General features: G+C 30.9%; 4 protein-coding genes across 5 annotated transcripts; 2 read left to right on the forward strand and 2 right to left on the reverse strand.

Moving 5' to 3' along the window:
• On the forward strand, positions 6802-22207 carry LOC109354805 (WD repeat-containing protein 74-like). 2 transcript variants are annotated; one of them, XM_019597548.1, is made up of 12 exons: positions 6802-6956; positions 7430-7548; positions 9176-9205; positions 9300-9436; positions 10225-10404; positions 11757-11820; positions 11945-12052; positions 17367-17520; positions 18551-18640; positions 19025-19080; positions 19698-19755; positions 21364-22207. In XM_019597548.1, the coding sequence occupies exons 1-12, from the start codon at positions 6875-6877 to the stop codon at positions 21645-21647; spliced, it is 1362 nt and encodes a 453-aa protein (XP_019453093.1). In that variant the 5' UTR covers positions 6802-6874; the 3' UTR covers positions 21648-22207. The 2 variants fall into 2 exon arrangements, with proteins under 2 accessions (XP_019453093.1, XP_019453092.1); XM_019597547.1 differs by lacking the exons at positions 6802-6956; positions 7430-7548; positions 9176-9205; ... (2 more) ...; positions 11757-11820; positions 11945-12052 and adding exons at positions 13555-13615; positions 13710-13846; positions 14635-14814; positions 16167-16230; positions 16355-16462.
• On the reverse strand, positions 30500-34526 carry LOC109353464. The gene is made up of 2 exons (XM_019595753.1): positions 33428-34526; positions 30500-30821 (listed from the first exon to the last, which is right to left on the reverse strand). Exon 1 carries the CDS (start codon positions 34275-34277, stop codon positions 33453-33455), a length of 825 nt encoding a protein of 274 aa, XP_019451298.1. The 5' UTR covers positions 34278-34526; the 3' UTR covers positions 30500-30821; positions 33428-33452.
• Positions 51769-53738, forward strand: LOC109353794. Its single transcript, XM_019596156.1, has 4 exons — positions 51769-51882; positions 52260-52461; positions 52848-53215; positions 53514-53738. The coding sequence occupies exons 1-4, from the start codon at positions 51769-51771 to the stop codon at positions 53736-53738; spliced, it is 909 nt and encodes a 302-aa protein (XP_019451701.1).
• LOC109354933 (probable purine permease 11) lies at positions 61643-67056 on the reverse strand. The gene is made up of 2 exons (XM_019597766.1): positions 66866-67056; positions 61643-62832 (listed from the first exon to the last, which is right to left on the reverse strand). The coding sequence occupies exons 1-2, from the start codon at positions 66870-66872 to the stop codon at positions 61751-61753; spliced, it is 1089 nt and encodes a 362-aa protein (XP_019453311.1). The 5' UTR covers positions 66873-67056; the 3' UTR covers positions 61643-61750.

The following is a 72089-nucleotide window of genomic DNA, read 5'->3' on the forward strand; positions in this document are numbered from 1 at the left end:
GTGCTGAAAATTATTTCAGAATGTGTGTAAGAGCTTTTGAAATTTGTATGAAATTTGTGTGTGTTTGTATGTGAGATTAAATGCCTTTATATAGACTTTCCAATCACACATCGTGCCTCTAAGAAAGGTAGGAATGGATTGGAGTGAAGACATTTTGTTTGGGATGAAAACCTTTCATTTTGAAATCTGAAATTTGATGCAACAACACTCAGTAATCGATTACATCAGGTGAGTAACCGATTACCCAAACGTTCTGTCCACTGATCATTTAATTTCGAATTAGAGTAATCGATAATAGCAACTTGAGTAATCGATTACTCAACTTCATTAACATTGGTAATTTGTTACTCAAAGACAGTAATGGATTACTCTCATCAGTTTTAAGTTAGATAACTCTTTTCTCACACACATAACTTGTTACTTAGATACAGTAACCTGTTACACACTATTTTTTAAAATTGTTTTGAATATTTTGAAGTGTTTCAATTTTCTTTTAAAATATTTTGAACATTACTACTTTTGTATAATCAAGAGTATATGATATAAGTACCTATTTAGACTTAGACTAATTTGTCTTGAAACTTTGTCTTCTTTGTCTCCATAAGTATTCTTCATTTTCTTCTGTTTGGTGATCTTGGTGTCTTCATCAAAACCGTGTCAAGGTCAGGAGCAAAGATCTTCTTCACAATCTCGCCCTTTTTTATGATGACAAACCAATATCTTCTTTAAAAGTGTAGTTTTCTGATAGCAACATATTTTGAGATATGTTGAGATGATTTGAGTATGCTCCCCCTATTTTGTATGCTCCCTCTTTCATTTGGAGTTATGTGCTTGAAAGATTTTAAACAGAAAATACACTCTCTCAACTTTTCTCCCCCTTTTGATTTCATCAAAAAGTAGAAAAGCCAAGAGTTTCCAACACAATATATATATATATATATATATATATATATATATATATATATATATATATATATATATATATATATATATATATATATATATATATATATGCACATCTTACATATTCATAAGATATAAAATAAATATCGCAATGCATGTCATAAGACATACATGTTCAACAAAAACAACATAAAGCAAATTTTGTCCAACAATATAAAATGATTACAACCATAAAAAAAAGAAGTAAATTGTTCTGTAGTATGCATTAAAACAAAGTAGAAATCCTAGACACAATCTAAGACTCAGACTTAGAGTTGTCTTCATCAACGTCCATGCTACTCAGCTTAGAAGATAGACGATGAAGTTCAATCTGGATTTGTTGATTCTAAGTATAAAAAACATCCATCCGGTTAGTGATGTAGCCTCGAAGAGAAATTAACTCATCCATAATCATCTGATTTAAAGGCATGAAAGCAGATGAGGAAGATTGAGCATGAAACTCAGAAGGTTGAGGTTCAGGAGGGTTAGGATTGGTAGGTTCTAGTTGATCACCAGATGCATTGGGTCTATCACATCAATGCTTATAAGTGCGACAGTCAATAGAATCTATGGAGAAACCCATTTTGTGAACAACTTCCATATCAATCTTGCTTTCGTGAAGATTTAGAGCAACCTTGGTTTCACCATTAGTAGAAACACCGAAATATTCAAGAATATTGGTTATGAAAATTGCATATACATTAAATTATAGAGTGAAAATGGCAGTGTTAGTGCATCAAGATATGAAATATGTATATGTATATGTTAGTTATTTTTTTGTAACGGCAAGTGTACCGTATCGCACAAGTAATAAAGTCCGGTAAGGTACCAGATTATCGTCCTCAGGGAGCGGAGTGGATTTATGCTATTTCCTACAAGAATCAATTGAACATTTATATACAAATTTTGGTTGATAAATTTGCATTGGTTTTAAATAATAATAACTTGACTAAACGATTTCTAACAATAAAAATAATATAGTCGGGATCGAAACTTCATCATTCTTTCCCTTTATACATCCATAGATTCAATTCTTAACAACCTGTGAAGTTACTGAATTTTGCCATACATTTTTCATAAATCAATTACATCAGTTCCCTGAATGTAATGTTCTTAAATTATCACCCAACTTCCAATTCCTTAGATAATTGGATGACTAACTAAAATTAAACTCAGATGTAAAGCAGTTCCTACATCATTGTCCATCCCTGGATCAATTATGTAGGAAGAAAGACAATTCAGATCCAGTGTCAAGTTTAACTTCCCAGTTAAACTTGAACCTTAAATCATGAATTCAGTATTTAATTGAAATCATGCAATAAATATGGAACAACTTTCCAAAATCAAATAACATTAATACAGAATTGAATCCAGGAGTACAAAAGTTTAAGAAGATTACATTTCGATTCCCAACTATGAAGAACTAGCCACTCATTCTCGCCATTATAATGCCTAAATCATGAACTAATACGAAAAATGAGTAATAGAATCGTTTCCACGATTTCTATCTTTTCTCCTGTGTATTTTTTCGTCCAGATCTCTTTTTTCCAATGACTGACTGCCTTTTCCCATTCTGAAACCGCTACTTCTATCTCCAACATCCATACTCTCTTCCAAGCTAGATATTTCGCTTGGGCGAGGATCCAAGAGATTCCCAGGCTTGAGCTCCTCGCTTGAGCGACGAGCAACAGAGGCAATTGATGAATTACCGCCAACTACCTCGCTTGAGCTAGGACGCCTCGCTTGAGCGAAGATCCGTCGCTTGAGCGAGAAGCATCAGGTATTTTGTTGCCTTTCTCTTAGTTGTCGCTGGAGCGACTCTTTTCTCGCTTAAGCGAGACATGCACTCTTCAGAATCTTCATCTTTCTTCTTTTCTTCTCCTCTTTTCTTTATTTATTAACCTGAAACAACAAAAACGCAATAAATTCCCAGATAAAGCACAATTAACTAAGTTATCAGGAATTGTATACAATTATAACATAAATGCATACTAAGTGCCCCACAAATCATGTACAAATTTACTAATTTTTGGCACTTAACAATGTTATACTTCACAGCGTACATCAATTGGAGTTCTATGTCACTAATTTGAGAATGGTTTGAAAATTTTGATAAAATGACATAGCTCAGAAAATAATGAAGCAAACGATCTTCAAGTTTGAGATGCCCAGCAGATATGATATCTCTATTTTTAACAGTCTCACCAAAGCACTGTTGCTTACGCATATTTCCTCTTTAGAAATTCTACACATAGAATGGTAGAAATACTTTCGATCATAGTTATCACATTCACATACAAGGCCGAAACTTGTTATGCTACCTTGATTGGGTATGTTACAGAATAATGAACTAAAAGTTTTTAAATCCAAAATAATGTCTTTTTCTTTCACATAGGAAGTAAGACGATTTTTCTGAAAGTTCATGTTATAGTAAAATACTCGAACAAGTTCAGGATAAATGACGTTTGTTTCACAGCAAAAGTCAAAAGATTTTGTTGCCGCAAAAAAATAAGGAAAAAGAAAATTTTCAAATTCAAAATTCCCTACATTACCGTATTTCAGAGTAAAAATAACTCGACCATGAAAGTGCTCCTCAAAGATTTTACATTGCTCATCATTAGCAAGAAGTCTTGTCAAATCTAGAGGGTTAGACTCCAAAGATGAAGTTCCTTGGTTCTTTTGAAGTTCCATGGATTGAGGTTTTTGAGTTTTTAGGTTTTTGGGTTTCAGAGATTTGGGGGGTTTTGATAGGCCACTAAACACGAAAATAATGGTGTAGAAATGTTTAGAATTGAAAATATGATATGAATAAACACAAAAATCACCCAAAACAGATTAAAAACAAAGATTTGAGGGTTTGAGATGGTTGAGCAAGAGAGAACACGAGTTGATGAAGAAGATGAGTTTGATTTTTTTTTAAATGCAGAAAAAATACATATATGACAGCACAGTGTAATCGGTTACTCACTTTTGAGTAATCGGTTACTCAAATTAAAAAATTTAAATTTTTCAAACAACAACATTCATTAATTGGTTACTCAAACACGCTGTTTAACCTATAATCGGTTACTCTTCAGTGTAATTGATCACTGACCCCATAAAAACTTATTTTTAGGCAAATTTATGCTATGAGAATGATTTTTAACCCAAAATTGAAATTTTTAAACATAAATAAATACTTTTAAGTATAAGTAGGCATGAGATAAACATAATGAAACACACATATAATCGTTTAATCATGTTAAGATAGGTAAGCTTCATCAAGAATGTCTAATTCTCGTCTAATTTTGTAAAAAACTTCTTTAGCCAAGGGTTTAGTGAAAATATCTGCTAGTTGATTATGATTATCAACAAATTTTATATTCATATCTTTCTTTTGGACATGGTCCCTAAGGAAGTGATGTCTTACATCTATGTGTTTCGTTCTAGAATACATAATTGGATTCATTGTGAGGTTTATAGGACTAGTATTGTCACATCTAAGAGGAGTGCAACCTAAGTCTACCAAATCAAAATATGTTAAAGACCCCATTGACAAGATTTTGATAATAAATTAAATGATTTGTTAGATTACAATCAGGAAATTAATGAGCTGGATGATTTGGTAGATGAAGGAACTCAATGATTTGCATATTAATTCTCCATCTCATGCAAATATCGTATAACAACCACTTTCCTTCTGAAATCTGGGTCCTTTTGTCAAATCAAAAGATGTTAAAGACATCCTTGACATGATTCTAATATAGGATTCTCAACAGTACAACTTTAGCACTTTTAACACTTCAAGTTGTTGAGATCTACAGTCGACCTTTTTTCTTTTCCTTTTAATAAAACTTCTCGTTTTCTTTTTGCCTTGTATTTTTCTCTTTTTGGTTACTTTTATTTTCTTCCTCCTATCTTCATCTCCTTAGATGCCATGACAAATTATAAAAGGAGATAATATGAAGGAGGCAAAAGAAAATATATAAAGCAGAACATGAACATACTTCTATAGAAACACATACTTTTACTGATGAAATAGAACATGGAGTGAACCACAATATTTATAGATGAGCAGCCATTAATATTTCAAGAAACAAAGAGACGCATAACCACTCAACCATTAATATTTTAATAGACGAAAAGACACAAAACCACTCAACCATTAATATTTCAAGACACGAAGAGACACATAACCACTCAACCATTAATATTTCAATAGACGAAAAGACACAAAATCACTCAACCATTAATATTTCAAGACATGAAGAGACGTATAATCACTCAACCATTAATATCTCTAACACTTAAAAAGTCGTATACAATCAATAGCACATAATTAAGAAAGCGTTGTTACATTGTCATTTTCAATAACGCTTATTCAATGATGCGCTATGGAATTGATGAATATTAACAACGCTTTCTATCACATACGTTGTTAAACATAACTCATTCAAGTCAACACTAACATTACTGATGTTCAACAACATTATTTCAAGAATGCGCTGTTGAAGTTACCCACATTGACAGCGCTTGCTTTAGTATGCACTATTGATGTTCTTCAGCCTCGTTTTCAACAGCGTCGTTCAAAATTGCACTATTAAATGACCATTGTTAATTATGATATTTGGCGGAGTGACACAGTCAATGCATCATCCACCATTCATTTGAATTGTTTTTTTTTAAAGTCAATAATGATTAAAATTGAATGGTGGATGATAAATTAACAATATAAAAAACTCTTTTATCAAATATAATAAGAAAATAATAGTAATGTCTCATATTTTATATACAAATACATATATAACAAATGAAACATATTTTTTCACATTTGAAAAAATACATATACATTTGCATATTTTATGTTCAATAACTTATCTAATAATACTTATCGGGACTACCCGTTTGAAATATCTATGAATGAATAAGACTTGTTAAATAGACACTTTAGAATGAAGGAAAAAAAATTTCATATCATGTCCCCCAATAAAAATGGGCATGTCCATATATGCTTGACCCTAATGGACAATGGTTTCAATAAACTTCTTTTAAGTTTAAATTTGTGATATAATAAAATATGATAAAGTGTTCTAACCTAAATTTTATTTTTGAAAAAACTATCTAATGTAATTAGTAGTAAAAAATAAGAGGAATAAAAATACTATAATTAACTATATACTAAGAAAATAATAATAATTTCAAGCAAGTATTTGGGTTATTTTTTTAAGGAAGCAGACATGTCATTGGAAAGTACAATAAATATAACAATATGATATGTCCTACCACAATTTAATTAGATTTAGTATTAAAAAAATTGTTTAGTATTTATGTATTGTCAATAATTTTTATATATATAATCAATATATTATTCATCATCTATTTATATTATATTTTTTGAAGAGTAGGTTATGGTTAAAAATGAATGGCTAGTGATATATTGATAGTATATAAAACTCTTACATGATATATAATTGATTTTCTTATTAAAAATGAATTCAAATTCCTAATTTTACAAATTCAATATACAATCTAATATAAAATTTGATTTAGTATTAAAATTGATGAGTGTATTAATGTTGTAAAAATGTATATACATTCATTACATTAACTACTGTTTATTTAGAATATTTTTTTAACAGTTAATAATAATTAAAAATAAATGATAAATAATGATAATATAAAAATTTACAAAATATATAATCTTTTTTCTCAAAATTGATTCTCTTTATTTGCAAAAACTCCACCTTGAATTAGGTCTAGCCCGCCGCTAATCCCAATTCCCAACCCCTTTCCTTGATTTCTCTTATTTTTATTGTTGCGTACATTTTTTTATCCTCCAAAATCCAAACACACCATAGCAAAACCTTCACTGTTATCTTCTCCTTCTTCTTCTTCTTCTTTCTTCTTTCTTCTCTCTTCTCTGTTGTGTTCAGTTTGGTGTTATTGTTTAAATATGCCTCGTACCACCACTGTTGAGTGCCCTGGTTGCCCTCCCCTTCGTGTTCTAACCTTTGACACTCTTGGTCTCATCAAAGGTATAAGACATGCAATGTTATTTGAGACTGAATGTTGTATGATATAATGTTTACTGAGAGAATAGACATCATGGAATATATATATATATGGGAATGTTGTGTTGGATGTCTCGACACGTTAGACAAGCTAAGATTAGAAATGAATGCATTACGTAGAAACTAAGTTGGAGTAACTCCTTATTTAAAAAGATGGTAGAATCGTGTGTGTGAGTTGGTTTGTACATGTGGAGAAAGCTGTTAGAAGGTGCTTGAGGAGAGTAGATCAAATGGAACCGAATCCTCTTCCCGAAGGAAGAGAGAACAAGAAAAATCATAGGGGAATAAGAAAAACTTATATCAATGCTTTCTCAACTAGTATTATAGCTTGTTTGATCTATGTAGCCGACTTTACTAAGTGTGATAAAGACTTGGTTGTTGTTGTAGTGTTTTATCATATGGATTTTATTAACTTTTGTTTATTTTGTGTTGTTAAGTTGTGGAAGCACGTGATAAGCAACATGGAGGAGTTCCAAAGATAGTAGAGAGATGGGGTGAACCTGATTCATCCAAGTCTATCATGGCTGTTTCAATGATTGATCGTAAAACCCAACCGGTATGCCTTCTTTTGCCAAAAGGGTATCTTTTATCTGTAGAAAAAACATTTTTTTATTTTCTGGGTAGCGTTTGTTATTGTTTAAGTACGAATCTGTTTCGTAAGGCCATCAGGTAATTGATAAGCTAGCTAGTCGACTAGATTATTTGAACAATAATAAGTTTCTTGTGTTTGACAATGAGCATTGTTTTAAGTTGTGATCATGTTGTGTTTATCGAAATTGTGGGAAAATGTAGGTGATGCGACCACAATTGTCTTTGCGATGTCGTTGTGGAAATTCCCAAAATTGCAATATTGTTGTCATAGTTGTGGCTACAGTGTGCAATTTAGAACACTTCAATGATGTTTATTTAATATGTTACTAGCTTGTAAGTCCATATTTGATAAGCTACTTGAGATAGCTTATGACATATAAGCTAGAGGCTTATTACATTTTCCACTTATTAACTAATTTCACTAGTCAATTCTGATTCAATCAGCTAGCTTAGCAGCTCCTAGTTTTGCACTCTTAACTTATAAACTTTCAGCAACCCTATTATTTCCCAGGTAGCTGCTAGTTTTTTTCTTTCTTCTCCCTTGTTAACCTTTTTATTTGTTTTTAATGTCAAACTAAGATGTTTAGTAAATCATGTCGGTCAAGACCAGCTCATTGTTGCATGTTTTTTTTAAATGTGAATGCAAAATGAAAATAAAGGCTTTTCTCACTATTGGGTCAAGGGTTCGATTTCTGGAATGACCAAAAGGTCAAGGGTTCGATTCCTGGGAGCGACACTTGTTGGGAGGGACAGCCATACACCCCGAAAGAGATTAGTTCCTTACCCAAAAAGAGTGAGGGGATACCCTTAGTAGTACCAAAAAATATAAAGGCTATTGAGTAACTCAATTTGAGTGAAGCTTAAACTGTGGGTAACTTCATTGAATAGGTTTGATAATATAAGAGTTGATAGTATTAGTATAAGGTCTGATTGATAAGACCTGACAGTATAATGTATACATCGTATAAGTCTTCATCCCTAGAATATTTAGAGATGAAGTGTAAAATTTTAAATTAGAATAGAGGGAAAATTATGCAAAAAAATTGTGATGTTCCCACCCAATACATGTTTGTTAATGAAGTTGCAGTGTCAGTTTAACTAGTTTTTAATATTTAGTTTCTCCTTTTTAGTCATAGGCATTCTCACTGTTAGCGATGGAATAAATTGTTTGCATTGGTTTTATGGTCTTTAGGCAGCTTGGTTTAATGGATGGCTTAGATTTTGTTTTTATGCTTGATTTACGTTATATAAGCCTCTGTTAGAGCCTAAGTATCATCTGTTGGATTAAAAATTGGTCACGTATTATTTTGGAATATGGATTATTGAGATGTCTTCTATCACCATTATATTTCTAATGCGTTTTTGCTTCAAGATACACTTCAAATTGAAAATAGTTTGGTTGGCATTGCTCAATTTCTGGGCTTGGACTTCTATAATGCCAAACAATGTGATTTAAATTGTTCAGACTTAAGACTAGTTGGATTTTGTATTCGGTAGTAAGGTTCTTTTTCTTATTTTTGGGGGTGAGGGTGGGACAATTAAATGGAAAAATATGATTCTTATGATTTACTTATCTTTTTATGGCTTTTCAGTTAATGGCTGTAGCAAGGAAAAATGGCCAAGTAAGTTTGCAGTTTTATTGATGGTTCTAGATAGATTGGTTTTCATTATTTGTTATTAAATATTGAAGTACTTCAATCTATATATATTTTACAGGTTGAGGTTATGAGCCCTATAAATGGAGATCTTCAGGCCATAATTTCGAATGCCAATAGTACAGATCTTCAGTCTGAAGAAAATAATGTTGTTGGTTTGCATTTATTTGAAAAACAAGATTTGGAGGTAGCTTCCAGGTATAAAAAGTATAAACCACTGCTGTTTGACAGCTTAATTTGTCTTTCATTCCTTTCCTTGTTCTATTCTGGTTTTGTGCCCAACAATTGATATACTTGAAGAGTCATAACCACAGTGATTTTTTTTATGAAAATTTAAATGTTTTGGTTTTTTTTACGCCAATGTGTGCATGCAACTCACTGTTATTGAAACTTTTGTCTTAGTTTTAGATTGTTTTGTAGGATTAGTCTTGCTTGTAATCCTACTTGGTAGTTGTTAGAATATTTGGGTTGTCAATCTCATTGTTAATTGGTTTGGCCTTTAGCTTGTACTAGTATTTGACCTACATAACAGTATTAGGTTAGGGTATTGTTTCATATCTATCAATCATGTAGATTATTCTCACTGAAGCAATCCATAAATCTCTTTTTTGTACTTTTATTCTTAAGTCTTAGATTATTCTCAATTAGTGTTACTATATTTTGTTGCCATCTTTCTTTTCTTTCTTTCTTCTCTACCTAAACATTGTAATTTTAACAGTAGTTGATTGACACAGTGTCAGTACTTTGCTAATGGGTAAAGTGTAAAGAGGTTTGGGGGTGCGTGGGGAAAATAGTGCTCAAGTCAAAGCATAGACATGGATATTTGAATATTTCTTCAATTTTCATGTTTTTTGGTTGCATCTCTTGTCAAATGCTATATATATATATATATATATATATATATGAATTTATGTGTTGTGTTGGAAATTAATACATTTGGTATTTGTGCCCTTTCAATATATTTTTCGTTTCCTATTCGTTTTTAGGTCCTGTACTTTACTCACATGCACATCCAAAGGAAATGCAAGCATAAGGTCCATTGAATTTACTGATTTATCAACAGAATCTCCCTGCAACGATTCTTCAAAATCCTGGAACGTTTGTTCTGGTGGTAACATCTTGTGTTGCAAGGTGGACACAAGTGAGAAATTTGCTTTATTTGGCGGGTAAGTGTTTACAATTGACAAAAGCATGGCATAGGAACTTGAAAATAAGTTGAATGCAAATGAGCATTCACTGTTCAAGATTGAACTGTTTCAATAACTTTTTTATTTAACTTTGATAAATGAGCGCTTTATGAATAGAAATGAGAGGAACAAAGTATAACATAATTCACTTAACATGCTAAAAATGGGAATTGGAAGTGGAAAAGACATTAAACTAAAATTAACAATTGTTCTAATTTGAAGATTAGTCTGATCTAATCACTTAAAATTATGGTTAACATAGCCATAGAAATACTTATTTAAAAGAATGTCTTCTATAATATATGTAGTGGCACAAACTTCATGATAAATCATTGAGCTTTTACCATATAGCTTGCATTCCTTTACTCAAGACCCTGATAGTAAGTCTGCAAACAAGAATATTTGGACAAACCTGCTGCATCTGATAATTCTGAGTACAACCCTCTTAAACCTGAAACTTCACTTTCTAAACTGTAAAAACAAATAATCATTAGCTTTGGAGCTTCTGAAACATGTTACATAATGTTTCAGACATGAAGCCTTACATGGCCTGCACAGTCTACACTTTGTGCAACTATGGACTGTTTGGTTATGTGAATGAATGCTTTGGCTTTAAAGCTTGACAATTTGACCGATGTTTTCTATATCTAGTGACATTATGGATGGCCTGCATGAAAAAGTATCATTAGTATTTCATGTTTGAATTTATTTACTTCAATTCCTATGGGATTTTTTTGCTTCATGATTTTTACAAAGCAAAAGAAAATCCAAAGGTGCCTTCTGTTATAGAAGGTACCTTTGGAAGTGCTAAGGGCGCTAAACTTTGGAGACTGTTATGGTTTGTTGTTGTGTGGTCAATCTGGATTATGAGGAATGAAGCTATCTTTTTGGACAAAGAAGTGAGCTATGTGCACTTATTCGATTTAATCCAGACTAGATTTTGGATTTGGTTCTCCTCATTTGTAACTTAAACTTCTTTATCTTTTGCAAATTGGTATATAGATCCAAAACCTTGTATTACTTTAGTCTCTAAATAGATCACTAGTTGATCGTTTCTTTTGTATTGGGCAGATACTCCTTGTGCTCAGTTTTATACAATTTTTCTTTACCGAAAAAAATGGTGCTTAAAAAGAAAATTTTCAAGAAATACTGAAAATAAGAACTAGATAGGTTGTGCAACAATTACAAGCATGTTACAGCCAATAAAAAGAAAATACGAACGAGGACCCCTTACCTCAAACCTTTTATACAGTCTAAACATTTACACCAACTCTATTACTGCTATTTATATATTTGACATGAGAAATAATGATTAAGAACATTATCTATAGGAAAGGTGTTGAAGTTAACATTTGGGATCTTGACAACTGCACTAAGATCTGGAATGCCAAATCTGTGAGTCGTTACATCAAATTCCAGCTTTCTACTTATTCATTTATCTTCCCCAAGTTTATTTTTACCGTAGCTTTTTTGGTATTTTTTCCATGCTTGAATTTACCAATCCCTTTGACCTATGCAGCCTCCTAAGAACAGCCTTGGTATATTTACACCTACCTGGTTCACATCGGCTACATTCCTAAGCAAAGATGACCATAAAAAATTTGTAGCTGGCACTAACAGCCATCAGGTAATTTTAATGAGCTGATTCTTCTTAAATTCTGAAATGAAAGAGTAAACATATTGTTACTGTCTCGTAGCACATGAAATGTTCCTTGTTGATATCCTTGTACAAGGTGGGCAAGACTCTTGCTCTCTTATCTTGTAATTCCATAGAATTAGAAATATATTTTGCAAGAGGAAAACTTCTCATGAAGTATATTTATGCCGGAAGAAAGGAATACTTTATTTGTTATTGATTACCCATATTGTGTTTTGTAAATGGTTGTGATCAAGTTAATATTGTATCCTAAAGGAATGTTTGTTTTTGCTTCGTAAAGTGATAAGTTTGGCTTTGACATTTATATTTTATAATAAATTGAACTGGAAAGTAGTTCTCAATGTTCACCTCTTCCAAAAAAGCTCCAATTATATTTAAAATAATTCAGTAAAAAATAAAATGTTTAAAAATTTAAAAAATAAATGTAATGATTTGAGATTTGTAAATTGTCACAACCTATTTTCCCTCCTCACTTTTCTTATTTTGCCCATTCCTATCTTAAAAAATAAATATTATACTATCATTCATAATTATATATGCTATTAAAGAATAGTCTCATGTTATGATCTTTCAGTCAAATGGGATCTCTATTAATAACACAGAATACAACAACAACCAAACCTTTATCTCACTAGGTGAGGTCGGCTACATGGATCTAGCACAGCCATACACCCCGAAAGAGATTAGTTCCTTACCCAAAAAGAGTGAGGGGATACCCTTAGTAGTACCAAAAAATATAAAGGCTATTGAGTAACTCAATTTGAGTGAAGCTTAAACTGTGGGTAACTTCATTGAATAGGTTTGATAATATAAGAGTTGATAGTATTAGTATAAGGTCTGATTGATAAGACCTGACAGTATAATGTATACATCGTATAAGTCTTCATCCCTAGAATATTTAGAGATGAAGTGTAAAATTTTAAATTAGAATAGAGGGAAAATTATGCAAAAAAATTGTGATGTTCCCACCCAATACATGTTTGTTAATGAAGTTGCAGTGTCAGTTTAACTAGTTTTTAATATTTAGTTTCTCCTTTTTAGTCATAGGCATTCTCACTGTTAGCGATGGAATAAATTGTTTGCATTGGTTTTATGGTCTTTAGGCAGCTTGGTTTAATGGATGGCTTAGATTTTGTTTTTATGCTTGATTTACGTTATATAAGCCTCTGTTAGAGCCTAAGTATCATCTGTTGGATTAAAAATTGGTCACGTATTATTTTGGAATATGGATTATTGAGATGTCTTCTATCACCATTATATTTCTAATGCGTTTTTGCTTCAAGATACACTTCAAATTGAAAATAGTTTGGTTGGCATTGCTCAATTTCTGGGCTTGGACTTCTATAATGCCAAACAATGTGATTTAAATTGTTCAGACTTAAGACTAGTTGGATTTTGTATTCGGTAGTAAGGTTCTTTTTCTTATTTTTGGGGGTGAGGGTGGGACAATTAAATGGAAAAATATGATTCTTATGATTTACTTATCTTTTTATGGCTTTTCAGTTAATGGCTGTAGCAAGGAAAAATGGCCAAGTAAGTTTGCAGTTTTATTGATGGTTCTAGATAGATTGGTTTTCATTATTTGTTATTAAATATTGAAGTACTTCAATCTATATATATTTTACAGGTTGAGGTTATGAGCCCTATAAATGGAGATCTTCAGGCCATAATTTCGAATGCCAATAGTACAGATCTTCAGTCTGAAGAAAATAATGTTGTTGGTTTGCATTTATTTGAAAAACAAGATTTGGAGGTAGCTTCCAGGTATAAAAAGTATAAACCACTGCTGTTTGACAGCTTAATTTGTCTTTCATTCCTTTCCTTGTTCTATTCTGGTTTTGTGCCCAACAATTGATATACTTGAAGAGTCATAACCACAGTGATTTTTTTTATGAAAATTTAAATGTTTTGGTTTTTTTTACGCCAATGTGTGCATGCAACTCACTGTTATTGAAACTTTTGTCTTAGTTTTAGATTGTTTTGTAGGATTAGTCTTGCTTGTAATCCTACTTGGTAGTTGTTAGAATATTTGGGTTGTCAATCTCATTGTTAATTGGTTTGGCCTTTAGCTTGTACTAGTATTTGACCTACATAACAGTATTAGGTTAGGGTATTGTTTCATATCTATCAATCATGTAGATTATTCTCACTGAAGCAATCCATAAATCTCTTTTTTGTACTTTTATTCTTAAGTCTTAGATTATTCTCAATTAGTGTTACTATATTTTGTTGCCATCTTTCTTTTCTTTCTTTCTTCTCTACCTAAACATTGTAATTTTAACAGTAGTTGATTGACACAGTGTCAGTACTTTGCTAATGGGTAAAGTGTAAAGAGGTTTGGGGGTGCGTGGGGAAAATAGTGCTCAAGTCAAAGCATAGACATGGATATTTGAATATTTCTTCAATTTTCATGTTTTTTGGTTGCATCTCTTGTCAAATGCTATATATATATATATATATATATATATATGAATTTATGTGTTGTGTTGGAAATTAATACATTTGGTATTTGTGCCCTTTCAATATATTTTTCGTTTCCTATTCGTTTTTAGGTCCTGTACTTTACTCACATGCACATCCAAAGGAAATGCAAGCATAAGGTCCATTGAATTTACTGATTTATCAACAGAATCTCCCTGCAACGATTCTTCAAAATCCTGGAACGTTTGTTCTGGTGGTAACATCTTGTGTTGCAAGGTGGACACAAGTGAGAAATTTGCTTTATTTGGCGGGTAAGTGTTTACAATTGACAAAAGCATGGCATAGGAACTTGAAAATAAGTTGAATGCAAATGAGCATTCACTGTTCAAGATTGAACTGTTTCAATAACTTTTTTATTTAACTTTGATAAATGAGCGCTTTATGAATAGAAATGAGAGGAACAAAGTATAACATAATTCACTTAACATGCTAAAAATGGGAATTGGAAGTGGAAAAGACATTAAACTAAAATTAACAATTGTTCTAATTTGAAGATTAGTCTGATCTAATCACTTAAAATTATGGTTAACATAGCCATAGAAATACTTATTTAAAAGAATGTCTTCTATAATATATGTAGTGGCACAAACTTCATGATAAATCATTGAGCTTTTACCATATAGCTTGCATTCCTTTACTCAAGACCCTGATAGTAAGTCTGCAAACAAGAATATTTGGACAAACCTGCTGCATCTGATAATTCTGAGTACAACCCTCTTAAACCTGAAACTTCACTTTCTAAACTGTAAAAACAAATAATCATTAGCTTTGGAGCTTCTGAAACATGTTACATAATGTTTCAGACATGAAGCCTTACATGGCCTGCACAGTCTACACTTTGTGCAACTATGGACTGTTTGGTTATGTGAATGAATGCTTTGGCTTTAAAGCTTGACAATTTGACCGATGTTTTCTATATCTAGTGACATTATGGATGGCCTGCATGAAAAAGTATCATTAGTATTTCATGTTTGAATTTATTTACTTCAATTCCTATGGGATTTTTTTGCTTCATGATTTTTACAAAGCAAAAGAAAATCCAAAGGTGCCTTCTGTTATAGAAGGTACCTTTGGAAGTGCTAAGGGCGCTAAACTTTGGAGACTGTTATGGTTTGTTGTTGTGTGGTCAATCTGGATTATGAGGAATGAAGCTATCTTTTTGGACAAAGAAGTGAGCTATGTGCACTTATTCGATTTAATCCAGACTAGATTTTGGATTTGGTTCTCCTCATTTGTAACTTAAACTTCTTTATCTTTTGCAAATTGGTATATAGATCCAAAACCTTGTATTACTTTAGTCTCTAAATAGATCACTAGTTGATCGTTTCTTTTGTATTGGGCAGATACTCCTTGTGCTCAGTTTTATACAATTTTTCTTTACCGAAAAAAATGGTGCTTAAAAAGAAAATTTTCAAGAAATACTGAAAATAAGAACTAGATAGGTTGTGCAACAATTACAAGCATGTTACAGCCAATAAAAAGAAAATACGAACGAGGACCCCTTACCTCAAACCTTTTATACAGTCTAAACATTTACACCAACTCTATTACTGCTATTTATATATTTGACATGAGAAATAATGATTAAGAACATTATCTATAGGAAAGGTGTTGAAGTTAACATTTGGGATCTTGACAACTGCACTAAGATCTGGAATGCCAAATCTGTGAGTCGTTACATCAAATTCCAGCTTTCTACTTATTCATTTATCTTCCCCAAGTTTATTTTTACCGTAGCTTTTTTGGTATTTTTTCCATGCTTGAATTTACCAATCCCTTTGACCTATGCAGCCTCCTAAGAACAGCCTTGGTATATTTACACCTACCTGGTTCACATCGGCTACATTCCTAAGCAAAGATGACCATAAAAAATTTGTAGCTGGCACTAACAGCCATCAGGTAATTTTAATGAGCTGATTCTTCTTAAATTCTGAAATGAAAGAGTAAACATATTGTTACTGTCTCGTAGCACATGAAATGTTCCTTGTTGATATCCTTGTACAAGGTGGGCAAGACTCTTGCTCTCTTATCTTGTAATTCCATAGAATTAGAAATATATTTTGCAAGAGGAAAACTTCTCATGAAGTATATTTATGCCGGAAGAAAGGAATACTTTATTTGTTATTGATTACCCATATTGTGTTTTGTAAATGGTTGTGATCAAGTTAATATTGTATCCTAAAGGAATGTTTGTTTTTGCTTCGTAAAGTGATAAGTTTGGCTTTGACATTTATATTTTATAATAAATTGAACTGGAAAGTAGTTCTCAATGTTCACCTCTTCCAAAAAAGCTCCAATTATATTTAAAATAATTCAGTAAAAAATAAAATGTTTAAAAATTTAAAAAATAAATGTAATGATTTGAGATTTGTAAATTGTCACAACCTATTTTCCCTCCTCACTTTTCTTATTTTGCCCATTCCTATCTTAAAAAATAAATATTATACTATCATTCATAATTATATATGCTATTAAAGAATAGTCTCATGTTATGATCTTTCAGTCAAATGGGATCTCTATTAATAACACAGAATACAACAACAACCAAACCTTTATCTCACTAGGTGAGGTCGGCTACATGGATCTAGCAACGCCATAATGCTCTATCATAAATCATGTTCATTGACAAATCATTGATCTCCAAGTTTTTCTATAATTAACACAAAGTATATGTGATGTTAATTTTTTAATTCTGAAAGGCAAAATTGGCTGTTTCTGTTATTATTTCTCTAGCAGCTGCAGCTTTCGTTGATTATAGATTTTCCCACTACTCTTTAATTTATGACCTTGGTCTTCGGAACAGGTTCGCCTTTACGACATATCTGCTCAGCGGAGGCCTGTTCTCTCATTTGATTTTCGTGAGACGTCAATTAAAGCACTGGATGCAGATATAGATGGCTATTCAGTCTATATAGGGAACGGGTCCGGTGACATGGCTTCTTTTGATATACGCACAGGTATCCCTATTGTCATGGGAAGGTTGTCATAAATTTCAGATTTGTGGTTACAGCATTATTTAACTTGCTTCCATATCATAACCCAATATGTTAATTCCAATGTCTTTTTTAACTCATAAACTTAACTAAAACATGAACAGTGGTTATGAAACCTTTTTTTTACTTGGAACTTGTGTAGTTGTGTTATTTTGTTATTATGATTTATGGATAATGATATGTATCACCTTTATAACTTGAATTTGTGTTATTCATATAATATGTTTATTGATATGTGTATCTTTAGTATTATGACTTGTGACTTGCTATCCATATATATATATATAGTATTATATATATTAGTAGGATCTTATGATCCTATGTTTACGATCTTTGATGATCCTCTCGATCCTAAGTACAATCTCGATTTTAACTACCTTGGATATGCATCTCGATCTTTGATTTTATGTTTCTTTGGTTCTTTTTACTTTTTACATCACTTACATTTAGTTACATCGAGAGAGGAATTAAAAGGAAAGCTAGAAATGTGGAAACAAGCTTTAAAAGTACTTGACTTTCGTATAAGTCGAAGTAAGACAAAATTGTTTAGTTGTGCAAGTGCTGCCACTCAAACTGAACGATGAATTATTCCTGAAATTGTCCTCTTTTAGCTTAAGCAAGACTACGAAATATCAACAAAGAGTAGGATATCGGTTCTACTTAGTGCTCATGATCAGTTCCAGTATGTTTTGGTTCACTGATTGAGAGATAGGGGGAGTCTTAAAATTTAAGAATTTTCAAGCCAACAGTTCCCTCATAATATGTTTAATTATGTGAGTGTAGTTATGATGAGAAGCTTCATTTGGACTAGTGGCCTTTTCAAATGGCTGTGTTGCTACTATTTTTGGCAATTGGTTGTCAACAAAAGCAATTGTATTAAAGCTGCAGCGTCTGATTATTTCAAACTTTATATGTTTTTGCTTCTATTTTCTTTTAGTTGAGCTTTTGAATGAGTTTTGTTTTATAATTATTCACCCAATAATTTTTTTTACAGGAAAATTGCTAGGGTGTTTTATCGGAAAATGCTCTGGAAGCATCAGATCAATAGTCAGGCACCCTGAGCTACCTGTTATAGCTTCATGTGGTGAGCATTAATTCATAACTTGTATGTGGAGGAGGTAGATAAAATGGCACATAAATGGAGTTTGACTGTGTTTTCCCTTTGTAGGTTTTGTATTGTTTAAATTATGCCAGGGTTCCTTGGTGCAGTATTTGGATCACAAATTATTCTGTAGTTGTTTCTTAAATCAGTTCTATATGATGCTACCTATTTATAAGTCTTGTTACCTTCTTTACCTTATGTGTGATTGCTCCCAAAGCTCATCAGTTCTATATGATGCTACCTCTCTTTTTTCTGGATAGATAGTGATTCATCATAACTTAATCTGATAAAAATTTACGGCGTTCTTGTGATCAACTTAGTTTTCCATGCATGACACTAATGTTCATATCATGATCTTTTTTCTAGGACTGGACAGCTATCTACGACTTTGGGATACGAAGACAAGACAGCTTCTCTCATCTGTAGGCTTTCGATCATTTTTCTATGTCTTTACAGTATGCTCGTGAAGTTCATGTTGTTGGGATATGTACCTATTGGAGTAGTAATATAACTATACTGAGTGAGTGTAGTTTAGTTTGCTGTTAGTGTAAGTTAGTTACTGACAGCTGTCATCATCTGTTCCATGGGTTAGGGCACTATTTGTATGTAGTGACCTATTGTATCAGCTCGTTCTAAGATTGGAAGAAAAGTTTCAGTTACAGATTTCTGTTACTCTCTTCTAATCCTGAAGTTTCAGATTTTTTCTATTAGTATCCGATTGTAAACTACAGGGTGAGCCTGCCTTGGCATAACAGTAAGGCTAATGTTTAGCGACCAAGAGATCACACATTCAAATCCTGGAAACAGACTCTCTGTGTGCGGAGTAAAGCTATGTACATCTATCTTTTCTAGACCCCAATTGGTGCAAGCCTTATGCACTGGGCCACCTTTTTTAGTACCCGACTGAAATTTAAGGATTTCAAACAAAAGGGACTTGAAATTTAAGGATTTTACAGTCTTAGGTGTCTGTAAAATTAGTATTTTTAAATAATTCGATATTCTTCTAATCATAGTTTTTTGTTATTTTAATTGGTTGCAGGTTTTCCTCAAGCAGCCTCTTATGCATGCTTGTTTTGACTCCAACTTCATTGTTGAAGGTTAGTACTTTTCATTCTTGCTTAATATAGTATTTCAAGATCTACAATTAAACATAAAAAGAAAGAAGAAAAACATCGAAGATCGTCAGCTGTTTACTGGTACTTGATGCCTGGAGTAATTCGCTTGTGTCATAGCTTCACACTAATTTTATAAACAGCAAAAACTTGGATTTGAAGCAAACAATTATGTAGGGGATACAGCTTTCACTATCAATGCTGTTAAAAATTAAAAGTTCATCAATTTAATGAGACACATGTAGAATTTAGTAAGGGGGCAAAAATAGATTAATTCTTGAATATTAGAAACTTGCTTATTGTCCCAATGTAAAGGGCTCTAAAATGGTATATATGCTTTTAAATTAGAAATTAGTAAGTATATTAGCATTTATATGGTGCTAAATGCAGAATTATTCAAAATTTTATGATATTTATGGGAGTGAGATAATGTAGTATCGTTTGAAATTTGTGATGAGGAAAAGTAGTTGATGGTCTGGCCTCTTGCTTTTTAGCTCCCTTTGGGATTGCAACGGGGCGGGCGCGAGTAGTGTTTTTCGATGCCCACACTTACCATTTATAGGTACCCACGCGGATAGCGGGTATGTGTGGATACCCAATGGGTTTTTAAGTTTAGGTATATATTTATATATTTTGTAATAATATATAAAATAATTATTGCATAATAATAAAATTTATATACATGTTTAATTTATTATTATATTTCAATCACTAAAATTCATTATAAAATAAAAATAAAATTGATAATATATAATTATAAAATAATAAAAAAGTATATATATATATAATATTTAATTAAAAAATTAATTTGTAAATATGCGTGTTTCACGTGGGGTAGATATAAGGATGGCAATGGGTACTCGAATCTGTAGGTATCTGCAAAAAATACTCCCAAGGGTCGGGTCTGGGTCCACGGGTAATTGAGGCCTGCTGTTGGATGGGTCTGGTTTTGGGTAATGAGGTATCTAGACCCACAGGTACCCAGACCCGCTATTCTTTCTTGTTTTTGTTGTATAATCTATTCTTCTGCATCAAATGTGGTGTACTATGATCTTTTGCTTTCTTAATATGATTGCAATCTGCAACTTTGATTATTCCTACCAGGAGTCATTGACTGCAACATGCGTGACACTACATCATAGTTAGGCTTCACGGCGATTGCATAATCAAATTCCATGAGATGTTCTAGAAAGTAAAATACAGATAAAAGACTTCTATGTTAGACTGCACTGATAATAAAGTGCTAAAGTACTAGTTCATACCTAATTGTAAAATTTTCTAGGTACCCATAGGGTTTTTCTTGAGCCAAAGAGAGGCTTAAGGGATGGATATAATTCTCCTTCCCCAAAATGTCACAAGGTTTTCGGGTCCATTTGTGAGTTGGATTTTTGAATGGATCGAAATAAAAGAGAAGGCTTGAGAGTCATAAAATACACTTCTGAGATGATTCCAAAGCTTTCTCTCAAGCTTTTTAATTTATTTTGCTTCTCTCATATTTCTGTGTTGCTACTTAAAATTTTATATATATTTATTATTTTCATGATGTCTTTGGTGATTGAAGTCTATCCTTCGCCTCTAATTTTATATAAGCAGAAACTCCAGCCGGAGCAGTTTCGCTACCAAACAAGGAACAAACTACAAACATAATTAGTGAAGAACTTGAAGCATCACCTTTGAAAAGAAAAAAGTCTTCCAAGAACAAAGAAAATATAGATGGTGGTGAAAGAAAGAAAAAATCTAAGCGGAGCGAAGAACACAAGAAGTCTAAAGGAAAAGATGGAGGCGAAAAGATTGTGTCGAAAGACAAGCAAAGCAAGTCAACATCCAAGAAAAAAAATAAGGGCTCAAAATTTGCAATTCCAGATGAAGGGTTGTGATGTAGATGGTTAAAATAGAAACCATTTGATGTATACTTATCAAGACCAATATGGAGATGCATGGTGAGGAAGGTAGCAACTATGCATTCAGGGGGGGATATGTTTGGTAGTTAGATCATCTTGGAGGTGACTTTTCTTAGCTGAGTTTGTGTAAATTGATTCAGTTTTGTTGGTTATTTATGCATAAGATATAGGATGAGCATGAACGCAACATAAAGGTTACTACTGGATTTAAATCCTGGAAATAGTCTTTTCGATTTCAAGGACAAAGTTGTATACATCTGACTCTCCGTGCTTCACTAGATGGAAGCATCATGTATTAGGGTCCTTTTTTTTATTTATGTATGAGCTTAGTATGTTTTTACCTTTTCACTTTACGGTCATGAGATAGATCAATCTTTAGGCGCAAAACGATGTTTGGAAGTTATTGACTTGTGGCAATCTTCTTTTGGTAACAGATTTCTTTTACCTTTTTTTTTTGCTTGATGTGAAAAATCATTTCAATTCTTCATCTTTTATCAAATTAACCAAAATTGTGATCCTCCTCTTGAATGATTTGTATAACAAAATGTCTTACTGTATATTCACACGTATATAGTAAGACCATAATGCTAGCATAAAAGTTCCTCTTTAAAATATCTCCATGTTCAATACTTTGTGGAAAATTTGTAGTTTTCTTTTAATGGTTGTAGTTATCACTGATAACTTTTCATCCTCTCTAAATGAGTTCTACACCAATTAGAACCATTGAATGTTATAAATGATAAAGGTCAATTGTATCTTAATCTTTAAATTTACATTGGAATTTAGTTTATAGTAATATACTTTAATATCTATAGTGGACCTTCCATTTTTAGAGAGACCTCATCCCTCTATATCTCAAGTTGGGTCCATTTTATTGCACACACGTAAAATTCAGCCAATATTGGACAATTTGATCTTGTGATGCTTAGTTTTTGGGTCATGGACTATTGTTTCATAAATTTTCTCCATTCAGATTTATTTTAGAAAGACTTGCAACTTCAGCCTTTGGTTTTGGTAATCTTTGTTCCAAAGTGTACTGAAGTTTGTGAAAGAAAAAGGAAAATAATGTTAATCCGATGGCCTACGTATGTTTTCAATTTTAGTAGATAAGATATAATTGATGTGAATAAGATATTGGTATATCACATAATTTAAAAAGAAAAGAATGTATACATTGACAATGTATGAGTTTTTTATACTTTTATTGTATCATTTATTATTTATTTTTAATCATCATTGACCCTTCAAAAAAAGATTGAAATGAAGGATAAATAATATAAATATTTGTACTGTCAATGTACAAATATTACACTATAATTTAAATACAATAACAACCAAACTTTTATATGTTTATGTGAGGTTAACTACATGGATTGAATGACGATATGATGCTCTATCATAAATCATATCATTGACAAAACATTGATCCCTAAGTTTTCCCACACAATATTATATACACTTGTGTCTTGGCACACAATATACCTGACAAATTTACATTATACATGCACCTTGACTGAAATATTACAATCTTGGTGCACCTTTTAAATTACTAACCACTTTAGTGTATTTTTGGAAAAATGGTGAACACTAATGTTGAGTTTCTTTTTTTTTCTAAAACCCTGAGTTACTTACATTAAAGATTTTAATTTTTTTATATAAAGTGAAGAAACTCTCGGGGCCTGGTGGACGAGTTTCGTGTTCCCCAAGCTATTTTCTAATATGTTACTTTTAGGTGTATAATTCGAGAGTACATTTATTATCTCACTTTTTGTACCACTCTATGTACTATCACCTTTAATAGTTGAAAAAATCATTTAAGTTAAAAATATAATTATTTAAATATTATTCCGACTAATCATATCTCCTAGTATATGGAGTGAGACAAAAAAAATGAAACAACATATATGGACCCCAGAACAAAGAAAATATAGATGGTGGTGAAAGAAAGAAAAAATCTAAGCGGAGCGAAGAACACAAGAAGTCTAAAGGAAAAGATGGAGGCGAAAAGATTGTGTCGAAAGACAAGCAAAGCAAGTCAACATCCAAGAAAAAAAATAAGGGCTCAAAATTTGCAATTCCAGATGAAGGGTTGTGATGTAGATGGTTAAAATAGAAACCATTTGATGTATACTTATCAAGACCAATATGGAGATGCATGGTGAGGAAGGTAGCAACTATGCATTCAGGGGGGGATATGTTTGGTAGTTAGATCATCTTGGAGGTGACTTTTCTTAGCTGAGTTTGTGTAAATTGATTCAGTTTTGTTGGTTATTTATGCATAAGATATAGGATGAGCATGAACGCAACATAAAGGTTACTACTGGATTTAAATCCTGGAAATAGTCTTTTCGATTTCAAGGACAAAGTTGTATACATCTGACTCTCCGTGCTTCACTAGATGGAAGCATCATGTATTAGGGTCCTTTTTTTTATTTATGTATGAGCTTAGTATGTTTTTACCTTTTCACTTTACGGTCATGAGATAGATCAATCTTTAGGCGCAAAACGATGTTTGGAAGTTATTGACTTGTGGCAATCTTCTTTTGGTAACAGATTTCTTTTACCTTTTTTTTTTGCTTGATGTGAAAAATCATTTCAATTCTTCATCTTTTATCAAATTAACCAAAATTGTGATCCTCCTCTTGAATGATTTGTATAACAAAATGTCTTACTGTATATTCACACGTATATAGTAAGACCATAATGCTAGCATAAAAGTTCCTCTTTAAAATATCTCCATGTTCAATACTTTGTGGAAAATTTGTAGTTTTCTTTTAATGGTTGTAGTTATCACTGATAACTTTTCATCCTCTCTAAATGAGTTCTACACCAATTAGAACCATTGAATGTTATAAATGATAAAGGTCAATTGTATCTTAATCTTTAAATTTACATTGGAATTTAGTTTATAGTAATATACTTTAATATCTATAGTGGACCTTCCATTTTTAGAGAGACCTCATCCCTCTATATCTCAAGTTGGGTCCATTTTATTGCACACACGTAAAATTCAGCCAATATTGGACAATTTGATCTTGTGATGCTTAGTTTTTGGGTCATGGACTATTGTTTCATAAATTTTCTCCATTCAGATTTATTTTAGAAAGACTTGCAACTTCAGCCTTTGGTTTTGGTAATCTTTGTTCCAAAGTGTACTGAAGTTTGTGAAAGAAAAAGGAAAATAATGTTAATCCGATGGCCTACGTATGTTTTCAATTTTAGTAGATAAGATATAATTGATGTGAATAAGATATTGGTATATCACATAATTTAAAAAGAAAAGAATGTATACATTGACAATGTATGAGTTTTTTATACTTTTATTGTATCATTTATTATTTATTTTTAATCATCATTGACCCTTCAAAAAAAGATTGAAATGAAGGATAAATAATATAAATATTTGTACTGTCAATGTACAAATATTACACTATAATTTAAATACAATAACAACCAAACTTTTATATGTTTATGTGAGGTTAACTACATGGATTGAATGACGATATGATGCTCTATCATAAATCATATCATTGACAAAACATTGATCCCTAAGTTTTCCCACACAATATTATATACACTTGTGTCTTGGCACACAATATACCTGACAAATTTACATTATACATGCACCTTGACTGAAATATTACAATCTTGGTGCACCTTTTAAATTACTAACCACTTTAGTGTATTTTTGGAAAAATGGTGAACACTAATGTTGAGTTTCTTTTTTTTTCTAAAACCCTGAGTTACTTACATTAAAGATTTTAATTTTTTTATATAAAGTGAAGAAACTCTCGGGGCCTGGTGGACGAGTTTCGTGTTCCCCAAGCTATTTTCTAATATGTTACTTTTAGGTGTATAATTCGAGAGTACATTTATTATCTCACTTTTTGTACCACTCTATGTACTATCACCTTTAATAGTTGAAAAAATCATTTAAGTTAAAAATATAATTATTTAAATATTATTCCGACTAATCATATCTCCTAGTATATGGAGTGAGACAAAAAAAATGAAACAACATATATGGACCCCTATAATTCAAGTGATTCTCTAATTTCTTTTTCAATAACATTTTTTCCTTATTGGTTCATAAAGTAAGAACTACATAAACTACCGTGAAAAGAATGTTATTTGTATTTCTGTATATTCTTTTAGTATATGTGAGAGGTTTGTATAGAGTAAAAGAAAAAAGAATAGAAAATGGCCAAAGCACATATAAGAGAATTTGAACGTACATCTTCATGATATATCATTACTTATTATATATACATGTGTGAAATTTTAAGGAACATAAAGACTTTAAAATTATAATATTATACTATAATTTTAAGAAATCAATAAAATTGATTATTCTTATTAATATGTCTAATTCACTTACAAAATCATAATAAAGACCAAATTATGTAATATAATTTTACAAGAATCTAAAAGAATAAAATATATGAGTTTAATAAGTTAAGTTTATTTGTATGACAGTCTCCAATATCATAAAATAAAGACCCCATTATTAATATAAAATGCATGGGCAACATGAAACTCGTCCATTGTGCTCACGAGTTTCTTCACTTTATATAAAAAAGTAAAATCGCCAATGTAAGTAACGAGTTATGAAGGTAGAGAAAAAAAAAAGAAACTCGACATCAGTATTCACGATTCTCCTAAAAAGTATACCAAAGTGGTAAATAATTTAAAAGGTGCACCAAGATTTAATATTTCAATCAAGGTGCACTTGTAGTATAAATTTGTCCAATATACCCTAATACTAAGATATTCGAGATTATTATAGGGTGGAGGGACATTCGCTTTCCAGGTTGTTAGCATGATGGACTATCCATATTTTTACTTGTATAATGAGTTACTCGCTTAAGAAAACGATCTCTTATTTATAAACTACGATATTTAGGGTATCATTTCTTCAAGATTGGATACATGAGACATTTAGCATGAGCCTAGGATTGTGTACTTTAGATGTTCCAAAAACCTTATAAGGTGTTACCTTGAGTAAGACATTGGAAACACACCTTAATTCTTATCATTCACCACTTATATTTCTATTAAGTGCCAAATTATTAAGGAAATTTATATGTTTTTGGAGCACTTAGTGCGCATTTATGTTGTAACTGTGTAAGATTCCTGATAACTTAGTAATCTTGTTCTATGCAGGAAATTTTATGTGTTTATGTTGTTTCAGGATAAGAATTAAGAAAAAAGGAGAAGATGGTGCTTCTGAGCACTACAAGTCTCGCCCAAGCGAGGAGAGGGTCGCTCAAGCCACAAATAGGAGGAAAATCACCAGAAATCACTATTGTCCCTTGCCCAAGCAATTGGAGCTAAAGAGGTCCTAGTGACCTGCCTGATCCTTGCCCAAGCGAGGTGCTCAGGTCTGAAAGTCTCTTATTTCCTCGCCCAAGCGAGAATCTCTAGCTTGGGCGAGGGCTTGGAAGCTGGAACTGATATTGGCGGTTTCGGAAGTCAGAAAGGGCATTCCATTCATTTTTCAAAAGCTTTGAGGCACGAAAAACAAAGAGAAAATGAAGGAAGGAAGATAGAAGTCGTGGGAACGACTCTAAATCGGATTTTCTTATATACTTTCATGATTAGAGTGTTATATTAGCAAGGAGGAGTGACTAGATCTTCGTTGTTGGGATTTGAAATGTAATTTTCTTACCTTGTCCTTCTGGATTCAATTCTAATGTAATTGTTATTTGATTTTGGAAAGTTTATTTTGTTCTTAATACATGAGTTTAATTAGCTACTAAACTATTGTTCTTGGATTCAATTTTAATTGGAAAGTTAAATTTGACACATGGTTTGAATTATCTTCCTTCATACATCATTATTTCAGGAATGGATAATGATGTATGAGTTGCTTTTACATAGTTTTTAATGCTAGTTAATTGGTCAATTAGCCAAGGAATTGACAATTGAGTGATTATCTAAGGATTTTATACTCAAGGAATTGATGTAAATGAATTATCGAAAATGTGCATCAAAATTAGTAACTTCACAAGTTGTTTGGAATTGAATCTATGAATGTTAAAAAAGAAAGATGAAGAATTTCGATCCCAACTCTTTTAAATTCGTAGTTAACATTTTATTTTAATTTAACATTGTTACAAAATTATTATCACATTATTAAACAAATTCGTGTAAATAGTTGCTCAATTAATTCTTGTAGGAATTAGTGTAAATCCACTCTACTCCCTAAGAATGATATCCCAATAATTACCTGATTTTATTACTTGAACGATATGGTGCGCTTGCCGTTCCATAAAATATCTAACAATTTCTCACCAGAATAAGGCCTAACCCTAAAGACATGCCTCCTGCATTTTTTGCATCATCACAAATCACATTCATGTATAAGTAAATTTTATTTATACATACATTTATTTAGAAAAGAAAACAAATCATTCAAATATTTATTCATTCATCAATGCACGCATGCATTCATAAAGAGAGAGAAAAACATTACATTTCATACATTATCATATTATATGTTATAATGTACTATCTCACCATATGATTTCTTTCACTACTATAAATCTCTCCATACCTTGTCTTAAAAAAGCAAAAAAAACATTACTATGTCTTCAAACATTTAATAAATATTCCAAGTCACATGAATCTAAAATTGCATTTTAAAGTATTTTCATGAATTCTGAAAATAAAAATCACACACATTCATAAATCTCTCCATGCATTGTCTTAAAAAAGCAAAAAAAAAACATTACTATGTCTTCAAACATTTAATAAATATTCCAAGTCACATGAATCTAAAATTGCATTTTTAAGTATTTTCATGAATTCTGAAAAGAAAAATCACACACATTCCTTAACTACAACGCGCACATTTCCATGTGTTAGTTCATATTTGCCTATTTATACATGTCAAAATCATATGCATCACAATTATACTCTCACTCACACATCCCATCCATTCATCATATTTCTCACAAATAAAAATGTCAAATCTCTCTACAAGAAGACAATCCTTAATGTAATATGATTAATTAAATAATTAGTTCACTATTTCTTCAAGGCGCAATGATAACACTCATCTACAATCACAATCAATGATAAAGTTTGAATCGAAGAAGTAGATGAATGAAATGTTTAAAATGTCAAAAGCTCTTCAAAGTAAGAAGGTCTCTGAAATGAATATGCAAGTTGCCGCTATTGGACCCACATGGCAATCTTCAACATCTACTAGGGTATGCACCAAAGGACATCATTTTTTCTCTCTTTTCTTTTGCCCTTCTTAAAAGTTTTGACTATCTCTATTTTGTTTTTTTGTTTTTGTTAATGACACTATTAAGTAATAAGCAATATCAGTGTTATTAAAATCAAAACAATCAATAGCAGGTCAGGGTACTGAGTCAATGAGTCACTGCTTGGACTAGTAGCCCAATGGTTGGGCGAGTTGACTCGATTTATATTAACAAATCTAAAAAATTCGTAATATTAGCTAATAATATTTAATAACTCTATATTCCAAATTTAAAAACATTATCATACCTAATTAAATAATCAACCAAAAATATTTCATTACTATAAAATGTCACAAATAAGTTGAAAACTTCGTCAAACAACATACATATTATACTCTAATTGTAATAAAAGTGCTCATGAGTTTAAATGTAATTAAACAACGAAAGTTTGGTTATAATATAAGTTAACAATGATAAATATAACTTAAAATAAGTCAAAAATATTTGATTTTATTTCATCTCAAAATGACATCATTTTAGTTATTTTTAAAAAAAATGTTTTTTTGATTGACTCAATCGATCCAACCAATCCAACCATTCGAGTCATGATTTTAGACTTAAACCGGCTGATTTGAAACGAATCAATCCAGATTTGATGAAAAACCGATTAGATGAGATGTTCGAATCGGTCAGATATCCAGTTCATAGTTGAGTCGGTCGGACCAGTCAGTTGAAACCGAGTTTTATAACATTGAGTAATATTAAATGCACCTAAGATTTAATATTTAGTAATATTTAAAAAAATAAAAAAAATAACTATTTTATTGATATGAACAACATGGTTGGTAATCATTTATTTTTATAATAAGAAATATAACTATCAGTAACCAGCATTTAAAAGGGTAGCAAAGAATTAAGTGAGGCAGGAAGTGCTTAAATGATGAGGGACCCAAACTATGAGCATTAAGAGACTTTGAAGGGTAATGAATAATGATGGTACCTCACATTGTGTGTGTTCCAATTCACTACCAGCTCAACAGTTTACATTTATTCCAAGTTCAACTGGATGGTCCACCACTCTAGCTATTGGGTTCTTATCCCTTTTCTAGTGGGGAGCACCTTCCACCCATTCTGCCCCTTACCACTATCTTACTTGCCTCCAAGCCTAATCTCATTTATAGGCCTTTTATACCTAATTATATGGGTTTTACTTTCCAAAACCATACTAGTTTATTAGCGGGTTCTCTTGGTTATACCAAAAAAAATAGCGAATGTCATTATAATTTTGTGGAATCCCAAAACCTGGATATTTTGAATAATTGTGAGCATATACGATTGATGAAGTCATAATTGTAGTTGCAATATGGTTTCAAGACTTTCAAAATCTTAACATATAAGTATTTATAGTGATTATAGATTCAGATTTAAAATCTTACCTACTTCAAAAAAATCATTAACTTAGATTAAGTTATATCATTAGTCATGATTGTTATCAAGTACCCTAAGGAAAATATTTAAGGAAACTAAAAATGGAAAGTCAACTTTGAGAAATGATGTATTTAATTATTAAGAGTTCATTTTTTAAATTTTCCACTACATATAAAAGAAAAAGCTAAAATGTAAACATATTACCAAAAACTGAAAAAGTTACAACTAAGGGCTAAACTAACACTAACATATTTGTTAGGCTACCTTCTCTTCTAGGGAGGGTTCCTAGTCTCTAGGTAGCTTCCACTAACAAAAGAAACACACATGCCTTCCAAATTAAAACCAAAAACATTCTCTATCAACAAAGAAGAGTTTATCCCAATTTTTCTTCAAGTATCTGAACTTGCCATTTTTAACTCCATTTGCAGCAAAATCTGATTTTGCACTCCACTCCTTTGACCCTCCTTAAATATCCTTCTACTCCTTTATTTCCAAATAAAGTAAATGCAGGTTCCAATTGTAGCAAACAAGATAATCTTCTTTAATCCAATTCTGGTGATTCATCACTTATATGGCAAAGAACACATGCCATATCTACATTACAAATTTGCAATCTACATTACCAGAAAGTAAAAGAATGTTTAAGAATATTAAACTAACCCTATATAACAACAACTTCTAACATCTTTGGTGGTTGACTTATAAGCCATTTGTAGCCAGAACTGATGGTGTAAATCCAGTTCTTATTGATTTTCCATGTATTTCAATAATATCCTTTGATATTGATTTTAATTCCATGAGTTGGTTTCCAATACATAGAGCTGATGGTGTAAATCAAGTTACTATTGCATAGATATTGGTAAATGATTCATCATTTTTTTACATTAAATTCATAACATATTATTTATGACGAACTCAATAAGTGATATAAGATTGAGTAAATTCAATATGTAATTCATTGTAAATGAGAGAATTATATAACTACGAAATATAATCCCGGAAGTTAAATTCCTTTAGATATAGAGATGATTTAAAAAGATTATTTTTTCATCATCATGTAACAAACTTTATATACCTAAAGTTATGGATGCTACAAATTAAAGAGAAATATAATTTTGTTATTTTTTTTTTCAATATTCTAATTTAAAAATAAATAAAAAATTAGACCCTTAAATATTTGTATATACCGAGTGTTATCATTTCAATCCAATATTGGACTCTCAATACCTATCTACTCAATTTAGAGTAAAAATATACATATTTTACAATGTGAACAATGTTAGTGCGGTGTTGCTACATGAAGACTAATTCATTTTAGATGTAGAGACCAAATATTTTATGGGTTTTATGTTTCATACATTATATAAATCAAACTTGTCACAGTATCCCTAAGAAACTCAATTATATTTTGTTATTGGAATAACTACGGTGTCCATCATCCAAGTGTCTAAGACTAGTCACTTTTAAAAAATACAAATCGTTGACGTGAGTTTTACTTAATAGAAACATATATAACACATTATATTAGGAGATAAATCCATTTCTTTTTCTTTAGTACCAACAAATCATCTTGTTCATAAACAATCTTAGTTTTGATCACATTTGATTCGACTTAAAATTTTGTATATTTAAACTTTTAAAGTATATTCAAACAGAAAACATGTATTTGGAAATATATATTTTTGGTATACAACTATACATATTCTTTTTTGTGTGTAGTATTTTGTTATATTCTTCTTTATCAATTCATGCTTATTAGGGCAAAAACAATTTAACAAATAACATGTGTCTTGACACAATGACACCTTAATACATTAAAATCCGGTTAATTATGTTGTTGTAATTTACTAATTTTATAAATTACTTTTAAATGTATTGTTTATGTCAAATCAAATTATATTAATACTTACTCAAAGAAGAATTGTGATTGTTGACTCCTCCCACTCCTAGTCGCCAGTCTATCCTTATATATACGTTTCATTTAATTATAAGAATTGACTTTGATTTTTATCTCATGACTATCAAATGTATAATCCCTATGACTATTTCCAATTTAAACTTATTTTCTATTTAAAATTATTTTACTTTTTAGAAAATTTAAAAAGTACACCACCTACCTATGTAATATAAAATTTCTAAGTTCATGAACATACATTGGCATATAGGAAATTTAATTTAATAAAATATTTGCCTATCATAATAACCATCTAAAATATCAAAAATACCACATTATATTATGGTATAATATTTTTATCTAATGACCTACACTAAACAGAAACTCCTGAATAGTCTAAAGTGTTAAAAAGCATGTATGTGTTGCACAATATCTATAGGATTAAGGTTTAATATTTATATTCTCAATACAAAATTTATTCATAATTACTATATTATTTATTATTCATTTTGATTATTTTCTTTGAAAAGTCAATAGTAATTAAATATAAATGAAAATAATATCATGGAATTATATAAAACACATATACTACTAATGTATACATTTTTTCCTTTTGTTATTATTATTTTATTAAATACAATTTAGTTTAAGTTGATCTTGCAAAAGCAGCAAACGCTCACTCGTGATTAAATTAGTTAATTTAGTCAACAGTTCAATACTAAAATTTATTTATTTCTAAGTAATTATAGACACAAAAATCTACAAGAAGTTAATATTTACACTGCAATATATCATTCGATTATCATTATTACTTTTATTTAAGATATAGTGATTATTACATATAACTACCATATACTATTTTCACCAAATATAAAGATACACCGGCATCAACTTCAATTACTCTTTATTAAATTTCAAGATAATTTTTTAACAAAATACCGGAAAAGAAAACTATCTATAAATATTTTTTTTAATAAATACTTGATGTTCCTGGTAGTGACAAGCTTGTACAAAATACAACCCTATTCACAAAACATTATTTAAAAAGAATGTAATATAAATCTATATACAGTCAATGCGTCATCTATCATTTATTTGTATCACTTTTATTGTAAGAATAATAGTCGATGATGCAGTGACAATATAAAAATCACTTAAACTATTAGTATATAATCTTTTTCTCTTTAAAAAAAATGAAGGAAAAAAACATTGCTTTATCTTACCTTATAAAATAAAAAGTCAGCATAATCAACGGTTATGGTTGACTTTTCCAAAATCTGCAAGTTTCCGGGAACGGTTAGCGCACAACGACGCCGCTGCAGAGAGGTGAGGCTTCGCCGCTGTCTTCTCCGGCGGCATCCCCTTCTGTTTCAACCTAACCATAGGACTCAGGCAAAAAGCCATACCAGAGTCTGACACACTCTTCTCAAGCCCCAATCGGGAACGCCGTGTTGAGTTCCTCCCAGCCGCAGACGACGGCGTCCTCCACCACCTCGGAGAAGACTCCAACGAGCATCCACTAGCTGAAGGAGCCTGATAACATTCATCTTCTCTCGCTGGCGACATTCCCAACCGATCGCGATTTTTCCGACGATTTGATAAAACCGTTGAGAACCACGACGGAGACGCCGATGAAGATTGCTCACACGAAGAATCAGATCGTAACTTCTCCGATCTAGACCTGAACAGATTAGAGAAAATCCCAAACTTACTCAAACGCTTCTTCCACCTATTCCCATCGCCATTCATAGCTTCTCCGCCGCCGTAGGAGGTAGGTCCGATCTGCGGAGTGCTGAAGAACAACCTCTCACGGCGGTCACAGCCGTCACATGCAGCGTCGTAGTCAGATTTCCTGCTGGAGACATAAGGAGAAACGGAACGAGGAAAAATTATCGGCGGAGGAGGGTTAGAAGAGTTTCTAGAACATTCATCAGAGGAGCGTGAAGCCACGCGCATCAATTGGGCTTGGGCTTGGGCCTGGGCTTCGAGGAGGGATGTGAGGCGTTGACGAAGACAGGTGGCGCAGACACCGACACTGCTACTAAGGTCTGTGATGTGTTTCTTGCACCTCATTTGGTAATGTTGTATACGACACCGTTTTTTGTATGGTGGTTGTTTTGTTTGGCACTTACTAATGTAGCATTTGTGTGTGTATGTTTTGTGTGTGCTTACTCAATATGAGTTTAAGAAGAGAGATAGGATGGACAATTCACAGAGACACTAATTGCATTGTCTTGTTCTTACCAAATATATAGAGAGAGAATATGGAAATGAGTGGAGTTTTTAAGAGAGGAGAGAGATTGAGAGCTTTTGGTAGTTGGGAGTTAGTGTTTTCTTCATCAGACAAATATGTATATACTTTTTGTGATGGTGTATGAATTTTGTGAGACTTCATTTATATTTAATCATTGTTAATTTTTAAAAATATAATTTAAATGAATTGTAAATTATGTAGTAATTGTGTATAAATTTTTACACTCATAAACATAGATATTACACTATTTCTTATTTTCAATATAGTTCATTAAGGAATAATGTATTTTTGTAATGATGTAAGACTTTATTTGATTTCAAATAGACTAAAAGGTTAAAGATTTAATTCATGTGAGTTTACACTTGTTTGGAGTGGTAATCATATCCATGAAAGATATTAGTTTCTTATCGTGAGGGGATATTCTTAGTTATACAAAAAATACATATTATTAAACTTTCTCTATTAAGTGTAATATATATGAAGTGTGTGATTTATATATAATATGGAGAAAAACTTGGTTGACGGTGAATCTAACACGTCATATTTAGAGATAAATACATTTATGTTTTCATGATTATAATCATAAATAAGATGAAATCATTTAAAACTAAATTTTAATTAGAATTAAAACTTTAATGTATTGTCAATATTTTATTGATTATTTTCCATACAAGTCTTCATCCATAATAAGCATACCATTTATTTACATTAATTATGGAAGGTAGATTCATTTATATTAATTATAATAACAGTATAAAAAAATTTACAATATCTTATATAAGTTTTTTTCTTTTTTTATTATGGGTATTGCTTGCCAACCTACTACAGTTTTTAAGCGACTATAGAAAATAAAATCAAAAAAAATATTTTTTATTAATTTATTAAATACATCATTTTTGTTGATTCATTCTTTATTTAGCTGATGTAATATAAAGTCTCATAATTAAAAATTGGCAAAAATTTCTATATTCTTTATTCAAGTTTGTACTTTTTGTTTCCAATAACTCTTTTGAATAATTTCTATTTCAAATTAGTCTAATAGTTGTTTTTTCTAGAATTGAAACATAAAATCCGTTTTTAATAGCAGGGTTTTTTAAAGTTAATAAAAATATTTTGTATATCTTTTTATACTAAAGCCTCAAAATTGTGAAGTTTAATTTAAACATGATAGAAAGATTTAAGAAAGACAAAAGGTATAACCAAAATAAAATATTTATAGGATTACATTAAAAACAATTAATAAAAACATAGCTAACCAATCTATTTCCCAAAAAAAAATTGAAGAAAATGTTAACAAAACATGATAAGTTATTTAATTTTAAATGTTATTTTAACATTCATGATATGGAATTATGTTAATGATTAAATTGCACTCACAGTTCTTGAATGTTAGTAAAATTATATAAATCATTTTTTTGCACCTACATTACACCGATTACTCATATAAAGGAGATGTAGTTAATCTTTTAAACAAAAAATGTGATGTGTATAGTTATTTTAAACTCTAAAGGGTATTGGTCTAATTTAGTCTTAATTAATTATATATTAGCTATGGTAAATCTATCATTTGCAAACTTACGTATAGACGTTGATTATAAAAATACTATTCTCTTTTGTATATATGTAATAAGTAACATCTCCTTAGAATAATTGATGTATTTTGTAATGAACTAAAAATAATGAAGAGACATTGACTCTTAGTGTGTTATATTTTGTGAAAATCTTGGATATGATTAAACAAAGTATACCAGATAAGACTATAACCAATAAATAATTTAAACGGAATACTAGTGCATAGAATTATCATTTTATTATCATTATTTTAAGACTTAGTGAAGATGAGTAAAGATAGGATAGACAACTCTGAAAGTGCAAAGTGTCAAGGATAGCACTAGCAATATTTTGCCTATGTTTTGATGAAGACAATGTTCTGTTAAAGCTTGAAGATGGCTCAACAATCAACATGTCTTATGCTCATTTGGTCATATCTAGACTAGTGTATAATTAGAGTCACTATTCTAAGTAGTTTGGGATGTGTTCCGTAGTAAGTGAGTATAGGTGAGGTGAACCTAGGTGCTAGTCTCTCAAGCCATCTTAATTGTCATATCATATTCATGAGATATATCATATAGATAATTGTATATTCATGCATTAATCATACATGTTATATATGCATATTAGACATAATATAATTGCTAGAAAATGTATATATGTTGTGCATAACATATGAGAAGTTTACATTTTGAACCATGTACTTTAATGTGTCAGTTAATCGATTAACGTGGTGACTTCATCGATTAACTCAACTACTTTTTTGTTAAATCAGTGTTTTTGTTACAACTGTTTTCTGTTTCATTCTGTTGCACTGATTAATTGATTAACAGGTAGCCTTAATCGATTAACATGTCTGTTATTTGTTATAACTGATTTCTGTTTAACCGTTTAACTGTTTGCAACGAATTCAACTGCCAAAACTACTTGCTATAAAAAGAGGCAACTTCTAGAAAACCATAGCACTACATTCTATTGTATAGTGCTGATTTTAGAGAGTATTTTTCATTCTGTTTTACTGTTTTACAAGAGAGTTGCATGTGTGAGAAGAGAGTTGTTATGGTGAATTGATTTCTAATTTTTGCATATTGTTTTACATATTCATATGCTCATCCTTAACTTGCTCACATGTTCATGCATTATATAGATTGATAGAGAGATTATTTGATTTCTGTTTTTGATTAACTCACATGATTGATTCTTGATGGATTAAGTGATTAGTGAGTGAGTTAGTCTTTAGATCTTTTCTTGTAATATTTCAAGCATTATTGTGCTTAGTATACCTTACTGTTTTAATCTGTCTTTGTGTATTTCTAGATTAATCTCTTGGTGTCGTATCACCACAGAGATTGAGATTCTTCATCAAGGCTAGGAGGTCTTGATTTAAGGACAAGAATCTTGGTTGGGTCTGTTTCGTGAGAAAGGTTTTCTCAGGCGAAAGGTAGAGTCAAACCAAGGGTTTAAGAGTCCTAGATTTCAAGAAAGAAGTGTCTTATGTGCTTGTAATTGAATTGGTGTGTGTATTCATACTTTTACTCAATATTGTGAAGAAGAAAATCTCTCTAGATCAGAAGGGGAGGCTTGGATGTAGTTTCCAGTGGACCGCAAACAAACCAGGATAAAAATCAACTTGTGCACTCTTTTTCTCTCTGAATCTTCTTTTCGTTTCTTGCTGTTTTAAATTGAATCTGTAGCCGATATTTTAGATATTCGTTTACTGCCATATGCCTATTATTTGTGCTTAAAAATATATGTTTTATCTCTGTTCAATTGATTTTAAATAATTGTGCAATCTGTCTCTTTGATCATTCTGTTCCGTGTATGAGTTAATCAATTAAGACTAGGTGTTAATCAATTAATTGAGATATTTCCAGAAATTGGATTTTGGTGCAAGAAGCGGTGATTGATAACCGCTACACCTATTCACCCCTCTTCTAGGTGTTCCTAGGCCAGTGATACCTAACAAACTCGTGATTAAATAAAAAATTTATATTTTATATAAAAAACTGATAATATTGTAAATATGTCAGAATTTGTGTATTTTTATATTAAATGTTTTTACTAATAAGCAATAAAACATTGAGATTATTTTAATATTCAAATATTTGTTATTTGGTAAGATTATTGGATTTTGGTCTTTTGGAAATATTTAACGGGGTAATAAAGAGAAAAAACTTGTTGGTTGGTCCAACAAAAGTTGGATTTCAGGTTCTCCATTAAGTTGTAAGGAATAATCATTGTTATATACTTAACAATATAACATGTACCAAAACTTATCTCATCATCATTCCATATATGATGAGTGATACACATTACAATGGAAATAAAAACATAGTAAACTGTAAAAAAACTTATTTTGGTTCATTACGAAATTCGTTATTAATTTTAAGAAAATATTGCTTAAATACACAAAATAAAATAATAATTTATAGTGAAATTCTATATGTAAATTTATATATGTTCAATTTATTTTAGCTAATGTACAATTAATTAAGAGAATAATGATAGATGCTAAAATTACAATATAAAAACTTTTAAATTATCGGTATATATATTTTTATTATAGGTCTTGTAGCCTGTAAAAAATTTAAGCAAACTAAAGAAAATAAAATCAAAATAATGTATATGTTTTAATTAATTTATTAAGTACATCATTTTTGTTGATTCATTCTTTATTTAGCTGATGTCATAATAAAAAATTGACAAAATTGTTATATACTTTATGTGATGTCATAATAAAAGTCTTTTAAGTAAATTTCTATTTTGAGAATGTCTTCTTAAATTATTTTCTATTTCAAATTAGTCATTTATTTATTTTTCTACCAACATGACAGTGACAAATCTAAGAACCGAATGTAGAGTATGCAGCATATATTAAAAGTTTAAATAATAAAATATCTAATCACAAAATTTAAACTATTATATATAAATTATTAATATTAAAATCATAAAATTTAAAATATTATTATATAAAACGATGAAAACATTAATATGAAAATCACAAATTTTAAAATATCTAATTAAATAAGTTATATATTTCATAATTGATCTCTATGTGACTTCATATTTTGAAATTGGTGAATTATCAACTCGTTGAATTATTGAACACTTATGTTCAATATAAGTGAGTACATGTCTTTTATTCATGCATCTCCCTTTCAATCACATAACATATTTTCACAATTTTCATAGTTGAAAATGTTCTTTCTATAGTTGGTGTGGCAACATGTAAAGTCATTGTTAACTTCAAAAGAAGATAAGTTAATAGGTAAAGAATGTGTCTTTTAATTTCAAACAACTCATCTAAAAGATTATTGATTCATTTTAAAATAGTAAATTCAACACTAATACACATCTCAATGATATAAGTCTCAACTTGATTATCAAACATCATCAAATTAATTGGATAATAATCATGTATAGATAAAACTTTGAAAATTCCATCAGTTTTGTCATATGAAAACTAGAGAACAAATTATTTGGATTCAAACAAGACATACAAAGAAGTAGGGGTGAGTATGGGATGAGTTGGAACGGGATAAGCATGTTCCCCATTCGTCCCTAAATATTAGCGGGGTCAATTTTTGGACCTGAACCGATCCCTAATTAGGATGAGACACGTGAGAGACGGATCCAAAATAAGACAGGTCAAGATAGGGACGAGTCTGAGTTGGAAAAGGACAAAATGACAAACGTATATTTTTTTCTCAAATCTTTAAGCATACACAATCAAAATTATCATAATATGTATATAAACTCAACTAAAACATGCATCCCACATACATTAGTATATAAACTACAAAGTGTAAATTATATCCTTCAAACTAAAAACTAACACATTCACATGACTGAAAATTATAGAAGACATTGAAAATTTCAAAACAACTTAAACTGTCAAGTGTCAACATAAGCTGAAGTGTTTGTATAAATGATAAAAAACACATGAGAACTAAAATGACAACAACATGTCAACATTCAAAAGTTCACACAAAAATGAATACAATAACTAGTTATTAATTGAAAAATGAAACTTAAATTATAGGTATTTGAGTTATGTGGTTGAACATAATGAGTATTGATAGGTACTTATTCCACTATTCTTGATATATAACTATAAGGGACGGGCCAGGTGACCCGGAATTAGACTTGAACCCGTCCTTTTTGACGACAAGTCTGACCCTTTCAATCAGGTTAGTCTTTATTTATTTATTTGGAGGGTCAGACCCATCCCTAAGTCATCGGGTTGGACTAGGTCTATAGACCAGACCGGGTCTTGCTCACCCCTACAAAGAAGTAGCTGAATATTTGTTTCAAATAAATGGTCATGAAATTATTAAAAACAATAATGACTATTTTTCATCAAACATGTCATGTTGTTTGCAATAAATAATCTTTAGACTTATAGAATTGTAGGTAGTATATGTTAGGTATCAGTGACAGAATACACCTAGAGGGGGGGTTGAATAGGTGTCGCAGTTTCCACTTGCCACTATTTACACCAAACTTATTCTAAAAACTTGCCCAGTTAATCGATTAAGTCGTACAAGAATTGCAGTTGCTGTCTGGCTCAATTACACAGCCAATTACATATTATATAGAGTTGATTTAGCAAATATATTTGAACACAAATGATCTTTATTTGGCAGTAATCCTATATTCAAAATATCAGCTTCAATAGGCAATTAAAAGATACTAAAAACAGTAAAGAGATAAGGGAAAGAAACAATCTGCAACAAGGTTTTTATACTGGTTCGTTTTGCGGTCCACTGCAAAACTATATTTACTCCTCCTCTCTGACTCGGGAGATTTTTCTTCACTAAAATTGAAACCAATGCGCCTTACAAAATAACTTCCAATTACAAGACCTTGAATGCTCCCTTCTTAAGTTCCCAAAACCTATACCTTGGTTTGACCTTACCCAATCGCCTAAGAAAATTTTTCCTATGATCCAGCCCCAGTCAAGAGTATGCTCTAAACTCAAGACCTCCAAGTCTTGGTGAAGAATCTCTGATCTCTTTGGTGGTATGACACCAAGAGACGACTTCACTTGTTACACAAACAATACAAAGAATCACAGTAATGTGAAGCACTAAAATGGCTCAAATATAACAAGAAAGAACAAGCTATTAACCTATACAAATCTCACAATTACTATGAACATGTATAAGATGAAAATCATGAAGAACATGTGATTTTTTCCTTTAATAGATCTCTAAATAGCAGCGAAAGAATCATGCAAGAACAAGATAGGATGAACAACACATTTGATAATATGCAATGGATGACATGTTGATCCTAAGTATAATACTATCTCACTCTAATCTCACATGCAATTCCCTCTGCCTATATGACATACATGAACATGAAAATACGCAACCTAGCAATTCTAATATGAATGTATGAATGTGTCAAATCGTATATGAAATCTGTTAACAAAACAGTTTATATAGAAAACTTATTTTTTACCTAGTTAATCGATTAAGTTGCATGTTAATCGATTAACGGGATGTTAGAGAGTAACTGAAATCTATTTTTCAGTTTTCTGTTGAAACTGTTAAAACTATTTTCACGTTAATCGATTAAAGTTTTCCTTAATCGATTAACTGACGTATTTTAGTTAAGATGTTAATTGGTAAACTACCTATATGTTATGCTTATCAACTATACATGTTTTACCTTTATGTTATGCCTAAAATGCACAAATAACATGTATGATTAATACATTAACATATAATAAACTAGATTGCATGTCTCATGTAAATGATATGATAGTTTTTAGACTTTGTGAGATTTGTATCTAGGTTTACCTAACCTAGACTCAATAACTAAGACACATCTAAGACTCTAGTCTAGATATGAAGCTCTTGAATCTTTGGTATGTTGATTTGTTGAGTTGTCTTTAAGCTTTCACTAAGTCCTTTGTCTTCATCAAAACATAGGCAAGCATAAGTGCACTCTTGACACATTGCACTTTCAGTATATGTTAGATATTTCCTGATGATTAGTGAAATAACAATCCTAGGATCTTGAATATCATGATTCTTACACTTAATATAAAAAGGATACAAAGTCATACATGAATCCCTGAATCCATATTCTCTGATCTACTCCTTTGATATATCTTTTGAGAAAGTTTTGGTATGATGACCTTCCTCAACCAAATCCTTAATTCTTTTTGGGACCTTCATTTTCTTTCTGATGGGGAGAGGTGAAAACTATTTGTGATTTGGTGTCTTGGGGACCATAACCATTCCTTACGTGTTAACTTATAGGTTCCCATTATCCCCTATATGTCAATTGTTTGGGTATTCACTCATTAATTCCATATCCATTATCAATTTTAGAAGTTCTATGAGTTGTCAAAAATTAGACCACTTGTTTTGTAACTCAAAAATAAATAGCCAAAACAACTGTATTAAATATATGATGTCCACCTTAATTAGAAATTATGAATTTCTAACAATCTCCCACTTGGGCTTCATATTTTTCCTGGAACAATTATATCACATATTCTTTAGGCGCGCATCTGTATGCTATTTATATTTAGACTTCTCCTTAATATAATCTGGTTCATCTCATATATCAACTATGGAACCATCGCAGCCTTCATCACATTCAGACATGACTCGACCACAATGATCACCATATTAATATACTTAATGACATAGATCAAATATGGATGAGTGATATGGAAATTTCATGCAATGTGATCTCACACATGTCTATTTCCAACTAATGCTTCTTTATTCTTTAGTGATTTTAATCCAAAGTCTTTAATTGCAACACAATAGTTACAATACACATGTTCAAAATAGAACAATAAACCATCAACTTTATTATGCATAAAATTATATATGACGTCCAAAATATATCATAAAATATATAGACTCCCACTAAACTAAGATATCCCAAGGAGAAATAATCGAATAAGCAATATGCTTATGAAAGACTTTAGGTATCAAATCCTTAATCAATGAATCAACTAACATAAAATTTGTCCCTATATGTTCTATGGGAATTTGTCTATTTTGAACAATTTCTTTAACAACTAGAAACTTGATGTCAATAAAATTTGACTATGTAGAACTCCTATTATTGTTGGAGTAAAGAACTGTAGACTTACTGTCACAACATGTACTCGATGGTCTTTTAGTACCATCAACCACGAGTAAGCTAGTGATAAAATTTCCACAACCATATGCCATAGTTTGATGTTTCAAAACAAACTATGAACTCCACAACCATGGTTGAAGGAGCTATGAGTTTCTGTTTAGCAGACTTCCAAGATATAGCAACTTCAGCCAATATAAACACATATCTAGAGGTGGAGAATCTATTGTCTAAACACCCAAACATCGGAGTTAGAGTATCCAATGATCTCTAAATTCTCAGATATCTAATAAGTGAACATGTACTCCTTTGTTCTCTTTAAGTAACACATAACACGTTTGACTGCTTTTCAGTGACGCATTACAGGATTGCTCAAATATCTTTCCAAAAATCTCATGACAAACACTATGTTAGGACGTGTATAAACTTGAGTATACATTAGACTTCCTACTGCAGATGCATAAGGAATCTTTTGCATCTCGTATGTTTCAGGTCATTTTGGGGCACTTTTCGAGACTAACTTGTCTCCCTTAGCTATAGGGGTATCCCCTGGTTTATTTTATTTTATGCCAAATCTATCTAGGATTTTATCTATATAGCTTTCTTGTGATAACCTTAGGATACCTTGAGAGCGATCATTTAGTATCTGAATACCTAATACAAAAGAAGCTTCCCCAAGATCTTTCATTTTGAAATTCTTCATTAGAAATGTCTTGGTCTCATGCAATAGTTACATATCACTACTAGAAAGCATTATATCATTGACATATAATACCAAAAATATAAATTTACTCCCACTAAACATGTGGTACACGCAATCATCAACTTTATTTAACTCAAAACCATACGAGGCAATAACTTGATTGAACTTGTGATTCTATTGACGAGAAGCTTGATTAAGGCCATAGATGGATTTCTTTAATTTGCATACGTTATATGTGCATATTAGGCATAATATAATTGTTAGAACATGTATATATGTTGTGCATAACATATGAGAAGTTTACATTTTGAACCATGTACTTTAATGTGTCAGTTAATCGATTAACGTGGTGACTTCATCGATTAACTCAACTACTTTTTTGTTAAATCAGTGTTTTTGTTACAACTGTTTTCTGTTTCATTCTGTTGCACTGATTAATTGATTAACAGGTAGCCTTAATCGATTAACATGTCTGTTATTTGTTATAACTGATTTCTGTTTAACCGTTTAACTGTTTGCAACGAATTCAACTGCCAAAACTACTTGCTATAAAAAGAGGCAACTTCTAGAAAACCATAGCACTACATTCTATTGTATAGTGCTGATTTTAGAGAGTATTTTTCATTCTGTTTTACTGTTTTACAAGAGAGTTGCATGTGTGAGAAGAGAGTTGTTATGGTGAATTGATTTCTAATTTTTGCATATTGTTTTACATATTCATATGCTCATCCTTAACTTGCTCACATGTTCATGCATTATATAGATTGATAGAGAGATTATTTGATTTCTGTTTTTGATTAACTCACATGATTGATTCTTGATGGATTAAGTGATTAGTGAGTGAGTTAGTCTTTAGATCTTTTCTTGTAATATTTCAAGCATTATTGTGCTTAGTATACCTTACTGTTTTAATCTGTCTTTGTGTATTTCTAGATTAATCTCTTGGTGTCGTATCACCACAGAGATTGAGATTCTTCATCAAGGCTAGGAGGTCTTGATTTAAGGACAAGAATCTTGGTTGGGTCTGTTTCGTGAGAAAGGTTTTCTCAGGCGAAAGGTAGAGTCAAACCAAGGGTTTAAGAGTCCTAGATTTCAAGAAAGAAGTGTCTTATGTGCTTGTAATTGAATTGGTGTGTGTATTCATACTTTTACTCAATATTGTGAAGAAGAAAATCTCTCTAGATCAGAAGGGGAGGCTTGGATGTAGTTTCCAGTGGACCGCAAACAAACCAGGATAAAAATCAACTTGTGCACTCTTTTTCTCTCTGAATCTTCTTTTCGTTTCTTGCTGTTTTAAATTGAATCTGTAGCCGATATTTTAGATATTCGTTTACTGCCATATGCCTATTATTTGTGCTTAAAAATATATGTTTTATCTCTGTTCAATTGATTTTAAATAATTGTGCAATCTGTCTCTTTGATCATTCTGTTCCGTGTATGAGTTAATCAATTAAGACTAGGTGTTAATCAATTAATTGAGATATTTCCAGAAATTGGATTTTGGTGCAAGAAGCGGTGATTGATAACCGCTACACCTATTCACCCCTCTTCTAGGTGTTCCTAGGCCAGTGATACCTAACAAACTCGTGATTAAATAAAAAATTTATATTTTATATAAAAAACTGATAATATTGTAAATATGTCAGAATTTGTGTATTTTTATATTAAATGTTTTTACTAATAAGCAATAAAACATTGAGATTATTTTAATATTCAAATATTTGTTATTTGGTAAGATTATTGGATTTTGGTCTTTTGGAAATATTTAACGGGGTAATAAAGAGAAAAAACTTGTTGGTTGGTCCAACAAAAGTTGGATTTCAGGTTCTCCATTAAGTTGTAAGGAATAATCATTGTTATATACTTAACAATATAACATGTACCAAAACTTATCTCATCATCATTCCATATATGATGAGTGATACACATTACAATGGAAATAAAAACATAGTAAACTGTAAAAAAACTTATTTTGGTTCATTACGAAATTCGTTATTAATTTTAAGAAAATATTGCTTAAATACACAAAATAAAATAATAATTTATAGTGAAATTCTATATGTAAATTTATATATGTTCAATTTATTTTAGCTAATGTACAATTAATTAAGAGAATAATGATAGATGCTAAAATTACAATATAAAAACTTTTAAATTATCGGTATATATATTTTTATTATAGGTCTTGTAGCCTGTAAAAAATTTAAGCAAACTAAAGAAAATAAAATCAAAATAATGTATATGTTTTAATTAATTTATTAAGTACATCATTTTTGTTGATTCATTCTTTATTTAGCTGATGTCATAATAAAAAATTGACAAAATTGTTATATACTTTATGTGATGTCATAATAAAAGTCTTTTAAGTAAATTTCTATTTTGAGAATGTCTTCTTAAATTATTTTCTATTTCAAATTAGTCATTTATTTATTTTTCTACCAACATGACAGTGACAAATCTAAGAACCGAATGTAGAGTATGCAGCATATATTAAAAGTTTAAATAATAAAATATCTAATCACAAAATTTAAACTATTATATATAAATTATTAATATTAAAATCATAAAATTTAAAATATTATTATATAAAACGATGAAAACATTAATATGAAAATCACAAATTTTAAAATATCTAATTAAATAAGTTATATATTTCATAATTGATCTCTATGTGACTTCATATTTTGAAATTGGTGAATTATCAACTCGTTGAATTATTGAACACTTATGTTCAATATAAGTGAGTACATGTCTTTTATTCATGCATCTCCCTTTCAATCACATAACATATTTTCACAATTTTCATAGTTGAAAATGTTCTTTCTATAGTTGGTGTGGCAACATGTAAAGTCATTGTTAACTTCAAAAGAAGATAAGTTAATAGGTAAAGAATGTGTCTTTTAATTTCAAACAACTCATCTAAAAGATTATTGATTCATTTTAAAATAGTAAATTCAACACTAATACACATCTCAATGATATAAGTCTCAACTTGATTATCAAACATCATCAAATTAATTGGATAATAATCATGTATAGATAAAACTTTGAAAATTCCATCAGTTTTGTCATATGAAAACTAGAGAACAAATTATTTGGATTCAAACAAGACATACAAAGAAGTAGGGGTGAGTATGGGATGAGTTGGAACGGGATAAGCATGTTCCCCATTCGTCCCTAAATATTAGCGGGGTCAATTTTTGGACCTGAACCGATCCCTAATTAGGATGAGACACGTGAGAGACGGATCCAAAATAAGACAGGTCAAGATAGGGACGAGTCTGAGTTGGAAAAGGACAAAATGACAAACGTATATTTTTTTCTCAAATCTTTAAGCATACACAATCAAAATTATCATAATATGTATATAAACTCAACTAAAACATGCATCCCACATACATTAGTATATAAACTACAAAGTGTAAATTATATCCTTCAAACTAAAAACTAACACATTCACATGACTGAAAATTATAGAAGACATTGAAAATTTCAAAACAACTTAAACTGTCAAGTGTCAACATAAGCTGAAGTGTTTGTATAAATGATAAAAAACACATGAGAACTAAAATGACAACAACATGTCAACATTCAAAAGTTCACACAAAAATGAATACAATAACTAGTTATTAATTGAAAAATGAAACTTAAATTATAGGTATTTGAGTTATGTGGTTGAACATAATGAGTATTGATAGGTACTTATTCCACTATTCTTGATATATAACTATAAGGGACGGGCCAGGTGACCCGGAATTAGACTTGAACCCGTCCTTTTTGACGACAAGTCTGACCCTTTCAATCAGGTTAGTCTTTATTTATTTATTTGGAGGGTCAGACCCATCCCTAAGTCATCGGGTTGGACTAGGTCTATAGACCAGACCGGGTCTTGCTCACCCCTACAAAGAAGTAGCTGAATATTTGTTTCAAATAAATGGTCATGAAATTATTAAAAACAATAATGACTATTTTTCATCAAACATGTCATGTTGTTTGCAATAAATAATCTTTAGACTTATAGAATTGTAGGTAGTATATGTTAGGTATCAGTGACAGAATACACCTAGAGGGGGGGTTGAATAGGTGTCGCAGTTTCCACTTGCCACTATTTACACCAAACTTATTCTAAAAACTTGCCCAGTTAATCGATTAAGTCGTACAAGAATTGCAGTTGCTGTCTGGCTCAATTACACAGCCAATTACATATTATATAGAGTTGATTTAGCAAATATATTTGAACACAAATGATCTTTATTTGGCAGTAATCCTATATTCAAAATATCAGCTTCAATAGGCAATTAAAAGATACTAAAAACAGTCAAGAGATAAGGGAAAGAAACAATCTGCAACAAGGTTTTTATACTGGTTCGTTTTGCGGTCCACTGCAAAACTATATTTACTCCTCCTCTCTGACTCGGGAGATTTTTCTTCACTAAAATTGAAACCAATGCGCCTTACAAAATAACTTCCAATTACAAGACCTTGAATGCTCCCTTCTTAAGTTCCCAAAACCTATACCTTGGTTTGACCTTACCCAATCGCCTAAGAAAATTTTTCCTATGATCCAGCCCCAGTCAAGAGTATGCTCTAAACTCAAGACCTCCAAGTCTTGGTGAAGAATCTCTGATCTCTTTGGTGGTATGACACCAAGAGACGACTTCACTTGTTACACAAACAATACAAAGAATCACAGTAATGTGAAGCACTAAAATGGCTCAAATATAACAAGAAAGAACAAGCTATTAACCTATACAAATCTCACAATTACTATGAACATGTATAAGATGAAAATCATGAAGAACATGTGATTTTTTCCTTTAATAGATCTCTAAATAGCAGCGAAAGAATCATGCAAGAACAAGATAGGATGAACAACACATTTGATAATATGCAATGGATGACATGTTGATCCTAAGTATAATACTATCTCACTCTAATCTCACATGCAATTCCCTCTGCCTATATGACATACATGAACATGAAAATACGCAACCTAGCAATTCTAATATGAATGTATGAATGTGTCAAATCGTATATGAAATCTGTTAACAAAACAGTTTATATAGAAAACTTATTTTTTACCTAGTTAATCGATTAAGTTGCATGTTAATCGATTAACGGGATGTTAGAGAGTAACTGAAATCTATTTTTCAGTTTTCTGTTGAAACTGTTAAAACTATTTTCACGTTAATCGATTAAAGTTTTCCTTAATCGATTAACTGACGTATTTTAGTTAAGATGTTAATTGGTAAACTACCTATATGTTATGCTTATCAACTATACATGTTTTACCTTTATGTTATGCCTAAAATGCACAAATAACATGTATGATTAATACATTAACATATAATAAACTAGATTGCATGTCTCATGTAAATGATATGATAGTTTTTAGCCTTTGTGAGATTTGCATCTAGGTTTACCTAACCTAGACTCAATAACTAAGACACATCTAAGACTCTAGTCTAGATATGAAGCTCTTGAATCTTTGGTATGTTGATTTGTTGAGTTGTCTTTAAGCTTTCACTAAGTCCTTTGTCTTCATCAAAACATAGGCAAGCATAAGTGCACTCTTGACACATTGCACTTTCAGTATATGTTAGATATTTCCTGATGATTAGTGAAATAACAATCCTAGGATCTTGAATATCATGATTCTTACACTTAATATAAAAAGGATACAAAGTCATACATGAATCCCTGAATCCATATTCTCTGATCTACTCCTTTGATATATCTTTTGAGAAAGTTTTGGTATGATGACCTTCCTCAACCAAATCCTTAATTCTTTTTGGGACCTTCATTTTCTTTCTGATGGGGAGAGGTGAAAACTATTTGTGATTTGGTGTCTTGGGGACCATAACCATTCCTTACGTGTTAACTTATAGGTTCCCATTATCCCCTATATGTCAATTGTTTGGGTATTCACTCATTAATTCCATATCCATTATCAATTTTAGAAGTTCTATGAGTTGTCAAAAATTAGACCACTTGTTTTGTAACTCAAAAATAAATAGCCAAAACAACTGTATTAAATATATGATGTCCACCTTAATTAGAAATTATGAATTTCTAACAATCTCCCACTTGGGCTTCATATTTTTCCTGGAACAATTATATCACATATTCTTTAGGCGCGCATCTGTATGCTATTTATATTTAGACTTCTCCTTAATATAATCTGGTTCATCTCATATATCAACTATGGAACCATCGCAGCCTTCATCACATTCAGACATGACTCGACCACAATGATCACCATATTAATATACTTAATGACATAGATCAAATATGGATGAGTGATATGGAAATTTCATGCAATGTGATCTCACACATGTCTATTTCCAACTAATGCTTCTTTATTCTTTAGTGATTTTAATCCAAAGTCTTTAATTGCAACACAATAGTTACAATACACATGTTCAAAATAGAACAATAAACCATCAACTTTATTATGCATAAAATTATATATGACGTCCAAAATATATCATAAAATATATAGACTCCCACTAAACTAAGATATCCCAAGGAGAAATAATCGAATAAGCAATATGCTTATGAAAGACTTTAGGTATCAAATCCTTAATCAATGAATCAACTAACATAAAATTTGTCCCTATATGTTCTATGGGAATTTGTCTATTTTGAACAATTTCTTTAACAACTAGAAACTTGATGTCAATAAAATTTGACTATGTAGAACTCCTATTATTGTTGGAGTAAAGAACTGTAGACTTACTGTCACAACATGTACTCGATGGTCTTTTAGTACCATCAACCACGAGTAAGCTAGTGATAAAATTTCCACAACCATATGCCATAGTTTGATGTTTCAAAACAAACTATGAACTCCACAACCATGGTTGAAGGAGCTATGAGTTTCTGTTTAGCAGACTTCCAAGATATAGCAACTTCAGCCAATATAAACACATATCTAGAGGTGGAGAATCTATTGTCTAAACACCCAAACATCGGAGTTAGAGTATCCAATGATCTCTAAATTCTCAGATATCTAATAAGTGAACATGTACTCCTTTGTTCTCTTTAAGTAACACATAACACGTTTGACTGCTTTTCAGTGACGCATTACAGGATTGCTCAAATATCTTTCCAAAAATCTCATGACAAACACTATGTTAGGACGTGTATAAACTTGAGTATACATTAGACTTCCTACTGCAGATGCATAAGGAATCTTTTGCATCTCGTATGTTTCAGGTCATTTTGGGGCACTTTTCGAGACTAACTTGTCTCCCTTAGCTATAGGGGTATCCCCTGGTTTATTTTATTTTATGCCAAATCTATCTAGGATTTTATCTATATAGCTTTCTTGTGATAACCTTAGGATACCTTGAGAGCGATCATTTAGTATCTGAATACCTAATACAAAAGAAGCTTCCCCAAGATCTTTCATTTTGAAATTCTTCATTAGAAATGTCTTGGTCTCATGCAATAGTTACATATCACTACTAGAAAGCATTATATCATTGACATATAATACCAAAAATATAAATTTACTCCCACTAAACATGTGGTACACGCAATCATCAACTTTATTTAACTCAAAACCATACGAGGCAATAACTTGATTGAACTTGTGATTCTATTGACGAGAAGCTTGATTAAGGCCATAGATGGATTTCTTTAATTTGCATACCATAAACTTTGAGCCAATTGACACAAAGTTTTCTGGTTGCACCATATAGATTGTTTCTTTAATATCACTATTTATAAACTCATTCTTAACATCCATCTGATGTAGCTCTAAATCATAATGAACTAGTAGTGTTAATATTATTCTAAAAGAATTCTTTGAAGATACAAGAGAGAAGGTTTCTAAAGCTGAGAATTGGTAGGAATTTGCCAAACGTTAGATGGAGCATGAACAAGTTGTCACCTGGAAAACTTTCAAAGATAGGTTTCTGCTGAAGTAATTTCTTGCGGATATGAGGACTAAGAAAGATATGGAGTTCCTGCGTCTGCAGCATGGAGGCATGACAGTTCAGGAGTATGCTGCCAAATTTGAAGATTTGGTGAAGTATGCCTCACACTACAATCAAGTGGGGAACTAAAGGTCCAAATGTGCCAAGTTTGAGGGCAGACTCAGACAGGACCTGAAGGTGATGGTTGTACATCAGAAAATACCAAAATTTGCAAATTTGGTTAACCGGTGTCGGTTGTATGAGGAAAGCGTGAAGGCAAGGAATGTGGTGCTGAAAAGTGTCATACCACACGGAAATTCCTACGGTCCCCAAAGGAATTTCGGGCAAGGACATGGAAGGGGAAAACCCTCCATCCGCAACCAAAAACCCTATGTTTTATCATCAAGGAATCACCAGAGAAATTTCAAGCCTTACAACAACAACAACAACCTCTACAACAACAACAATAACATCAAAAAAATGAGTTTGTCAGTTGGGAGCTGTAACAACAACAGTGTTCGAAGTGCAAGGGAAAGCACTTCAGTGTCAACTGCCCCATATACTATTACTACAACCAACATGTACACATCAAGCCGATGTGCCCGAAACTGAAAAAGGAAGAGGTGAATATTGTTCAAGTGGCAAGACCTAAGGCCAAACGAAGGGTGTTCACCATGAGCGGAGCTGAGATTGAGGGCAATGACGATCTCATACAAGGTATGTGTCATATTAATGAGACTTCCTTATCTATGTTGTTTGATTCGGATGCGACTCATTCTTTCATATCTAATAATGTTGTCAACCGATTAGCATTGCCTAGAGTATCCTTACCCTATGACCTAATTGTATCCACACCCACTAATGAACCCGTCACAGTGTCAACTATGTGCTCTGAATGTCCTATAACTTTATATGAACGAACCTTTGCAGTAGACCTGATATGTCTACCCTTATCCTAATTAGATATCATCTTAGAGGTGGATTGGCTGTCTAACAACCATGTTCTTATAAATTGCTTTAATAAAAAAGTCATCTTTAGCGATCCTAAGAACCTCATTGAATTCTGCTATGAAACCAAAAGCATGACTTCTAATCAAATGAAGAAACTCTTGAAGGATGGAGCTCAAGTATTTATGTTATTGCCATCATTGGAGAAGAAAGGTGGAGAAAAGACTCAGATTTAACCGTGGTTAGGGATTTCTCCGAAGTTTTTCCGGATGACATTCCTGGTGTGCCCCCAGTGCGGGAGATAGAGTATGTTATCGATCTGGTTCCTGAAACTGAACCGATCTCTATAGCTCCCTACCAGATGACACCATTTGAGTTAACGAAGTTGAAGAAGCAATTGGAAGACTTGCTACGGAAACAGTTTGTCAGACCTAGTGTTTCACCATGGGGTGCTCCGTTGATATTTGTGAAGAAGAAGGATGGCAATATATGGTTGTGTACTGACTACCGACAGTTGAACAAAGTCACCGTCAAGAATAAATACCCATTGCCAAGAATTGACGACTTGATGGATCAACTAAGAGGAGCTACCATATTTTCAAAGATCGATCTTCAGCCAGGATACCACTAAATACACGTGAAGTCAGAGGATATTCCGAAGACTGCTTTTAGGACGCGATATGGTCATTACGAATATCTTGTGATGCCATTTGGTGTAACAAATGCGCCTGCAGTGTTCATAGATTACATGAATCAAATTTTTCATCCATATCGACACATATGTGGTCGTATTTATCGATGGTATCCTGATTTATTTGAAGGATCGGGAGAAACATGTAAAGCATCTGAGGATAGTGTTGCAGATTTTGAAAGACAACCAACTCTATGCCAAGCTGTCAAAGAGAGAATTTTGGTTAGAAATAGTGAATTTTCTTGGGCATGTGATATCAAGTGAAGGAATTGATATAGACCCTGCTAAAGTAGAAACAGTGATGGGATGGAATTCTCCAAAATCCGTAACGGAGATCAAAAGCCTCCTCGATTAAGCAGGATACTATTGGAAGTTTATTGAAGGAATTTTAAAGTTGGCGTTGCCACTGACTATGTTAATGAGGAAAGACAAGGCTTTCGTCTGGACGGTGAAGTGTGAAGAAAGCTTTCAAGAATTGAAGAGAAGGTTGACTTCAGCACTGATTCTACTAGACCCGAAAGGGAACTACAATGTGTACTATAATGTGTCTAAACAAGGCATAGGATGCGTGTTGATGCAACAACAAAATATGGTAGCTTATACTACAAGACAATTAAAGACATATGAGCATAATTATCTGACGCACGACTTAGAATTGGCTGCGATCGTATTTGCTCTCAAGATCTGCAGACATCACCTCTATGGAGTAAGATTTGAAGTTTTCTGTGATCACAAAAACTTGAAGTATCTGTTCGACCAAAAGGAGCTGAACATGAGGAATAGACGGTGGATTGAATTCCTTAAGGACTATGACTTTGATCTCCAGTACCACCCAGGGAAAGCTAATGTGGTGGTTTATGCCTTGAGTAGAAAGCCTCTTCACATGTCAACCATGATGGTCAGAGAGATGGAATTGATTGAGAATTTCAGGAATTTAAGCCTGATGATGCAAGTAAAACCTAAGATTTTGATGTTAGGTATGCTTACAGTAACAAATGACTTTCTGGAACAACTGAAAGGTTTGCAAAGTTCTGATCTAGAACTGCAAGAGAAGAGAACCCTGTTGGCTGAAGGAAGAGCCCTATAATTTCAAGAAGGGACCGATGGAGTGTTGCAATGCAAGAATCGAGTCTGTGTGCCAAGAGACCCTGAGTTGAAAATGGAAATCTTGGATGAAGCCCATAAGAGCAAACTAAGTATTTAGCCTGGATCTACCAAGATGTATCAAGACTTGAAGAAGATGTTCTGGTGGTCCGGTATGAAGAGAGAAGTAGTAGAGTATGTCTCACGCTGCTTAACATGTTAGAAGGCCAAGATCGAACACAGGCGACGCGGAGGAGAACTTCAACCTTTGGATATCCCCGTTTGGAAATGGGATGGAATTGCAATGAATTTTGTGAGCGGATTTCCTCGAACTCAAAAGGATTATGATGCAGTTTGGATGATAGTGGATTGTTTGATGAAGACAATTCACTCTCTACCCATCAATATGAAATACTCCTTGGAAAAGCTAGGGGGATTGTAACACCGTGAAAATTCAATGTATTTTATTAAGTATTTATTTTAAAAAAATATTAATTTTAGAAATTAATCGGTAATGATTGAGGTTAAGTCGTAGTTGAGTGTTAGTCTTTTTTTTGTGAATTCCTATTTTGTGGAAAATGTTCATAATTTTCTGTAATGAAAAGGTTCTGGACTGTTGTCGGACCCAAATTCGGCACGATAATGTGTTTTGAGTTCCGTAGCTCAAAATCAAATGTCGATTGCATCGTTGGCTTCGAAATTTTATTTCGAGTCAAGATAGACATCAAGTTTGTCCAAAACACATTTCTAAATATTTTTCACTCCGAATTCGGTATTCCAAAATTCTAATCGTAATCGGAAGATTTTTAATATCCAGTCAACGCGAATGTTTCGCCGAAGAAGTCTCTTCACTTTCACGAGTGAAACTTGTTGGGCAAGCAAGCAAAAATATTCATCTTTTACATTAAATTCCTTAAACTCTTTATTTACCCGTTACGTCGTTATTCTTTGAAAACCCTTGGCTTGTCTCCTTAAACATGATTCAATTCTCTTAAAAGAGTCATTTACTCTTGAAACCCTTGGATTTTCCCCTCTTAATCAGATTTATTCTACTTAAAGAGTTATTCAAGCTAGAGAAACCATCGGCATCACTTTTTTCTTCTTCATTCTGAATTTCTCAAGAACTCCAAGGTAAGTTCATAGTTTCGTTTTTAATATTTTAGAAAATCTTGTCGTTCATTGTTTATGATATTTGAGTATGATGTTTATGCGCATGTTATGAACATTTTCAACCGTCAAATTTTCTAAAAATCTTCCTATCTCTTGTTATACGCAAGAATGCGAAAAATGAATTTTGTGAATTTAGAAATCGTTGTTTTCAAACCATGAAATATTGTTGTTCATGAGACCGTTTTACTGTTTAAAATATATACATGCGTTGATTTTGATGAAAAGAGATGATGATGAAATTAAGGATGTTTGATTTGAAATATCGTTTTGAACGGATAGGAATCGGGAACGAGACTTTTGAGGATAAATGGTGGTTCGGGAATATAAATCATCATTATTCATAAATACTTAATTTTCAAAACCAATAGTGGAAGCATAAAAATCCCCAAATTTAAAAATTAGGGTTCATAAAAAAATTGGGGAAAAAACATCTTTAATGGAGAACCATAAAATTCAGAACATTCGCTCTAGTATCACTTGTTAGATATTTCCTGATGATTAGTGAAATACCAATCTTAGGATCTTGAATATCATGATTCTCACACTTAATATAAAACAAGGATACAAAGTCATATCTGAATCCATATTCTCTGATCTACTCATTTGATATACATTTTGAGAGAGTTTTGGTATGATGACCTTCCTCAACCAAATCCTTAATTCCTTTTGGGACCTTCATTTTCTCTCCGGTGGGGAAAAGTGAAAACTATTTGTGATTTGGTGTCTTGGGGACCATAACTGTTCCTTATGTGCTAACTTATAGGGTTCCCATTATCCCCTATATGTCAATTGTTTGGGTATTCACTCATTAAGTTCATATCTGTTATTAATTTTATAAGTTTCATGGGTTGTCAAAAATTAGATCACTTATTTTTTAACCCAAAAATAAATAGTCAATACAATTGTATTAAATATATGATGCCCACTTTAATTAGAAATTATGAATTTCTAACGGTATACACAGTTGTTTCAAAAAATTCAGGGTGTGCATTTGCACACCCTAAATGCCATGTAACAATGTCACTGCAATAAGGCGTTGGTCCATGTGTGTAAGGTCTTACTAGATCCCTAGATAGATCAAAAGATTAAAGATTCAATTCTTGAGAGCAATACTTATTTGGAATGACCATCATGTACCCAAAAAGGATTAGTGCCTTACACATTATGTAAAGAGATACATTTGGTTATACAAAAAAATAGTTACTTTATAGAATTGTAGCATAAAATCTATTTTTAATGCCTTAGTTTTTGAAAGTTAATAAATATTTTTTTTGTAATTTGTTTTTACTAAAACCTCAAAATTGTGAATTTTAATTTAAGATTGATAGAATTGTGAGTAAGTCAAAAGGTACAACCAAAAAATATTTAAGAAAATGTTAAGAAAACATGATAAACTATTTAATTTTAAATGTTATTTTAACATTCATGATATGGAATTATGTTATTTATTAAACTATATTGATACGGTGTCCTGATTTTTAGTGAAATTACACAAATCACAATCTTTTTCGCATTTATTCAAAGCACGGTTAATATATATTTATTATACTGACTACCCCTGTAAATAAGAAGTGGGTAATCTTTTCAACAACAAAAATAACGAGTGTAATTAATTTGAACTCTAAAGGTGTTGGTCTAATTTACTCTTAATTATTATAAATTAGCTATGATAAATTTGTCATTTGTAAATTTGCATATAGAATTATTATAAAATTACTATTCTCTTTTGTATACTTTTAATAAGCAACATATCATTAGAATAATTGATACATATTGTAGCAAACCAAAAATAATGAAGTGACATAGATTCTTAGTATATCATATTTTGTGAAAAGTCTTGTATACGATTAAACAAAGTATATAACATATAAGACTAGAATCAAGAAATAATTTAAACAAAACACTAGTCCGTAGATTATTATTTTATTATCTTTATTTTAAGACTTTGTGAGGATGAGTAAAGATGGGATAGATAAATTAAGAATAAATAAAAACTTCATATTTTATATCAAAACTAATAATACTCTAAATATGCGAGAAATTGTATTTTATATTAAATTTTATTACTAATAAACAATAAAACATTTGAGTTTATTTTATTATTCAAATATTTATTAATTGATATAATTGGTATGTCTTGACAATATTTAAGGGAGTAATAAAGATAGGGAACTTGTTGGCTGGTCCAACAAAAGTTAGATTTCAGTTTTTTCATTGAGTTATAAGGAATAATCATTGTTAAATTTTTATTTAGTCATCATTTCCTGTAAAATGAGTAACACATTACAATGGAAGTAAAAACATAGTAAATAAGTAAACCGTAAAAAAACTCATTTTGGTTTGTTACTAAAATCATGGATAATTCTAAAAAATTATTGCTTAAATATACAAAAGAGATAAATAATTTTATATTTAAGTTCTATATGTAAATTTACGTATGATCAATTTATTTAAGCTAATGCTAATAAATTAAGAGAATAATGATAAATGATATAATTATAGTATAAATATTTTTAAATTGTTGGGACATATTTTTTTCTTTTTATTTGGGTCTTGTATCCTGTAAAAATTATAAGCAAACTAAAGAAAATAAAATCAAAATAATATTTTTTATTATTTTATTAAATACATCATTGTTGTTCATTCATTCATTATTTAGCTGATGTCATAACAAAAATTGGCAAAATTGTTATATTCTTTATTTGAGTAATATTTTATTTTAAAGTTTGTACGTGTTGTTTCAAATGAGTCTTTTTAGTAACGTTCTATTTTCAGAGTGTCGTCTTAAATTTTTTTCTATTTCAAATTGTTCATGTATTTATTTTTCTACCAAGAAAGTATTAGTCCAATTGTATAAGGTCTTATTAGATCCTCTCAGATAGATAAAAGGTTAAAATTTTCATTCTTATAAGAACAATTGAGATGGAGTCACATATCAAAAATGATTAGTTCCTTAAATATAGAGTAAATAAATACATTTGGTTATATCAAAAAAATTTGTTTTTCTAGAATTGTACCATAAAATCCACTTTTAATGGCACAGTTGTTTAAGTTAATAAAGATATACTATATCTTTTTACACTAAAACCTCAAAATTGTGTTTTTTAATTTAAAAATTAGAGAATTGTGAGTAAGTCCAAAGGTACAATCAAAATAAATAAAAAGTTATAGGACGAAATTAAAAACAATAAATAGCATAGTAAATCAATCTATTTCCTAAAAAAGATTTAAGAAAATGTTAACAAAGCATATTAAACTATTTCATTTTAAATGTTATTTTAACATTCAACATATGAAATTATGATATTAGGTAAATTATACTAATATCTTTGAGTTTTAGTCAAATTATATAAATTACCTTACTTTTTGCAGTTATACAGATCATATTTAACTTATATACATACATTACATTGATTACATTTCTAAGAGAGATTAGAGTAATCTTTAAAACAAATAATGATGATGGATGAAATAATTAAGTTAAATTTCAAGGAGTGTTGGTATAATTTACTCTTAATTAATTATACATTAGTTAAGATAAATTTATATTATAAATTTGCATATAGAATTTGATTATAAAATTATTATTTTCTTTTGTGATATTCAAGCAATATCTCATTAGAATAATTTATGTATCTTATAACCAACCAGAAGTAATGAAAATATATTGATTGTTATATTATTTGAATTTAACTCCATGAATATCATATATTGTATAAATTTTATGTGGATTAAACAAAGTCTATCATATAAGGCTATAACCAATAATGATTTAATCAAAATAATAGTACATAAATTATTATTTTATTATCATTATTTTAAGAATTATTGAATACAACTAAAGATAGAAAAATTGTATTTTATATAAAAATTGATAATATTATAAATATGTTAGAATTGTGTAGGATTAATTCATCTTATTATTCAAATATTTGTTACTTGGTATGATTAATACATCTTGAAATTATTTAAGGGAGCAATAAAAGGGAGAGATAACAATTGTGGTTGATCCAACAAAGTTGAATTCTAGTTTGTTAGTTAAGTTGTAAGAAATAATCATTGTTATACTTAACAATGTAGTATGTTTTAAAACTTATCTACCAACGGGCGTTGGTTCAAGTGGTACATGCTTGATTCCCCTTAAGCAAGAACCCGGGTTCGAGTCTTGTGGATGGAAAAAATGCTCGTTGGGAGAGTTAGCCCCACTTACCTGTGGATGTGCCCGGCTCGGACAGGATTGCCTCCAGTGCGAGGATACCTGTGGGAAATAAAAAAAAAAAACTTATCTCATCACCATTTCCTATAAGATGAGTGACATGCATTACAAAGAGAAGTAAAAAACATATTAAATTGCAAAAAACAAAAAATAAACTTATTTTTGTTCGTTATAAAATGTATAATTCTAAGAAGTTGTTGCTTAATTAAGAGTAAATTCCATCAACATCTATTAAAGTTTAACTTAAAAGAAAAAATATATACATTAATAATATATGAGTTCTATACATTATTATTACATCTTCTACCTTTCATATTTAATCTTTGTTGACTCTTCAAAAATAATATAAACGAATGTTGGATGATATAATGATTTTGTATAAATTTTTACATTGACATTGCGTAAATATTATACTCAATTTAAAATTATACTCATAATATATATAGGTAATCAACATAATACATATAATACATATAGGTAAATTAGAGGTAATGTGTATAAGTATAAAAGAAAAATAAATGATTTATATAACATCAATAAAACTCGTATAATCTCAGCTATAATTTAGTCTGATATTTGATATTATGCCTCACTTGTATATAGATATATTTTTGTTTTGTCTTTCGGGTAGTAGATAAAAAATGTTCTATTATCAAACTTAAGCAATAATTCTTTTAAAAAATATAGTCTGTTATCAAACCTAGGCAATAGTTCTTTTAACCCAAATAACCCTCCACTTTATTCGGACATATCTTCAATCCTAAAATGTCTACCATTTAATATACCTTTTCATTTCTATAAGTAAAAAAAAAATATAGTTAATATATATATAATTTTTGTTTTATTTTTCTAGTCAATGAAATAAAGAGTATATGAAATGATAATACATATCTTTGAAGAGAAAATGTAGCTCCCACTTTATTTTTGTTATTGTAATCTATCTCAATTTTGTATCAATGAGACAGACCAGACCAACAAAAATAATTATCCCCATATACCCACACAAATATTTAAAAATGAGTATATAATATTTTTCCTAAGTCTAATTACATATGTTATCTATAATTTATTTTCTTAATATTTTATAATGATTTTTTTGTAGTTGAACTACACTAACAAATTTACCAAACATATATTTTATTATTCATATAATAATTATTTATAATGTATTAATTATAGTAAATTAAATTGATACTCCTTGAGTGTTAGTGAAATAACATAAAGATACATTGATTTGTATATTATTTGGACTTGTCTACACAATATATCATGTTTTGTTTAACTTAATTGCATTTATCACATTTTTTTGTTTAAAATATTACACTTATTTCTTATGCGGGGTGGTCACTATAATAACGAAAGTATAAAAACTAGGGGAAGTTTCTGTAGGTGTAGAAAAGCGAGGGGTGGTTTGTGTAATTTCACAAAATCTCAGAGAGTATCAGTATAATTTACTCTATTAATTATTACAAAACATGTCAATATATAATTAAACTTAAAAATCTATGACATAAAATAAGTACATGTAAATACTAAATACGACCCACATCTGCCCCACATCATTAACATCACTAAGTATAATGTCATTTTCTAACAATCAATTTCATATAAATTAAACAAAATAACACAAATCAAATATACTGCACACAAATTTTAGTTAGGCAAGAGGAATCTTCTAAATACAACATTGTTTTACTAATTGGTACCCTTAGACTTAGATCTTCATTAAGTCCAGTGTTCTCCATAGGTTAAATATATCATTTTCCAATGTAAGAATACACACATTTAGATCATTCCCTTATGCCCAAGAACCTTATTACCAATATTAACTCAAGTTCTGACAAGATTCATAGAGAAATGAGCAAAACTGCACTAACAATTTCAAAGCCAGAAAATTTTCAACAAGAAGAATCATTGTGTGTTTTAGAAGCTGCAATACTCCTTGCTTTTAAATCATCAAGATAATTCTGATAGATGTATGAGGAAAATCCCCACAGAGCCAAAAGCATAGATATTATCTTCACACCATTCATCTTATCATGAAAAACTATAAGAGCAGCAATAGGTGTCACAGCCAAAGCCACAGTACTGATAACATTTGAGTAGAGAGCAGATACCAAGAAAATCAGGCCAACAACAGCAACAGAAGTTAACTGCCAAGCTACTGCTGTCCAAACCAAAGTCATTACATAAGCAAGTCCTCCCTTCCGGAAACCGCTCATTTCTCCGTGCAGAGTATGCCATTCCCCGCTCGCGAATAGGCCTATGACGCAAGCACAAGTGGCCACGAGTGACGTGTAGATTTGCATTTCCAAGACAACAGAGAATGTTTCCTTTTTCAGAACCTTTTGAAAGGTCAGTTGCATGAGGGAAAGCAAAAGGGAATAAACTGCAGAAGCTCCGACAGTACAGAGGACACCGATAATGTGTTTACCCTCGGAGACAGCAGATGGTCCTCCAGAGTCGTCATTAACAGCAAGGAGTGCAGAAGAAAAAGTGACAATCACTGCCGAATTTATAATGAAAGCAGAGAACTTTTCTGAATTGATGAAATACGAGAACACCGCATTAAAAGCTAGTTGGGATGCACAAATCAGTGAATAGGTTGAAGCAGAGAGGTATAAGAGTCCAACAGAATACATCATGTTGTTAGCGGCAAGTAAGAGTCCCAGAGCAAAATATATCGATGCAATAACTTTTATGGACGGTGGAGCAGAAGAAGTAGAAGCCTCGGGAGGTGACGGAATAAAAAAGAATGGAATGTACAAGAGTGGGAAGGCAACAGTTTGGACTAAAGTAGCCATCCATGTACTATTTCCACCCTGATCATAATAAAATCTACCAAGGATAACTGCACCTGATTGGCCCACAATAAGCAAGACTATGCAGAGTGCCACCAAAAACCACCATTGCCAGCGCTCATACTTAGTAAATGGTATTGCAGAAATTGTTATATCTGTAGGAACCGGTTCTTCGTTATCTGTAGTCAGGAGCAACATTAAAATTTTAGTGTCTTCTTTTTTTAGTTGAAAAATAACCATAGGAGCAATGGAAAAGAAAGAAAACAAATATAAGCATTTAAACCCAATACATAAGTGCATAACTAAAGCTTCTTCACTTTATTTAGTATTTGATTATAGGTATATCAATGTTGATTCAAATGAAAGAAAGGTGAATGGTATTAGATGTGTGTAAGATGGAAAGGTAAGATAATGGACAAACAATTGAAATGCACTATGTCCAGACTCGTAAACACGCAAAAACATATGAAAGCATCTGGTTGTGACATGAAAGGTTCATATACCAAACTCTTGTGTACAAATCAGACTTTTCTCTATTGGTAACTAAAAGGAATGCACATACTTGAACACAAATCAATTTCTGAATAGCAGTTACACAATAAAAAAGAAACATATAGTCACAGCTGTATATAACCATATTTTATACTGCAACTTAATTGAAGTTTTATGATATGCTATTACAAAATGATGAACTTCCAACACAAAGTTCACTTCCTTGAAAGGTTTATTGCTGCTATTTTCCACACCTCAAAATGGATTATAGGGGAGGTATAGAATACAAAAAGGCTCCATATCTGCATATTTTTAACCATTATTTGGTATTCTAATGGACTTAGTTTCCAAAATAGCCAATGAAGAAATTTTCTCAACACAGCTTAAATGCTAAAAGTAAATTAATTTCTAACTCCATTATTTTTGTTGGGTTCCTTTAACATTTCAATTTTCATATTCAATCACGCAAATTTGTGGAGGTTAACTTCCAACGGAAGACAAGATATCTTCCCAGAGGTAGACAGTGACAAGTATATCTTAATTGCAAGTTTGGATGACACAGTTGGGTCCTGCAGTATTATATCTTCCTCAGTCACAATTATCCCATCAAACACATTGCAGCCTAGTGAAGCATATACATAGGAGTATAACCTTTATCGATTTTCTTTCATTCTTTTTTGTTTCAAATGTATATGATAGAACTGGGCCAGAAGAAAGTAACAAAAATAGGAACCTTATTGAGTTGAACCCCTTAATCCCTAGTTCTGGACCACTGTGATGCACAAAAAGAGATCAAGGATGAAGAATACAGAAATGGTGTTGGTATCCAGGTATTCAAGAGGCCTAGTTCAATCATGTCATTCCTCTCAGTTCCAATGCAATTGATGTCCTCTCTTTATATCTCTAAAAATTTCTTTAATTTATTGTAGCTGCCAAGTCACTAACTCCAGCTGTTCTGTTATTTCTGTCGTCAATAGATCAGGGCTAAACTCCTACTCTAACTCCTATTTTTCCTAGTGTAGACCCTATGTCTTGAAGCTGGCTCCTACAACTAAGGTGCTGCACACATCTTTACTGCAACCAGCAATTGAAGATTCAAGTTCAGCAAGTCCTCTTTGCAGCTGTGTAACCGTTGCTCTTATGGCTAACTGGAGGGTCAATTTCCTAAAGTTAGCCCTGATGTCCTCTAAACGTGCTAGCCAATCCCAGGTGGGCCTTCGAATTTCATGCCACAGTAGGTAGGGGATTTCAATATGTGAAGATGTATTTCCTAAACCAACTCGGTATGTATAAAGCTATACGAAGCTCTGCAATCAATCAGAATTGGTACCTTGCTTTCTCTGATTGCCCCCTACGACTTAAGTGTGTGTTTGGATGGGTTATTTTCCGGGGAATATAACTGGTAAGGGTATTTAACATGTTTTTCTATATATCCTGATTCTGGTCAAAGGATTTTAAAATATCTTAGGAATTTAGTCAGCTATTCTTTAACCTTGAAAGATGTATTTGAAATGCCACATTACGAGGTGGAATATTGAAATCCACCATCAACCTATAATTATAAATTTATAACACTCTTTTCTCACTCCACCTCCCATGCTCCTGACCTTTGAGTGAATTGATATGCTTCCTTTCTGTTTTTATTCTTGGGATTTTAAAATCTTTATCCAAACACATGCTAAAGGAACTTGTGTTGTATCTTATCGTTCTTGTACAATATTTCTGGCACCTCAGTTTCGTGCTTCTGATGCAAGCATCCATCAATGATTGTCATTCAACTTCTTCTCCCTGCCACAGCAATTCAATTCCCCCGCCACGTCAATTCCTGTAAGCGTTTTTATTCGATTTCCACGTCAATTTTCCCTGGCTGTAGCAATTCAATTTCCACAGCAATGCCCGTGAAGAACACGAACTCGTGAAATGACTGGACAACACAACACAACTCAAACAAAATCAAATTATCTCAACATCCTGCCCAAACTCATAACAACCGCCTATAATAAGGGACTTGAGTCTAAACCACGTCCACCTACAGTCATGCCACTAGACTGAGAGCACTTGTTCCATCTCAGTGTCAGGACTGGACAACATTGACAGGACATGGCCAAGTCAACACCTACAACGCAGGAAAACCTTCTCACATGCCAAAGGCCAGGTTGTACCGCCTGAGCAGTAGAGGATCGAATTATCCACGAGACAGAGGTAGACGATATCTACAACAATGTCAGTTTGAGAAAGGATAAAGCAACACCACTCGTAAGGATGGAAGCACATATCTTAGAGTGTACCTCCCTATAAGTAGAAGGAGTCACCCATAAGGAAGATACACTTACTCTCACTCTATTTTCTCTCTCTAAAAGCATACACCATATACTGACTTGAGTGTCGAAGTCCCTTCCCTAGATTCAACAAGGAGATTCAGTTTCCGACCAACCTCTTCCACACTAAAGAACAAATTCCATTCCCCAAATATGACTCAGAATGTTCCAGACACTCCGCAGAAATGGTTGCAGAGCAAATGGGACCAGGATAGATATTTGGTAGTACTGACTCCAATACAATGTAGTTTGGTGAAGAGACATTATCTTAAATCTCATCTCCTTCCTCTCTTCAAAGTTTAACAGTTATAAGATTAAACTAAGACACTAATAAGTAAGAAAGATAAGAATAACCTGAACATTAGTTTTGGCTTGTATAAACCCATTTAATTAAAATTAAAAAGATTACACAAACTGAATGGTAAGAATAAGTGTAGCAGTGTACTAAAGTAAGACAAAGAACAACAATTTGTAACACAAAGCATTCCTGGTGAAATAAAACAATGAATATACAAAGCATCAACAGCCATATTCTAAATTACAGATAGAATCAATTAAATAAACAAATAGCTAAAGATAAAACGATACGAAATAACAACCATATGCACAAGGCTCTTGCCTCGTGGTGTAATAATAAAAGTATGCAACCTAACCCCACAAATAGAGTGTCAGTTTTCAAAACTCGAACACATGACCTCTTGGTTAGCAACATTATTGTTGTGTAGAGACTATCCCTCGGACTAGATATAAAAAAATATAAATAACTAAATAGTCCTCCCCTCCTTATTATAAGACACTTTCAACTAAATCATACATAATTTTCTTGATTTTTAAAAAAAATATAATAAGATTATAATCTTATCCTCATTTAATATTGCTCATTAGTTCAGACTTCATGACAGGAACAAAAGAAGTATAGATGGTCAAAGCTCTTAATATGGACAAGTGGGAAAAAACTAATAAAGTATCCATCTAAAGTATTTTATAAAAAGTATCATCAAAACCTATATAAGTAAGAGGTAGTAATAGCTGCTACAACAACAATGGAGCCTTACTCTCACTAGATAGAGTCGGCTACAACACCCATAATGTTTTATCATCTGACAAAGCAATGATCTCTAAGTCTTTCGTAATTATTTCGTATAAACCACATAAGTAAGTAAACCTCGGTTACATCTACTCTCGTATCAGAGTCTTTTATCGGACTCCTATACATGTGTTCAAAGTACATAAAACCCCATATTTTTTCATGTTTGTGTGTTTATGCACAAACATGACAGAATATGGGAGTTTTGTTAAAAATTAAAAATCAAAAGCTAAAACAAAATACAAAATCATAAACAAGTATTGGAATTTGGAAATTCAAATAAATGAGAAAGAAAAGAAAGGGAGAGAGAGGTACCAGCCATGTTATGAAGAAACGGAACTATTTGTTCTTCCAGTGAGAAAGGGTTTGAAGAAGGTATTGATATTAACAAAGAGTGGTTAGAGAGAGGAATATTTAAAGCATATGCATGTATCGAATTGGATTCACAGCGTTGAAAGATAATAACAAACCCAAATTATCGAGTTCAGTGCGGTTGTACGTGCACACAATGCACTGTCACTTTTTGATTTATATAGCATAATAATAAAGGAAAGAAAATAACTTTTTAAATACATTTGGGAATAAAGTAAAAAGTCCACAAAGGTAGGAATTTGTTATATTTTCGGATCATCAAATTCTTTTTTTTTTTCCAAAACCATGTAAGTCAATCAAAATAAAGAAATAAAATTTTTTTGGTACTATCAAATATATTCTTTCTCATTTTTTATAAGAAGTTAATCTCTTTCGAAGTTTGTAGTTGTCACTCCTAACAAATGTATGACTATCATTTTGTCTGGATTTTTTTGTCATGTCATCCTCTTCCATTCTTTCCTTTCATGTATTTTAATTCACTCCCAATTTCTCAGATATTTATATTTTTATTCAATGTATGTTTACTTCACGATTTTGTTTTGTGTGATTTTCTGTCTATCCCATTTTTGTACTATGTATATTGAATCATCACATACATTCAGTGTAGGAATGGTCGACATAACAAGCATGGCTGTAGCAAATGTTGCCCCAATGTATTTTTACATCTTGTATTTTTATGTTAATGATCCTAAGGTGTTTGATGAAATGTCTGGATGGTTGTGGTTTAAGCTTTATATGCGTTTAATATTTCTTATGTTAAATAAGATCCTGAAAATTTAAGATTGTGATTAACGGGAGAAATCTTTGTGTGAGTATCTCTATGTTGTTGGATGCTAACACTTTGATTTCATTTTGAAACCTCATATTATATTGTTATCATCTTAGGGAATATGACTCTAGATCACAATATGATAAGCAGATTGTATCTATTGAGTATTTCATTTCAAGATTTGGTGTTTTTGAAAATGGTTGAACACTAATCTAAAAACAGGTTTCTGAATAGCAGGAGTAGTGAACATTAATCTAACAATGTACAATTTTATTCATAGTACAATGTGTAAAAAGGAAGTGAATCTAAACATAATTAAATTACACAAATCTGGTGTGATATATATACCGTTTATTTTTCTATGGGGAATGAGCAACAAATTTATTGATAAAAATATAAAGATAGGAAAATAAGAGGTATTTCAATCCTAAATAGTTTAGAAAGAACTTAAAGAAATTGACACAAGCAAATTGGTTTACACAAACATGTACATTGTATATTGTGGTTTGAGTTCAAATAAATTAACTCTATTACTAATATTGTCGAACAGTCTTTTGTTTCTAGTATGCCAAATATTTCAAATGATTAGGAACCATAATGAGATTTACATCTGCTTCTTAATTACCCAATTGCAATATGTTTCTATGGTTAAAGAAATGGATTTTAACCTGATGTTGGATTGAGTTTTTTCCAGTTACAAGAGATGGAAATGAAGCACAAAAATAAAGACATCTATAGAGAAGCTTTCAAGAGTCATAGTTTCATGGAGTAAGTTTTATGTGATTCATTTGTAAGGCTAATTATTTTTACTATTTTGCATGTTAAACTTTAGGAGAATGCATGGATTATAGAACTTTAGATAAGACTATTTCAATGTTAGAGATATAATTGGTTGCTTCTAGATAGCTCAGGAGTCTATACAAAATGATTATCCTGTTCCGGAAGATATAAGTATGACTGAATCATCTAGTAAGAGAAAATACTTGATGGTGGTAGGTTTTTAGTATTGCATTTAGCAGCCACAAGGTTAATAAATTGATCATTCTGCTAGTGTTTTTATGTTATTATACTTACTTTTTGGATATGGTTTGAGATGTTGGATTCTTTTGATAACAATGTAAATAGGTGATAAAACAAAGAAGCTAGAGGATAAGAAGGGCATTATATGGGCTTTATGATTGGACAAACTAGCTAAGTCATATTTCCTTCAATAATTTGGTTATATATTTGGCAATTTTATCATGTTTTTGTTTTTATTCCACTTGAAAATGCTTTCGTAAAAGATTACTTTAGTTAGATAATAATCATGCCTTCAAGCTGTATTGTTAGACAACATAAGGTGTTGTAAAATCAACTCACAACTTTAAAGTATATATTTTACGGTAATGTCATTTTTATTGAAAAAATTAGATCTTTGTAAACTTTGATTATGAAAATCATTTCCGTGAAAACAATGTGGATGGTTATTAAGTGAAATGTTAATTCTATTGATATTATCCTTAAAAAATGATATTTTACATTCTAACTCTTCCATGTATGACTATTGATATTCATAATCATTTTCACATTTCTTTGTTATTGAAAATGATACTTCTTATGACTACTTTACATTCCAGATTTTGCATCTATGACTTTTGAGATTTCTTAGATGATATTTTTTTATCTCATTATTATTAATCTCTATAACGACATTTACATTCATTTATTTTATCATTATTCCATCGACATTATCCTTAACAAAACATTTTTTATATCTCAACTTTTGCATGTATGACTATTGAGCACTTTTTGATACATAAATTTCATCATTGAATTATTCGCATACAACATCATTATGTTGTTTTAACTAATGTGTCGTTTTCATGTGTTTGTTCTCTATTGCTTTCGATATTTTTCCTGTGAAGTAAGCCTTTACCTTTTGTTGTGTATCTACACTTTTAGATATAACAAGTTTCTTCATCATTTTTATGTGGCCTTACTTTTGTTTCTTTTGACTTATATGCTTGATTCTCTGTATATCACTTATACACTCTTTTGATAATATCTCATTAGTATTTTGTTTATAAATGTTGATGTTTGTATTAACTCTACTAATTTTTAGTGTTTGTATTAACTCTTGATTCTCTCCTAGCTACATCATTATATACTATGAATACACTATGAATACAACATCTTATGTTGTTTTAATTAATGTGTCATTCAGTGCGAGGATACTTGTGGGAAACCAAAAAATTAATGTGTCATTATCATATGTGTGCTCTCTGTTGATTTCGAATTATGTTGTTCATCAAAAATATAAACTTTTATCATTACATATATTGTTCATTTTGCCTATTTATATTTATGATCATTGATTTATTTATGAGTTTGAGAGAATTTTTTATAAATCAGTATCATGTCAATATCTTGCCCCTTTGACATGATCAAGGATTTGAACGAGGCCAAACACCTTTGGAAGATTACAGTTAGGATCATAGAAATTTGGTATGTGCAAATACCACATAAACCTGGACATAAGGAAATGTATAGATTTATTTAAGAGTATATTTTTTATTCCAATTATGATGTGTATAGATTGGTAGATTTAGTTAAGATTATATTATTTATTGGACAATTTAACATTTTATTCCATTGTATTTAAGACTTTCAACTTTGACTAGAAAATTCATTGCAGACATCAAGTACATTTGTTATGTGAAAAGTTTATTGTGACCCTTTAACCATACGGCTCTCCTAGCTAGATTAGTATTTTTTGCTTTATTTCTCATAGATTTAGTTTTTTTGAGCTATTGTACTTTGTTGGTTAACCTTATGGTACATTGAGTTAAGTGAGGGTTAATACATTGTGTTATAACATTAAAGTTTAGTCATTATAACATTAGAATTATAACCGTGTAATAATATAATTTCATAACATTAGAATTTTAAAAACTGAACTGTAACATGAAAATTGTAACCAACATAATTTATAAATTTTAGTATATATGTGTGATTTTAAATTTTCCTCTATTAGTTTTGAAAGTGACCAACTATATTTTTAGCTAAGAAATGATTCAATATTTTACACCTAAAGATAGAATAGTAACTTTAGGAAAATGATTAATTCAAATACAAATACAAATTCAATCGAGATTATTTCTGATTCTTTAATTTTAGACAATGTTCATTATAAATATAAATTTATATTTATTTATTGTTTAATTCTAAAATAAGTAATAAGAAATATCTATAACTCATAACAAATATGTATTCCTTAATTTTAGACGATGTTCATTTTGAATATATTTTGTTTAAAGTTTAGATTTGAGTCTAATATTGCAATGTTATTATTCCAGTATTAAAATAGTAACAATAAGAAATATAACATAAAAAGAATATTAATAATAATATTTGTGAGTAGTTACTAAAAATAGTAACAGTAGTAACTATTTTTGAATTTTATTTGGTTATAATTATTTTAGATTCAAATAATAATAATAGGTATAATATTTTTCTTCACAATAAGTTTACTTGGAATTTGATCCATGATGATGATAGTCACAAGTTATGGGTGCAAATGTTTCATCATAAGTATCAAACAAACAAATCATTCTATTTACTACTAACAAACGCATCGGCTCCATATAGAGAAGTATTTACTAAGATATGGAACGTTGGAAATATAGTTATTCTTTGCAATTGGAGTGTACTATCAAAACCTAAAACATATTGTATTTTGATATATCACTATTAGTTGTTTATTTTTGTCCTTATATATCAAATTTTAGGATCTAATCCTAAAATATGTATCTAGCATGACACATGTGCACTAATCAATGATACAACTAATTATGATAATATAAATCAGTGGAACAAAACCAAAATTAACTATATTTCTAAAAAACTTGAATTACACGAATTGTAACCTTACGAAAATGACTAATTCAAGTATTAATACAATTTCAATCAAGGTTATTTCTAATTCCTTAATTTTACGCAATGCTAATTATAAAAATAAATTTCTAACCATTTTTTTGTTTAATTCTAAAATAACTAATAAAAACTATGTATAACTCCATAACAAATATGTATTCTGAATAATAGAAATAGAACTTCAATATCGTAAATTAATAAACTAAATTTAAATAATGAAAATATTAAGTCAAATATATTTATTATAAAAGTTACAAATTATATTAGGAAAAATATGTAAACAACAATAACAACTTCCACATGTAACAGTTGATTTATTAACATTATTGATATTAAAATTAATTTTAAATATTCATATTTATAATATTAAAAATATCAAATCTATCGTATAAAACATAATGAGCCTCAATCTAAAATAAACATAGTAATATTATTATTTTTATTGAAGTTATTGAATAATTGAATTGTGATAAAGATAATAATATT

The sequence above is a fragment of the Lupinus angustifolius genome, chromosome LG08 (assembly GCF_001865875.1).
Source record: "Lupinus angustifolius cultivar Tanjil chromosome LG08, LupAngTanjil_v1.0, whole genome shotgun sequence".
NCBI classification, from domain to species: Eukaryota; Viridiplantae; Streptophyta; class Magnoliopsida; order Fabales; family Fabaceae; genus Lupinus; species Lupinus angustifolius.

Coding starts and splice junctions, on each gene's coding strand:
- LOC109354805 (XM_019597548.1), top strand. CDS start 6,875: ATGCCTCGTACCACCACTGTTGAGTGCCCTGGTTGCCCTCCCCTTCGT. Junction 9,206..9,299: donor TAGCAAGGAAAAATGGCCAA/GTAAGTTTGCAG, acceptor TATATTTTACAG/GTTGAGGTTATGAGCCCTAT. Junction 17,521..18,550: donor TTCTTTTGATATACGCACAG/GTATCCCTATTG, acceptor TTTTTTTTACAG/GAAAATTGCTAGGGTGTTTT.
- LOC109353464 (XM_019595753.1), bottom strand. CDS start 34,277: ATGAGGTGCAAGAAACACATCACAGACCTTAGTAGCAGTGTCGGTGTC.
- LOC109353794 (XM_019596156.1), top strand. CDS start 51,769: ATGAGGACTAAGAAAGATATGGAGTTCCTGCGTCTGCAGCATGGAGGC. Junction 51,883..52,259: donor ATGCCTCACACTACAATCAA/GTGGGGAACTAA, acceptor TAACAACAACAG/TGTTCGAAGTGCAAGGGAAA. Junction 53,216..53,513: donor ACTACCGACAGTTGAACAAA/GTCACCGTCAAG, acceptor ATTTATTTGAAG/GATCGGGAGAAACATGTAAA.